Genomic DNA, 71107 nt, shown 5'->3' with positions numbered 1-71107 from the left:
ATGTCCTCTCTATTTCTCATTCATTGTTTTTGGTTATAAATTAAAGGGAATTCTCATATTATTATTCCTATGCAAGCTTTCATCTGCCCTGGCTACTTAGGCACCATATGAAGCTGCAGACCTTTGTAGATGACCTCATAATCCTTTCTACAGCAGTTGTGACATCATAAAGACCCAACTAAGGGCAGAATTTTATTTTGTTTCCATGTTTAAATGGCAAGTAATCAGCTGTGGAAGTGCTGTTTTTGGCGCTTAGGCGTAGTATTAGAATCTGTTTTGCTCTCTGGTGAAACAGAGTTGCTGTGCACACCTGCTTTCTAGCAACAAAAAGGACTCTTCTGTGTTTTAGTCTGCTAGCCTAGTGGTTAAGGCACTTTCTCTGGAAGTGGGAGAAGACCCCTCCTACATACAGAAGGGATTTATGTGCATCTCCAGGTCACAGGTTAGGCATTATCCAGTCCATTCTCTGGTCCTTTGTTTGAGGCTGGCCCATTTCACTTTCTATTTACTAGTCACTGGATAAAATGGATGCAGAGCAATGAGGAAGTTTGTGTCTTATTGAAAGCGAGGGCCTAGCCCAGAACTGAGGAGTGCCTGTTTATGTGTGAGGAGGCTGCTCCAACGCACTGTAATTACAGAACAGCGGAGCAAACTTGATTAACCGAGTCTGCTGGAGCGTGGTAATTAGTGCGCTTCAGCCAGCCTCTACATCTTGTGCATCAGCATCCCTGCACTTCAAAATAGGGGTGCTTTAACTAACTCTTCAAGAGTGCTAGAGCACATGTAAAAATCCCCTAGGACGCCATCCATGCAGATGAGCATCCGTCTCACTAAGCAACATACCCTCTGTCTTGTTCTTTTCCTTCCAGCCCCACATACCTTCATCACTTGGCTGCCAGGCAGATCAGCTTCAAGAGAAGGGCTGGAAAGGTGGCTGGATGATACCTAAGCTGTTGCTTAAAGGTTAGAGCACTATGCTAGAGAATGGGAAATTCTGGGCCAAACTTCCTCTGAGTGAGGGGATCTGGAGCTTGAGCTTCTTATTTCCTGGGCTAACGTTCTAACCACTAGATTATTGTGCTAAAACAGGAAGGTTCCCTAACACCTGCTAGTCATGGGCTTTTGCCTAGCTACAATTTTGGGACTTGAAAGTATATGGCACTGTTTGCATGCATGTCTGGGCAGAGCACAGCCCAACTGAGCATGCTTACTAAGCCACATGGACACTTGCAACATCTGCAATCCACCCAGATGTGAATCACAACCTGTGCATAGGCACTGTTTTGTGCACTTCTGCAGGCTAACTAGCATTTGATGTGCAGCATAAAGTGAAATAGGATTCTTCCCTAAGATTCAGGAAGGAGAATATATACTAGCAGATACACTCTTAGCAAACTTGTTTTTTTTTCATTTGAAGGTACCTATTACTACACAACAGAGGCATTGAGAATTAAAGCAGAATTGTCTCTCTTTAGAATATTTTTCAAAGTTTACTTTGAGTTATTATCACCAGCCATATGAAATTGTGGTTTATTGCTTAGCAATGCAGTGGATAATGAAACACTTGTACTGAGCTAGTGATTGGCAGGTTGTAGTAGGCTTTCCTGCCAAGTACATAGCTCACTCTCATCATAGTTTAACCTGTACATTAACTACTCTCTTCTTAGACAAACTCCTTCATCTCCTCAGGGTCATATTCACAGGTCACATTTTTGGCTTTTTTCTTATTTTCAGCCTTTTCTCTTCCCTACTTCCCTCAGAACTATATTCTCCCACTTTTAACATCCAAGATGCTGGAGGAAATGCTGTCATTACTGTGGCACTTAGACACCGGGGAATTTATAGTGTGTCACATACTCAGCTGCAGGGTACCCCCAAGCCCCAAGCTTCTCCCTGCTGACCCTCTGCTTGACCCAAGAAATAGATCAAGGTTTGCCCTGGGATACCTCCTAATCCTCCCAAGCCTCAGCCCTGCTGCCCTTCTATTGATTCTCATGGCTGCAGCATGGGAACCTTGGTTTTTGAAAGACATTTTAGATTCCCCCTTTCCATAGAATGAGCTAACCTGGAACATCACTCACACCAACATCCCTCTTTCCACAGGCAATTGATAAGGAGACAGTTTCTTATCCTCTCAACCAGCTCAGCTACAACTTAGGTTCCTGAGAGTCCTGCCAGTATCTTGAGAAATGAGCCTTCTTAATGATCTGCCAGCCCTGGTTGCTGGGGCCTTGGACCCTTCTCCAGCCTGGGACAAGCCAAAGACTACAATTCTGTTATAGATAGACCCTAAAATACCTCCGAGCCACCCCGGGCCCCTCAATCAGCCCTGATTGCTCATGCGTTTCAGAATTCTTTAGAAATTTCTCTCCCTGGGACATCTGCCATTCTTCTGCATGATGGGCTCTTTCTCTCAGATGCCTTTGCTATTGTCCAGGTTTTTTTTCCCCATTACAAGCTGACAATAACTTGGGTGCCCATCTCACCAGTGGCCCCTTCTATCTGCAGATGGGAGTGGCAGTTGCCCTTGCCCTAGCACACAACGGCAAAAAGTATTTAGCAGTTACGCCTATTCTCTTTCCCTTAACTATGCATCTCTCATTTCCCTTGACTACAACCTACCCAAAATCATAAAGATAGATACAGAGAGCATAACATAACCTATACAGTGATAACAGCAACATAAATGGATCCAGCAAGTTCCCACACATGCCACATCAGGGAAATAAACACCAAAAGATCTGCATGATGTCCCATGAACCCTTCAGTCCAAAATGGGATTTGTGACATAATATTATGACTTTCCTCAGTGTTTTAGAGCTGCCCATCAATGTTGCTTTCTGCAGGATCCCTGGTCTTACAATAGACTCAATTTCCAGCTTACAACGTGCTGTTATAATGCTATTTTCAAAACTCAAATGCACAGCTATTATACTGCTATCATATGTAGACTTTCCAGGCCCCAGATTTTCTTCAGTTTCTGCTATACTGGATAGTATTAGTCAATCTCTTCTTCCATTTTAAGTTTAACATCTCATCAGGTGGAAAAGAAAAATCCGTGATAAAGCATTCTTCCTCCTTTTTATAGCCATGATATCTGGTTACTTAGCATATATATGTTAGGAACAGCAATGAATAAAAAAAAAAAACCCCTAGTATTTTTACCCTATGATCATGTATGACTTTGTCAGTCCTACTGTGATAATAATTCTCTTCTATTTGTGGCGATTATTATGGTGGTGGTGGTGGTGGTTGTCATTCTGGTGGTAGCAGTGGTAGTGGCAGTTGTTGCAATTGTATTTCGAGCTGTAGTCATGAGCCAGGACGACTTTGTGCTGTACAAGCAAAGAGGTAAAGACAGTCCCTGCCCCAACGAGTTTACAAACTTGGCAACTAAGTGTGCATGCTTCTATGAAGTTGCTCCCTTTTTCAAATAATACAGTATTTCCAATTTGTTGACTCTCTGCTAAAATAAGATATCCGAGTCATGGCACACATAGCAGGCCAAGAGCATTATCTTGTTCTCCTCATTGATTTAGCTCCTAGCACAGAGTGCTCTTTGTCAGCACTCTTGAAGAGTTATTTGAAGATAGTTATTTAAAGTGTGGATGTTCCGTTGTTGAGGGGCCACAGGGTGTAGAATCAAGCTTACAGTGTTTTTCATAACATCTAAAAAACTAGGCTGTAGCCTAAAACTCATGCCTCTGAATGAATTAGTCTGTAGGGTGCCCCACTGCCTTGTCTTCTGCCTTAGTGCTTTTGAGAGGCTACACTTGCCATCCAAGCTGGACAGCGTGAGGAAGTCAGGTGACCTAATGATCTCATTGCAAAATAACACAGATCCCTTTTGCAAAGGATAGTCCCAAACCGGCTGGTTTCACTTAAGCAAGAAGTCAATTACCTAGTGGTGGGATCCAGTGGCTAAGGATGGGAGCTGTTGCCAAGAGATGGGATCTAGCCACAACCCAGCAGACAGAGTGTTAAGCCAAACTGTTTTAATGTTTCCAGCCAGATGGACATGTGGGTGTATTATGCCTTTATAATATCCTTGATCTGGGTTCAAAGAAACCTTAGGTCACAAGTGAAGTGAGTCTGGAAATGACTAACTGGAATGTTTCTATAATACAAACTCTCTAGCTAATTGGTCATAACTGGACACAGTTTATCATTCTCGCCCCTGAGATCAGAAGGATAGAGCAGAAGGATCTATAAGAGAAGGCTGAACTTTTCAAGCCTGTCTAACAAATTTGGATGTACCATGTAAATGAATGGGCCCTAACTGTCCACATCCCCTCTGAAAATCATAGCCGTGACTCACTCTTAGCACAAGCACAGGGTTATTCTTTCTCCAGTCTTGTACATCAGCACAGGAAGGGATGGTGGTTCCTCTTCCCCAGTTGCTGCCTTCTCAGAGGGGAGTATCAGCAATGGTGTCAAAATGTAGTGAGAGATGAAACACAAGGATTTGAAAACAGCACAAGGATGTGAAGAGTTAAATTGTTCACGCCTGAACCCTTAATTACCTTGAGGAGCAGCTTCCTGTTTGTTTTATGACCTTTCCAGTTCCACATGAGTACTGCTGGGAGGGGCCAGAAGACAGGGAAATATTAAATCAACCACTCCTAAAAAAAATGCTATTTTCAATTCAAACTTTCACACTTAGAAATGAGAACACTGTCTCCCTGGAAACACTGAGCCATTTATATGAAGTCAGAAATACCAGTAAAACAACATGATTCACATTTAATTATGTGATATAGAAGCATATATCACATTTGAAAAGTTTGCACTGTCTCGGATGGGTTTGCTTCTAGATGACTTCAGCAGGATAAAACGTGTGCAATATGCAGTGGGCTATCAACTCTAAATGCTGTGTTCAGTATGCACTGGTATAAAAGGCCAGCCAAGCTGCAGGGTGATGGGGAATGAAGTCTTCAGTGTCCTTGCAAACCAGGTCCTGTGCAATAGCTGTCCTGATTCCAGTGCCAGAGCAGCACTGATGTATTTCAGTATCTCATGTGGCTGCTTTTACCATCTTATTCTATGAATCAATGAAGGATCTGGGTTTAAACGAGCCTTTGGTCACAAGTGAAATGAGTTTGAAAGTGACTAACTGGAATGTTTCTTCAATTCAAACTCTCTAGATAATTGGTCATAACTGGATACAGTTTGTAATTGCCATTTACAAGAAACTCCAGACTGGGATGGCAGGAAAGATGTTGCAGGCCAGGACTCAGGGGCATCTGAAGAGCTGTCCTGAGGGAGCAGACATAGCATCTGCTTGTATCATTCAGTCTATATAGGTTCCATTGACCGTTGCTGAGGTAACCATACCAGCTGTAACTCTTAGAGGGCTTCTGCTCTACAGTTTTGGCCAAACTGATATTCTAAGACTTGCCTGACTTGCAATAGCTATGATGGGAAAAGAGGGACACTCTAGTCCTCTTCTAGGCCTATGCAACTAAAGATGTCACCTCACGTGCATTTCTGACTCTAAGGTGGATTTTAGAAATGCCAGCAAGCCTAGTCATGCCCCTGATATGCATGTGTCGTGTGTCACTGAACTATCAGCATGGCAGCAGGGAAGTATGAACCCTTCCAACTGGGTCAGTGGAGGTCAGAGCAAAGAAATGGCACAGCCCTGAGTTGAGTTGTGTAATAAGGGAATACTAGACATGGTTTATACTGCCTTCCTGCTGGGATCTTGCAAGGGAGGTCCCTGGAAAAGTCGCTGACCCACACTGTCAGGGGTTGAGGGCAGGAAGGCTCATGGCCCCCTCACTGATGGTTCATGGCCCCCTCACTGATGACACTCCAAGAGATTTCCTCCCATATCATGCACCGGGGTGGTTGCCCAAAGGAGGTGGCTGGGCTTGGCGCTGTTGGCCATCACAGTTCTGGATGTTTCCAAAAAAGTAAGGGAAGAGTTTCTACTGACAGAGATGAATAGAGGCCCGTTGGCTTCAATGGAACTACAATTTACACCAGCTGGGAATGTGGACTTGTGATTTAAAAAGAATTAACTTGGCCTAATTTAGTGGTAAAAATATTTAGAGCAATAAATGTCCTGTGGGGCTGAGGACCCCCAAGCAGAACCTGGGAAGCCATATGTGCTTTTGGTCTCTGAGTCCCAGCCATAGTTTCCCGTGACAGTGATCCATCTGCCTGAGACATGTATAACACCAATGTATCATCTGTGAGAAGCGGAAGGTATCCCACCAAGCCTTCATTCCACTGTGGTCACATTTTTTCAAAAGAAAAAATGCTGGCAGACAGAGTAAGTGTTCACCCAGGAACAATTTAGATTTTGTCTGTCTTGGCCAATGCCTCATCTTGCAGCTATGCAAGTGGTTTGGGTTCGTAGCTCCACTGTTTTCCAAGACCTGAGAACTCCTCTGAGGGTGAGAAGAGGAATTTGCCATTAACATAGATGTGAAAGATTTAAAGTGTTAAATGCGCTGTTAAATGCGCGTACCTTGGTGAAATGACAACTGGAGAGTGGGTGGAGAAGGGGCATCATCAGACATCATAAACAATGGCTTAGTGACAACATCAAAGAGGAAGAGGAAACATTCAGGATGGTAAAAGTCTCAGAGCACTTGACAGTCATTAAGGATGGGATTTCCAAAAAAGCATAAGGCAGATAGACACCCAGGTAGGATCCTTTGAAAATCCCAAAGAAAGCAAATGCCAGTTCCATGGAGCTATGCTACATAACACAAACTAGGGACCTGGTCAAGAAGTTATAGAATGAGTAGTATGGAAATCATACTGGGTGCATCTACACAAAACACTAACTGCGCAGTAGCCTAATATCACTGTTCAGTAGTGTCCTGGGCAAAAAATGCGCTAATATGCTACTGAGCAGTAGTATTAGGGTACTGTGCAGTAAGTGTCACTAAAAACCCATGCACCAGCGCTACTGTGCAGTAGTACAAGTTACTGCACATTGATTTAGTACTTGGTTATCCAAGTACTACAGGAAACCCTTGCTATTTACAGGTTTGGCATTCGCAGTTTCAAAAATTCGCGAATGCCAAACTCACATTTTAAATGCACTTTGTACACTTACAGGAGCTCTTCGGGAGCTCCGCGCTTGCTGCCACTGAGCTCCTGCTGTCGCCGCCAGAGCTGTGCCCTGCCCCCACCCCCCAGCCACTGGGAGCACTGCGTTCATGAACGCAGACTGCATTCATGAACACAGTGCCTTATTCACAGATTTCGTCATTCGCGGGGGATGCAAGAACTTATCCCCCACAAATAGCAAGGGTCACCTGTAAACTTAATGTGCAGGAAGTACAGCGCATGAATGAACATGGAGATGCACCCACTGAGAATCAGAAGTCATATAGACAATCAGGTTGTGGATTGTGTCTCTAGGAAAGCAACACAGGTCTCATCAGCAGGATGCTTGAAAGCATAAAAAACATCAAAAAATACACTGCAGGGAACCATTTTTAATTAGCCCCCTAAGGGCCCACTAGACAGCCTGAGTGATCATTTCTTTCCTTCTGGTCTACAATTCTAGCATTCAGGCACAGACACCTTTTTTTTCTTCTTTCATTCTCATCTCATCAATACATGCTGCAAGGAATGTACCTGGTATTGTCTACTGTCTGCTCCTGGCAGACACAAAATGGATTAGTCATTGGTTTCACTGCCCTATTTGATGTGGTCTCTGTTCAAAGGGATTAGGGGACAGATGCTAACACAAACCCATTGTTCCTTACCCTGTAGAACCATGCACCTGTGAGGAAACCACATCTTTTGCATGCACCACTGAGGGACCTGTGCCATGATTCTAGAGGAATGGCAGCTGTCAACTGGGAATCAACTCAATATCCAGGTCCTGAGGGACTATGCGGCTCCCAAAATAGATGCCAAAATCAGATGGAGGCAGACAGAGACTGACTCCCACTGTAGTCAGTCTCACCAGCCAGGTATCCACTCCTGGATTTTTCTATACTGATTCATAGCGGGGATCCCAGCACTAGCCTGGAGGTATTGTAGAGTAAGATGGAGATTCAATCTGCATAATTCCTGAAGACTTAATTGATTTACCTCTTAAATACTTTTCTAATTTTAATTACATTTATGACATATTTGGCTAAAGTTTGAGGAAAAATTAAATAACAGCACGAACTTTCTAGGAAAATCCATTTGAAGACTCCTGTGGGGCAGGTCATCATCCTGGGGTATTTTCCTGCCTAACAAGTCTTTAGTAACTTATTTCATTAGCAGGACTGATGCTACTCAGTTGGTGTGTCTACACATGCACTTTCATGTGCAGTAGCCTATTTTATTGTGAATTAAACAATCACATAAAAAAAACTGTGCAATTAGGCTAATGTGCAGTAAAATAGGCTACTGCTTATTAAGTGTCACTTAAAAACCATCCACATGCATTACTGTGCATTAAGGCAGCCTAATGTGCATTTCTTTAGTACCTCACATTGGAAGTACAAAATGTAATGTGCATTAGAGAAAGCACTTTAATGCACATGTAGATACGGCCAGTCAGTATGTTTTTTATGGAGTGACACCAGTCTTCCCATTGGCAACTCTGACATCAGCCTAAAGCTGATTTTAATCCAGTCCTCTTGCTTCAACTCAAAAAAAAAAAAAAAGAAGAAGAAAAAGAAAAGAAAAAGCTATTCTATCTGCCTGAAACATCCCAGCTATGTTTTATGCTAGGGTAAACTGGAAATGTTGGGTAAAAAAAATAAGGCATTTGGGAGATGCAAGCATTCCAAAACTTGAGGTGACCTCATTTTTTGAATATTTTCTTTGCTTATTCGTCTAACCCCAATGCCTAGTAGATAAAGCCATGCTGATGAGGTCAGTCAGGGAGGTTTGTTTGGATTGTGAAGCAGTGTGTCATTCAAGGGTGCTTGTGGCACCTGTGCTCTGTGCTGGCTTCTGGTTGCTTCTCATTTTGACCCAGAAAGCTTCGAAGTCATCAGAGATTTTGTTCTCTAGGGTACATGTCCATCACCTCCCTGGCATGTCCCCAGAGGGATACCCCTGAGCAAGCTATGTTCCACCCCCCAGGTGTTGCTCTGTGTACTGAGCCTGAAAATATAGCTGTGATGTTCCTTCGGGGGTATCCCCAAGGAGCTCTTTCAGCCATGCCAGGGACGAAGGTCTCAAAAACAGCTTCAGGGGAATGCATTGGAGCAGGTTCACTGAGGCATTCCTGGATTTGGCATGTGCACATGCAAGGAGAGTGGGTATCTGGGCCACACTTAGGAGCTTATCCCTTGGGGCACACAGAATGTGGTGTAGACATACCCTTAGGGACTGTCCTGCTCTTCTCGTAGGATACTGTGACTGTTACCCAGGCATCACAGATACCCTCCAATACATGTGCAACCATGTATAAATTAATATACTCCCCACTGGATAGAGCAGTAATTGGTCCTTAGATGGCTATTACCACATAAGTGGAAGGTTTGATAGGTAGTTGTAAGACCTGATTGCAAGTAACCTATTGGATTCAATAACCATGAATAATAGTAATGAATTATTTATGAAAACTTCTAGTAAATATCTATTAACCTTTCATAAATGGAGTCTCAATACAGAGTATACCTGGGATGACTGGGATGCCTTTTTTAGCATCCCAGTGGCTGCATCTACGCAAGTGATGGACTGTGCAGTTGTTACTGCACAGTCATTTAGTACTTGCATAAGCATAAGCAAGTACTAAATGACTGCCCAGTAATGAGCATTACTGTCCAGTACCGTCCCCGCATAGCTTTTTCAGATGCTACTGCGCAGTAGCAATGAGCTACTATGCAGTAACTCATTACTACTGCACAGTAGCATTGTGTCACACTTAGTGCCCACCAATGCTACTGTGCAGTAACAACAAGCTACTACGCAGTAGCTCATTGTTACTGCACAGTAGCGTCTCATGTAGATATGCCCAGTGAGAGTCTAAAGGTACTTAAATTGTGGACCTGTGTCCTAGAAGTGGGTTTTGAATCTCCAAACCTACACTGATCTGGAATTCCTCTTCAGACTCTGCTGTGAGAGGGAGCCATCTATATAGAGTTAACAGCATATTTCCATTGTCCAGTGACAGAAAATGCTCCCTAGGTGCAAAGAGAAAAAATCAAAAGCCCTTCAGAGACACAAGAACCCAATTTTAAAAGTTCTGAGGTGCATGTATGGCGGAAAAAATTGCAAATAATATACATACAATACCGCAGCACAGACTACTCTGTTGAGTCCCAGACAGCAGGCCCAGGGTGTTTTAGCCTCTAAAGTTTGAACAGAGTTTCATAGTTGTTAGGGGCTGAAAGGGACCTTACAGATCATCAGGTTCAGCCCCACAGTGCTTGGGCAGGAAAGACAGCTGGGATCAGATGACCCCAGCAAGATAGGCATCAAGATGCTTTTTGAAGATTGCCAGGATGGGTGGGCAACTGTACCACCTCTGGGTGGGGAGCCTGTTGAAGTTTTATCCCAGAGTAGGGACTCTAAACACATTTTTGGGAAGTAAATTCACTCTCTAAGACATAGGCTTGAGTGAGCACTGGAATCTATGGGCCAACCACTTGACCCCAGGGATCAATATTGACCCCTAAGATTCCCACATGGCTTTAGCATATCGTCTGCCAGGACTCACCACTAAAGGGGTGAGCTTCCTGGTTTACTGTTTAATTCTTCAGGAGCACATGGTAGACATAGGCAGGCAGGGAGACACAGGCAAACTTTGCACAGAGTTTCTGAACGTGCCACTGTTCTTCACGAATGGCACAAGTATAGCGCAGAACTAAACAAAAGTAACAAACCCAACACTTGTGTCCCTGCTTCAGGTTCCTCACCATTCTGGCATATTCCAGTGGGGAATGCTCTGTGCAGCTGCTGAAGAGTTTCTAACCCATCTTGCCTTCTACCAATTTAGCCTCTGTATTGGGGAATTCAATAAAATAATCCTTCAAGCTCAACCATGAAATCGGAGATGATAAGAAAATGATAACAATGTTCATAAAAACTTCCACCAAAACTGTTTGTTCCTTCTTTTAAAGAGCCATGTTTTGAAAGAAAATGACTGCTAATTGGAAAGCAGGATAAATTTGTCATGCAAATATTTGCAAGAAGTTATGGTTTTAGTTGGACAGTTTGGAAATTTCAAACACCTAAAGCCACTTCTGCGGGATGCCATGCACACTTATCATTTTCTTTAAGATAATAACAGACCCCTCTTGATAATTTACTAGAGTAGATCTATCTACTGTCTATTAATTTATTCTTTCTTACCCATTTAGCTAAATGTACTTTTATACTTGAAGCATTCCTCAGTAACATCTCTCTCATGCTGTACTAGTCCTGGCTGTACTAGTCTATTTAAGAAAAATAAATAAGCAAAACTCAATAATGAGATTAAAAAACCTAAAACATACTGTCATGCAGTTTTCATGCAACAAGGTATGTATGTCTGACCCTAGATTTAAGCAGTATTGCCTAATAGATAAAGCTCTAGTTTTTGGGCGTCTGGTCCTTCCACCCTTTAACTGGTCTGTTGTGTAACCACAGGCAAGTCACTTCCCCTCCCTGAGTCTCACATATAAAAAGAGATTGAGATCCAACAGTGAAGAACTAGCTGTTTTTTATTACTATATATGTTTTAAGGTAAGCATGGGCTTAAGTGCCAGGCTGAATTAGGGCTTATGCAAGTATAATAAACCTATATTAGCCATATGGTAATCAAGTGAATGCAATCACCATACTCTGCAAGGTCAGGATCATAAGAAGCTGCTTGAAGACTGCAGCTGGATACAGCTCAGAAGAGCTGAGTTTTATTCCCATCTCTGCAACTGATGTGCTGTGTGACCTTGGGGAAGTTGTTTCCTTCTTTAAGTTCCTGTTTTCCCTTCCGCCACTTGTCTGTCGGGTCAGTAAGCTCGGTGGGAACAGGGTCTTACGATGTGTGGGTTCCGACTAACACATCTGTTGGGATCTCTCAGTATTATCCTTCTAGGATTAGTAATAATAAACAAGGCTAGAAAAGGTTTTGGATGATCATGTTCTCCTCAGAGGCAAATGGAGATTTTGCTAGGAAGGGTGGGAGGGAAGGAGGGCAGCACTTTCCAAGGGGGTTTCTCATTTGAAAAGGGGGTTTCTGTTGCTGAAAACAGAACAATGTTAAGGCTTCAGGAGAAGAAAAACAGAATGACATAAGCATAGCTAAGATGGATGGATGGGCCGGAAGAGGCATTGGGGGGAAGAGACTGAGACCTGGGTTTGCTGCGAGAGGGCTGTGGGTTCTGGTAGTGCATTCCAGGCCTTGTGTGTTTGTAGTATAGGCAGTAAACACGAATTTTGGAACCGGGCTGTGTCTGTGTGGTTTCCTCCGAGGTAAGTGTAAAGAGACAGCAGCTCCAGGAGAGAAGGAGGAGTCCAGTGCTTAGGGCACTAACATGGGATTGGAGGAAGCCCATGTTTTATGTTCCTGTGACTTGGGGAAATCACATAGGGCCAGATCCAGCTTAGCCTTACTTTAGTATTTCTAAAAACTAAAGCACCTTGCCCCAGGTGGGTGAGCCAAGTCGAGGGGGTGAGATACTGAGAATCCTTACACCGTGAATGGGGAGTGGTGGTCACCTCTGAAGAGCAACCCAGAGCACCTAGGCTCTGAACAGAGCTAGCAAAGTAGGAGATGCTGAGCACAGAGGTGTTGACTCATGCCTCTGAGCCAGGGCTTAACACTAGACACCTTGTCCACTTAGGGCCCAAGTCACTTCAGGGCTTAAGACCAGTGGTGCTACTGCTTACCTCATGTCCAGTAACTTAGTACAGCAACTGGCAAGCTCTTCAAGCTGTGAACTGGAACAACCCAGCTCTGGTTCAATGCAGGCCAGGTGTCTTCTGTGGTGCGTCAGTGGTGGGGGGCTCTGCCTGAACCCACAATGAGGCCAGGCAGCTGGGAGCTGTGCCTGTGCTGCTGCCATTTCTCCCAGCCCCCAGTCTTCAGCAGGGGCATAATTGCAGTTTCCCGCCAGTGGGGAGCTGTGCCAGGGCTGGGCAGCTGAAACCTGCATCCATGCTGCTGCTGTTTCTACACCGCAGGTGTGGGGGTGCAGGGTGGGGAAAGCCTACTACAACCTGCCAATCACTAGCTCAGTACAAGTGTTTCATTATCCACTTCATTGCTAAGCAATAAACCACAATTTCATATGGAAGCCATAGCAGGCTTAATCCATGAGGGCTAAAGCCTGACAGAAGGGGCAAAAGCTAAACTAGGGCCAGAGCCCAGGGAAAGGAGAGAGCTTTGCTCTGGCCCGGGGCACTGGAGTGGTTGACTGGCAGACCAGAGGCCTGGGGATCAACTTAAAGTAACGTGTGCGAGGCATGGGCATGGCTATGAGGGCAGAAAGAGGCCACAGACAGCCCCAGGCAACTGGTGCCCTGAGGCACTAGTGGGGTCAGGAAGGCCATAGTGTAATGCCCAAAGGGCAAGGCAGAGCTAGACCAGGCTCACTCTGGGACCCTGGGGGCAGCCTCCCAACACTTTATAAATAACATCAAGGGGTGGCAGGTGAGGTAGAAGGGGAGGGTACCCCAGGAGCCAGAGTGGAGGCAGGGGTCAAGTGTCCACTAGGCACACCTGGACCTGTCTCAAGGGGGCTTCCCAAAAGGGAGACACCTGGCCAGCAGCATAAGGGAGGGGCTGACCATTGGGCTGTTTTGTAGAGTATAGGTGTCAGTGCTTCTGAGTGGAAGTGAATGTGAGTGCCATACTTGGGGGCATTGCAGTCCAAAATGGATGTGTTGAATAAGCGTGGCTGCCAAAATGGATGTGTTGAATAAGCGTGGCTGCCATGAATTTAGGAGCAGCTGGAGCAGGACCCACCTGGATCGCTCTTTGAAACCCAGGCACCAACGTTCCCCTGGGTCCTGCTTAGGTGCCAAAAGGACCGGTCCATATTTGGCCCTTAGTCTGACTGCGTGCCCCAGATTCAGGGACCATAGTAAGCCCCTGCCTGCCAGGGGTGTTGTGAGGAGCTCGGATAATGAGGTAGCAGGCACCACAGAAGCATTTTGGATAGAGAGTGGTTAGTTCCTCCTGCGAACAAATCAAGAGCCATTTTCAACTGCTCTGCAAATCAAAGCCAACCACAGCAGGACTGCAGAGCAAGTGGGGATGTGCTTGGCAAGCTCTCTCCGGGCACAGGTGGTCTCTTTCAAAAGGAGAAAGGTTGTCTTTGTGAAGAGCAGAGGGAGAAGCTACCATGGCACTAAAGGTCTCCCATGACCTCAAGCTGCTGACTTTCTCACCGTTTGATTGCTTTGAGGCAAAGAAAAAGAAAGGTGTATTGTTTTTTTGTTGCCGCCGTCAGAATTTCACAAATTAATACAGAAGAGAATCAAAGGGACATTTGAACGGCTGGTGTGACAAGGGCCAAGGGCCAGAGTTCACAAGTCGATTAAACAAGGTCTCCTTTGTTGGATGGGAAGGCGGTGTGTGTATGTAGGTTTTGAAATACAATAATGCCTTGGGCGGGGGAGTGACAAAGGGAGACACTTTTGGCTGTGCAGTCTTCTGTTTTATGACACAAGGAAAAAATCTGAAAACAATAACTGCCTAATACTGAAAGGGCAGGCCCTCTCCTGAGAGAACCAGGCATCACTCTTTGACTTTAATGTGGCTATGCTAATTTACACCGCCAGAGGATCTGGCCTATAGGATTTTACTTCTTTTCAGTGAAAACATACCAAGAACTTGGTTTACTTAGCAACTTTATTAAGGGATTTTTGAAGCAGTCTCAGTCCCCATAATACAAGCTTGAGTGACACTGAGTGACACTCTGTGGCCTTTTTTATGCATGCTGATAGTATCGTATCATTATCTGATTTAGACCATAATATTTCCGTCTGTCTTTAAATGTTATGAATCTCTACTAAAATTCTTAGGGCCTGTTGGTACCACGTTGGAGAGTGTTTAGCACTGCTGCCATGATAACACACCTTGCCCACTGGATCCCACGCCGTATGTCCTACATCCTGAAGAATGACACGTAGCCACGGTTAAAGCAATGTCAGGCATGCTCAGCTCTGCTCTAATGAGCATGGGTGAGACCAGGAGCCAGAGAGCGGCAGTGGGCGCAACCTGATCAAGCACCGAAATGCAGCTCTGTGACATTTTTTGGCATTTGATATGTGTCATGTGAGAGCAAGTGAGTGGGGTGTGTTTTCACAGCCGCATGGCCCAGCACTATCTAACACGGTAGTTATGCAGGGGACTTTTGTTTGGCTTTTAGCAAATCTAGCGTTCAAGAACTTTTAGATATAACAATTAAAGATTTTCTCTAGCTCATGTGCTTTTAATGTTTGTTCAAGTAGTGTTGTCAAGTTGTCCCTCCCGAATCTTTCTTTTCTGGCAGGTGAGGGAAATAAGATCATTCTGGAATGAGCGGGTTTCTGAAATCTATTTAAACTTGACATTGTGATTCCACAGACTTAACTAGGGAGGCAGTTGCTTATACCACATGTGGCTTTCTAAACTGAATTTTTAAACTTGTTCATTTCCACACTGGAGGGCAAGAGAGGATATTAACATAATACAGAAGGTCCCTCTTATAGGAGGGAATGCTTATTGGCTCTCAGAGAAGGAGGCCATAGAAAAGAAAACCGTAATCCAACTCAGCTGTATCACAAGGAGTGTCCCCAGGGGTTTAGCTGGAGGCGTGCATTGCTTTACAGAAGTTTGAACTACGAATCCCATAGGTGGGAAGGGAAGACCAACATGCTAATGCACAGATTGGAGTGAAGTCACATCATCCCCCGCACATCCTTCCTGCTGCTGGAAAAGTGTGAAAGTGAGATTTTAACAACTGCAAGTTCAACTTGCTTGTGACAAAGAAAAGTCAAAACTGAGGGAAATCCCAGCTCCTTCAATTTTTTTTCTCAAAAGAAAATGAATTTTTGAATGGGAGAAAAATGACTTTCAAGTACAGCACATGCAAAGAATTAAAAAAAAAACTATTGAAAACTGCAAATAAAACCAAATGTTTTACAGTATTTTCTTTCTAATGTTTTTTCTCTCCTCCCTTCCACATTATCATGCCCAGCTTGGACCCCACTGCCAGGCTAGGAGACTATCAGATCCGTGCTTGGAGACCCAGTCTCTTCTCCCAGGATCCAGGGGAAAGCTATAGCAGTGTCACTCACTTCCCAGGGCCTGGGGCTGCAGGGAAGGACATGGGAGCAAGAGGAAGGAGGAGGAGGAAGAGACTGACTCATTGTTCTTTGAGGGAAGGGAAGGGAATGGACAAGCCAGGGTCCTTGGGGTCGTTCCCTCTGCTCCTTCCCTCTCAGTTCATGTGAAAATGGTGCTGTCTGCCCTCTCCCCCTTCCCTATCTAAAAACCCTTGGGGGCAGAGGGAGGAGCTCTGCCTGCCCTTTCCTGCAGCTTTGATTGGCTGCCCTTCCCCAGAAGGAGGCGGGGCCAAAGTTTGCAGGTGGGCTGCTCACTAGCACCAGGTGTGGCCAGAAGCAGGTGACTGGCAAGGGATCATTAAGGAAGCGTCCAAGCACTGCACTGCACTGCCCAGGGTGGTGGAGGCCTGGAAAGGCACAGAGAGGGATGGGACAGGAATAGAAGGAGAAAGTATTAAAGAACGGGCTTTGCAATGGCAGTTCAGAGAGAGCATGGAGCCAGCCTGGCACGCTGGCACCTTGTCCCCATCCTGACTGGCAAGGATGCCACTATGGACTGTTACTAGTAGCCAGTGATATTGCAGTACCGAAGCAGCCTTGCTTGCCTTTCCCCCTGGTTTCTTTCCCTCCAGGCAGTGATGGGTGACTAATTAGACAATCCCCTCATGCTGTTGCAATAGCAAAGGCATTGTCTGAATGGGCGCGATGGGGAGGACTAGCTGGCTAATTTTTTTAATCAGAAATTCCTTATGCAGATGCCATTTGCTGTCTGGGATTTTGAGTGTCCCGGTTGTTTTCATGGGGCGCCATTTGCTTTATTGGCATGCAGCCTTTGCATATTCATTTGTTCCTCCTGCAAGATCCTCTCTCCACTGAATAACTCGTCTCTCTTGGAGGCGCTGGTCCAAAGCCCCTTGGAATTGGTGGAAGAGCTTTGGATCGGGTCCAGAGTGCACAGCAAGTGAAGAAGTTTCTCTTGAGCAGTAAAATCCCTTTCTCCCCTGAGACAAAGCTTTTGTTGGGGAGCTGCAGCCTCCAGCAGAGAATGCAGCTTATTGAGAAATCACCAGTTAAACTCCGAGGCCTGGGCGAGGGTTGTTGGGTTTTTTTTTAAAGGTGCTGAATTCCAGCTTTCTAGAATGGAAGCTTAATGTTCCGTATCTAATTAGCAATTTTCCCTGCACCTGCCCCTCTCTCTCTTTCTCCCTCCCGCTCTCTGTAGTCCTTCTGACCATCTGCTGTCTCAGAGCCAATGCAGACAGCAGCAGCTCCGTGTCTGGACGGCTGGGCACATGTGTGTCTTGGAGAGAGCCGTTAAAAGACAAGAAGGGGCTTATTTCAGATTCATTTATCAGTGCCCCTGGAGAACAGCAGAAGGGCTGATGGCCAAGTACGCTCCTCCCCACCCGGAGCTTTTATGGTTTGAAATGCCCTGGGATATAGCCTGAGCAGTTGCTTGGCATCTCTTTGTCAGGGCAGCCTGCTGTCTGCATGGTAAAGGAGGCCACGGCAAGGCAGTGGGTGTTCACTATTCAAAAGCAGAGGCTAAAAATGCTCTGATGACAATTCTGGTTGTTGAGTTGTCAGCCCTTGGTCTGAAAGGCCAGAATGGACACCCATAGTCAGGACTGGATTACCAACACAGCTTAGCGCATTGGGGGATGAGCATTCTTAAAAACGTGGCCCTTATCTATGTCAGTGACTCTCAACCCGTGTGCTGCAGCACCCTAGGATGCCATGAGATCCTTTCAGGGGTGCCATGGGGTGCCATGCAATGTCAGTACCACTGGGTGTGCAAACATCATTCACAAGATAAACTCAGAGATTTCAAATAGGAATCCATAATGTTCAAAATATTCTGACCTGTGGTGGTCTTTCTGAGTTTTGTGCAACAGAAAAATTGCTCTATTATTTGCTGTAGTCAAAAAAGAAATGAAAATGATAAGCTGGCATTTTTCAAAGGGTGCCTCAAGTTTAAAAACCTTGAGACCCACTAATCTAGGTGCTTAAATGGTAACTGAACTCTTTGGACAATCCATCCCATATGCTGTGTGCCCCGGCGGGGAGGGAGGAGCAACGGAGATGAAAATGTCGTTTTTTTATGGGCATGCCTGCACCACCTCTGCGCCACAGTTCATCTACTCACCCCCACTCCACCCCTGCCAACTCCCCACGATGAGGCAATGTTGCCACCATAGTGCACATGTCCAACAGCACTGCCAGGGTCCCTGTTGAAAGCATATTTATTGGCACACACTCAATGCTCTAAGGCAGCTGCATTGCCACATTTCCAGGAGCTGGTGTGCACAGAGTAGGGGTGGCGCATTTTTCAGGATGGCACAGCTGCGCATGACATGGAGACAGTGAAGACATGCCCAACAAGTCTTCATGTCCTCTCACTTGGGGGATGAAGGAGGCCGGATTGTTCCAAGGCTGAACTCCGTATCCTCAGCGCAGTTGACATCAGGCTCTGCCAGACTGGAGTGCAGAGCATATAGTTACTCAGGGCAGTCAACTCTGACAAATTAGTTGTGAGTCTCATGCTATGTGAGGCCAAATCCTGTTCCATGTTTTGAACACCTGAATGACTTTCTGTTCTTCCCATGCTTAAAAAATGGTGGGTGAGTTCTCCTCCTCCTCACTGCTTTTTTGTGACTTTGTTTTAAGACTAAGAGGAGGGCGTGTTACAGAGGTGGCTGCAGTAGGGAATGTTCATGGGCTTGACCAGGGGGAATAGGATTACACTTCCACATCTAATAAATGAAATAGGATCTAGTCCTTGGAGGTTTTTTTCAAGGCTCCTGCTTCTGGACTCCTGTGATTATGTGGGAATCTCAGCCTTTGCTTAAAAAAAAGTTTGTAGCTTTTGTGTTTGCAGGGAAAAGCTTGAAAACATGAAACCCCAGGGCATATAACTCTAAAGTGCCACATGTGCGTGCACATGCACGCACACACACACATTACTGTTAATGATCTCATGATTTACACCATTCTCATGATTTTCAGGGACCTGGCTCCTGGTTTTTACATCCTGGGTTTGACAATACCAATGATCTTAAATCACACAGCAAAGCAAATGCTATAGCAAGCAAATCCTTTGCACTGCATCTCTCTTGGGGTCAGTTCTGACTACTAGTATCACTTCTGTTCAGGGTTTCCATCAAAACCTAAACTGTTTTTCAGCTTCTCAAAGGAATTTTGTACTAATTGAATGCTCCTCTTAAAAAATCTGCTATTTTTCCCTGCAAACATACTTCCTTAATAAATTAATCCAGTTCCAGGGGAACCCACTGTAGCCCGGCAAGATAGAGCAGAACAAGTCATCCTGATTCTCCCCCTTGCTGGAGAAGTTGGTCAGTAATGGTCATTATTTCACACTGGAAAGGAGGAAGGATCACAGAAATAAAGCAACAGCTTTCTAAGGAAGCAGAAGCTGATTGTGTGGTGGAACAATGTTGGCATCTGTTATCCACCAATTTATGGGCTGAATTTTCAAAGTGACTCATGCTCCAAAATTTGGGAGTGAAACGTGAGTGCCAGAGTTTAGACTCCCTCTTAAGGATAGGGGCTGACAGCACATGTTCAGTAGGACACAAAGCTTTGCACACATACATCTGTGCTTCACAAAGATCTGCTGAGCATGAGTAAAGCTGCCATCTCTCCCAGGGGGTACAAATGGGATTATGATGCGTGCCAGAGCCAATCTGACTGAATGACCCAAAAGAGCTGAAACCATCCACGAAGAAAGCCACAATTTGGCTAAAAGCCACACTTTCCCTTGCTGCACAATTCAGCAGCCTCTTTTAGGAGCACAATCTCACATTCTTAGAAATGCCTCGATACTTAGCTTGCAATGAAACCAGAGGGAATTAGATGCCTAAACACCTTTGAAAATCTAGGCCTGAATGATGAGAACCATAGTGAGCTGACCACTGCTAAAATGAGTTCACTATTCCTGTTTTGACGGTGACCAGAACTGGATGTTTCATGGGAAGGTGTCAGCAACCCCTAATGAACAACTCTGTAGTAACTGGAATGACCTGGCATGAAGCAGGAGGGTTTTATATACGCTTGTGTGATAAAAGGTATCTATGGATGTTGGCATTATCTACGTTGCATAATCCACACACCCACAGATAGACATATCCCGTGTGAATTTGTCCAATTTTCCTTTGAACCTGCTTAAATCATCAGCCTCTGCTACATCTTGAGGCAGTGAGTGCTACAAGTTAATTTCTTGATTTATTGTGGCAGCAAGTCCCACCTGCTAATTACAGGTTTAAGGAATGAATCTCTATTTGTAATGTGTTGCCTTTCATTCTCATCAAATGTCCCCTCGTTCTTGTGTCATGAAAAAGGGAGGAAGGGGCACCCTGTTTGCCGCCTTTGCTGCAATCACAGTACTAACAAGCACTTGGTACTTTGTATAACATTATCAAGCCCCCATTTATTTGTTTTTCATCTAAGATAGGCTTGGTCTCTACTGAAACATTTCTCCAAGAGCTCTGTAGGGGCTCTTTTGTTATATCCCTAACTGACACAGCTGTGCTGGAGGGAAAAAAATGGAAATGTAGTTACACTGGAATGTTTTTCTTCCCAGAAAAGCTTGTTCTGCTCCAGGATCTGGTTTAAGCAAAAGAGCTCTTTTCTTAGTATATGTTCCAGGGGGTTGTTTGCCAGCATACCTGCAAACCCTAGAGTAGACTACCTCTATACTAACAAATCCAGAGACTGAGAAATAGGCGAGAATCCTTGGGATGGATTTAAGCACAAGGTGCAGAGAGAAAGGCGAGTGACTTAATTTGGAAAGAGGGTCTGATTTTAATCCAAGTTGGAGATTCAGGCTATGGTTCTGGCTGGTTCTTTCTCTGGACTTGCTTCCAACTGACCTGAGAAATACTGAAATTAGAATTACATTTCTCTTCCATTAGGCAATGTTTTGTTCAATGTGTTTTTGGATCATCGCATATTTGCCTGGATACCGCTATGCCTGCGGTTAAATTTCCCCGGACATCATCCATGACTGGGCAACTTAGGTGTTACGCTAATTGATATCATCACCACTATCATCATCCTCCTGTCTTGGCTAATCCCCATCATTTACCCTTTCCTCTCAGCTCATTTCTTCCAAAAATGATTACATAGCTCATGAATTTCAATAGCAGCTAATGTCAGGCCCTGCCTACCCCTGCGCTGTTTTTAACACGGCTCCTAACAGCCCTTCCTGTACTGGCTAAATGCTAGCCTGCTAGATTGCAAGCTCTAACTAGCCAAGTACTAGATTGCAAGCTCTAACTAACAGCGCAGCCCATCTTTCTGTTTTGTCCTGTGTTTGTGCAGTACCTGGCTCAGAACTGGAACACTCCTCTATACTGCAGTGCACGCAAATAATTATAGTGATCACAGGTCGGTGCCGTTCTAGCCAGGAAAGTGCTCCGTCCTCAGCAGTGATGTGAGGATGCACTTCCTCCAGCCAAGCAGAATCTGGCTTCACCTTCAGTCCCACTATTATCAATGGAGAGGTGTCAGATACCACTTGCCATGAGCAAGGCGGTCAAAATCCAGAGGGCTGAGGTGCCCAGTGGAGGTAGGGCAGTGGAGTCGGGTGGAGAGGGGTGTTAGAGCCCCTTTCCACTCCAAAGGGAACTAGGGCTCCTGAGGAGAAGGAATGGCTTTTTCCACCCCCCTGCTGGGATAACAGGGGCCAAAGGGGTGGAATATGCAGTGGGGGCTGCTTCAGGGAGGGAAGGAGGGAGTTAATCTTTGACCTGAGGTGAGCAAATTGCTGCCTCTTGTCCCCCTTTGTATTGTGTGGGGAAGGGCAGAGGAAATAGCTGCATTCCAGACATTGCCATGTCAATGTAAACACCACGAAGGGGGGGCATGGGGGACTCAGGCAGACAAAGAGCTTTGCCTTCCCTCTCCAGCCTTGTGCATGCAGCATTATTCCTCTCAAATTATTATTCTCTATATGACAGTAAGGCCCAGAGGTCAAGACCAGGGCCTGTTGCCCCCGTCCTGTGCAAACACATGGTAAGAACCAGCTCTTGCTGCCAGCTCTGTGGAGCAGACAGGGAGGGGGACAGAAAAGAGAGGGGCAGTGGCATGCCCAAGGTCGCACAGCACCTCTGTGGCAGAGCTGGGAACAGAGCACAGGTATCCCAAACCCCAGGCCAGCACCTGAGGAAGCCATGGACCATGCCACCTCATGTTGCCACAGCACTGCAACTCTGATGTGCACAGATGAGAGTAGGCAACTTCAGGCATTTTAAGCACTGGGTCTGGCTCTGCGTCAGCTTAGGTGACCCCAGGACTAAAACCCCAGGATCTGTCACAAGACCTGTCTACACTAGTGCTCCTACCATTGAAATCAATGGTGGAAATTTTAAGGGAATGAAGTCAAGCAGAGACCCCTCTGAACTGCAGACCCGGCAAAGCCATAACCTCTTCCCTATTCCCTACCAGTTTTTACGTGAAAGGAGGAGCAGCCTCTCCTCAGGCACGATAGACACCATGTTTCCTCTCTTTGGAGTCAACACTGTATGTGCCTCGCATCGGGGTCCAGTGCCCACTGTGCCACTGGGTCCATCAGGGGTCTGCCTTGGAAACCCATTGACCCAGGAGAGCTCTGCGGAGTGGCAGAGAGGATGGTCCATTCACACTTCACAGAGATATCCCAAAGCAGGAATGGGTTATGGCCTCCCTGCTTACACCACCTCTCTGGGTTTGTTTGGATGCCTCCTTCACGATCTCCCAGAGCACACAGTGATAACAGAGAATGTGCAGACCACACAGAAGCAGAAACTTATGGGAGGGAGCAATATCTGACATGCTTTGGCCTTGCATGGTGGAAGCCAGTAAGCTGCATGGCAACATGTGCAGCTGGCCCTGGCATCTCTGCCTACTCTTGGATGCTAGGAGGGCCGTCTTAAGGCTGTTGGAGAACCAGTCATAGTGCTGACTGGGTCATCTACACATATAAGCATATGACAGCTATTGCAGGGATTGTGCTTGAATGTATGTGCAGGTGCATTTGCCATTCTGGTGCATTTAGATTTCAGTGCATTTCTGTGCTCATGGCTTGGTTTTCTCTTCATTTTGTGCCCTTGAGTGTTTGCATCCTGTGTAGGGGCACAGAATACATATGTCGCCCTTCAGCACCGGCAGGTAGGTCTTGGGGTCCTTCCAAACTGGGGGCCCAGGGTTAAGGTCTCTCAGGACCTTGCCTTGAGATGGCACTGCATCCTAATGAAACCTGCAGTGTATTATGGAGGCCACCATCACTTTGTCATAGAGGTAACCTGAACCTTTAGTGATGTATTCCTGCACTCATCTGTCCATCTGACTGGGTCAGATGGCAAGTTCTGCATCTATTAGTCTTGGGCTCCTCAAACCTAGATTGGCCTAATTTGCCAGGAGGTCTCCAGTTAGCCACCTCCTCTTCTAAATGTCCAGCTCCACTTTCCTCATTCCTAATTAAATACTAGGTTTACTGCATGAATATGTCGGGCACAAGACAACAGAGCCAAATGAAACAAAACTCAATTTAATGTTACAAGATTTGGGTATTTGGCTGTTCCTCCTTTGAATGCATTCTTGAGAGCTTCCAGGCTGCCCAATGAACAAGACATTGAAATAGGAGTCATACCTCCTGCTTTCTATTGTTGGCTATGCTGTGTCATGTTCAGACAGTCATTTCATCACCCAGTGCCTCACTTTGTCCATCCATTGATACTCGCCCATCTGTGTAAAGTGTGTTGAGATCTCTGGATGAATTCATCTGTAGAAATGTTAATGACTAACTTGTGTCTGAGCTGCTAATTTCAACAAGAAGAAACATACCTTTATTCTTAGTGCCAAATATTCACTGCGTTCAGTTCCTCTTGCTTAAGAACTCCAGGTCACTTTGCATTCTGGTTCCATCTTCCTAAGTGTTCACTTCCCCACAGGTGCCACTCAGAACTGATTGTGCTGAAGCATCTGACAGACAAAGGTATGAAGATGCCATTCATGTTGCAGCAAGGAACTTGATATCATTGCCTTTTTAAGGTTAGGTTGGTGAAAAAAAAATGCACATAGCCTCTGGAAGTCTGAAAAGGTTGGGGACTGAACTGCAGATAACTCCAACCATCACTGCTCATACACTGACTGACAGATGCTGCAACAAGGGGATAAGGACTGTCGCGTAGACCTAGAAGTTGGCAGCAGACTGTCAGCAGTCTGGGAATTACAGTCTGAGCACCACCGCAGCAACAAATAATAGTTACTTATTGCTTATAAGTCATTTAGGGCCAGATTGGCAAAAGGGCTCAGCCCCCAGCATGCATTGAGCATCTGGAGCTCTGCTGAAAATCTGGCCACTTATTTGGGTGCCTAATTGGAAGCTGAGCACTTCTGAAAATCTGAACAAACTGCTTCCTATTGCATTAGGTCCCTTATTCATTGCTATTTCAGCTGAGAATGTGAAGTCCCTTTAAATCCACTGCAGCCCCCAAGCATGCATTGACATGCACCCAGTGCTGCTCATTTGAAGAGACCCTTTCCCCCACATATTGCATTTTTAAAGAGCTGCCTGCATTTGATTCACTGCAGCCCTTGCTCTTGCATAATCCTCTCCACTAGTGCCAAGTGCTTTAGCGTGCTACCAGCTCACAATGGCAGCATTTTACACCCTCTGTGCATGAGTGCAGATGATTTCATGAGATGACAGGGACAGCTACCTTCCGCCTAGTGGATTTCTCTCTCTCTCAGCTTCCCCTCATAAAAGTGAATTTCTACCAGCCCCATATTGAGAAAAGCAGGCAGTGAAACCTCTGATAAGATCATGCCAGATAGGATCGCTCCCCTGGCTAATGGCGTCAGTGTATTCCAAACCCCTTCCATTATTGCCTGGCAGTTGATTCCCTGTCACGATTACATCTGTTGAGCTGTCTCGTTTCCATAGGGAACAATGGGAAGCTAAAAGGAGAAAGGGTCCAATTACCAGGCTGAGACGTTATTGTGCAGAGGCTGGGCTGCATGAAGAGAGCATGCAGCTTTCTATACAGCCAGTACTGCACATTGTGCTCAGCGCACCTGCAGCTGCTGCAGTGTTGCCCGTGATGACTTGTAGCTGGAGGCCAAACAGATGGAGGGAAATGGAAACCTACTCTGCTGAGTACAGGTCAAACACGGGCTCCTTCCCCCTACCATCCCAGCCTTTGTCCGTGGGTCACATTGTGATCCAGCTCTACCTTGCTTCCCAGCTGTTATTGTTCCAAGGAAGGCCCCGGGGGAGGAAATTGTTCCTAAAGTGGCTTGGATCAGCACCTGGCCCCAGCCAGTGCAACCTCGGCTGGGAAGAGGAATCAGCAAGTCTGAGCATAGCTCATCTAGGATGGTTAGGGTCTGATGAGGCCAGATCCTGAGCCAGGGGAAATTTACCTGAGCTATCCTGATTTACATCTGTCCTGTAAATCAAGCTCTATTTCCCCACCCTCATCACCTCTACTGATTTCCCCCTCTAGCTGGAGGAAAGCAGGGTTGTCTGCACAGGGGCAGGTCCAGAAGAAAATGGTCTGGTAGGCCCCAGCTGGGTCAGCATGTCAGCCATGGGGATAGCACCACGCCAAGGGCCATGAGCACAGCTTGGCTGGCATGCTGTGCCCTTTGGAAGCTGTTCCACAGCCAGGAGTTTTAAATGCCAGTCCATAGCGCAAAAAAACATGAGCAGTGCCTGAGTCAGCCATGCTGAACACCTGTCTCCCGACATGGTTTCAATGCCACAGGGCCTTTCATTCACATTCAAGGGCCTGCATGGCAGGGTGATGGATTTCTGTATGTGCATAACCCCCCTCTCTTGCTTATAGTCCTCTCTCCATTCATGAAGGACTCAACCTGCTGCTCCCTTTAACGTGACATGGAATTACAGATGCAAAGTGAAGGGAAAGATAAAAATCTGTCTCCTTCAGTGTGTCTTCCTGTCTGGCCTGCCACATCTGCCGCACTCCCTCTATCCTTCCTGTCTCTCCCCACGAGCTCAGTATGATAGCCTGTCATAAAAGGTATTCCTCTGTCCAGGGGAGCGGACAATAGCAGTAATGAAAGAGAAAGGGGAAACATTCCCAAACGGCCAAGGAATGGTCAGGAAAGCAAGGAGAGTTTCTGCTTCTGTGCCTTATAACTGGCCATCACCTTTCAGATGGGGGCAGGGAGTGAAGGGGAAGCGAAGAGGAGCATTGGGAGTGAGCGTGAAGGAAGAGCAGATGGTGAAGGCAGGTTTTTATCAGGCTTGTTTGGTATTAAAGACAATGGTGTGTCTCTCAAAGCTCTGATTAAACAAGGAGATTTATTCTCCTGGACAGCTGGCAGGCAGAGTCTTAACACCCCCTCGGCAAACACCCCCCAGGCAGCCGCAAGCTCCCTGCCACCTCCTCACACACAGCAGGCACCCCACCGGCAGCTGCAAGCTCCCTGCTATCTCTTCCTTCACAACCCACACAATACCTCCGGCCCCAGGTTCAGCGCAGCTGCCTCCCGCCGCTCCTCAGACCTCCAATACAAAGCTCCATGTGAACAATGCGAGTGCACCTACTCCTGCCTTGGTCTTAATCTCCATTCACAAATACGGACTCAGCACCCCATCCACCAGCGTGCAGTTTTCATGGACAGACACCAGTCCAGCAGTCAGTCCATTGACTCATATGCACACATCTGACAGCAGTGCATGTTCTGGACATACACACACACAACAAGCTCCTAGCAGAGAAAAACCAAGAGCACAAGTGACTTGAGTGTGTAGCTTTCCCTTGTTGCCAGCTGTCATAAATTTAGTAGTTCAAGTCTCACCAGAGTTCAATTTTCTCAAAGCCCCAGCTCCTGGAGTCATGTTATTAAGTGAAAATCTCAGTTTTTCCATTAAAAAATAGGGAGTTTCCTGCCTTGCTGGTGAAGATTGAAGTTTGGGCAACATACAACTTAGAAGCTTGGAAACCAAGAGACAAATAAAAAAGATCCCCAGACATATTAATATTGCATTTTTAAACTTACTGTTTTTAAGCAAGTCTCATGAGTCACGTGGGCTGAGATGGTTCTTGTTTGTCAAGGGCAACCCCTGCTTTTCAACACTCATCCCAGTGAATTACCTTCTGGCGGTATCCCAGTGTTGCCAATCCTCATGATTTCATTGTGAGTTTTTGAATGAGGCAAGAGCTCACTTTATTATCTGAGGCCTTACTTAGGAAGAAAATGGTGCCTGTCACAGAATCATAGCAGCACCGGGGTGTCAGCAGGGACTGCTGATTACCACTTTCCAAACCAAACCCCGCTCTTCATACAATCCTTGTGTCCCCAAACATTCCCCCACCCAGGTTGACATTTCTGGGACACAGCTGATTGGGTTGAATGGTTGTGTTGTAACTCATGCTGCATTAATGTGACTCCTTGTTGTCTCCTCGTGGCTACTCCAAGAAGTTTATGAATTAAGTGGGGAGGGGAACGTGCATTTCCAGATAAGCGGTATTGATCTGCAGGCCTGAAACTCTTCTGTCCCAATCTTCTGCTCACCTGCCATAAAACTTTTGGCAAGTTGCAGCCTGTCTTCATGCCTCTGTTTCCCCTCTTAAGCACCTGTCTAGCCTGCCTCTTTAAATGATCAGCTCTGCAGAGCAAGGACCATCTCTTTCTAAGTGGACGGCACCTGATGGGATTTGTCCCTGGCTGCTCGTGCCACAGCAAGAACAATGCTGCCTGCACCCCGCACAGGGGGTGGAGATGGCCACTGCAGGGAAATAACAGCTGCAAGCCAAGCCGATTAGGCTTGAGATGCTTCTTACACTAAACCTGCTGCCTCCCTTCTCAGTGACTACACATATGGAGGGTGCGAGGCCGCGATGTCGACTGGGACATCTCCCATTTTGCTTGCTGCCTGCAATGCTAAAACCCTGAAGGCAGTGGATCCCTTCCCCTGATACCTCCCAGAGAGAGTATGGATGAGGAGATCCAGCACAGGATTCACTCTGGCATGTCTTTCTTCATCTCCAATTCTGGTTAAGACACCAAGATCCAGGTCTGTGGTGCAGTCATCATCCCCTCTCCCGTATGGATACGAAACATGGGTGACTACCACTGTCACCTCAAGAGCCTGGAGAGGGATCGCCGACACTCCCCCACATCACCCAGGAAGATGGCCATGCCAGTGCCAGCGCCAGCATCCCATTCTTGCTGGGCCTGCATCACCAGCAAGGAGTACTGTGGCGGGCTGGGCTGGACCTTGTGCGCAGATGCCTGACTCTGGACTCCCAAAACAAGTGATCTGCTTGTGGCTTAGTCCTGGCCTAGTGGGCTAGGGTGGCCATCAGAGAGGACAGTCCGGTTATTCTCTGTCCTGTATTGATACGAAACCGGACGCCTGTATGTCTTCTATTTTCTCTTGAAGAGAAAAACAGGACATAAAGGCGTTGGGTGCTGTATCAGTTGACGGAATAGCAGAAAACCAGACTGTCCTCTGTGATGGCCACCCTATGGTGGGCAGAGGTGGCACAACCCGGCCAGGCAGAAGGCAGACCTCCAGACAAGGTGTGCTGGCGGAAAGACCAGGGACAGCTGGCTGGCACCCGGCCGAGCCTCAGCCCAGCGCCAGGCCCTGGAGGCAGAGAGGGAAGGGGAAGAAGAAGGGGAAGAGGAAGAAAGGAACGAAGGAAGGGAAGGGAGCGAGAGAAGGGGAAGGAAGAGGAAGAAGAAGGGAAGGGAAGAGACAGACCCGCACCCGTTGCCCACACCTCGTCCTACACCCGCAGCCAGGCCGAGCCGAGGCCGGTGGGGGCTCCGCGCGCTCCCCCTGGCGGGCCCGGCGGGCGGGGCAGAGCTGGGGGCGGGGCAGAGCTGGGGGCGGGGCCAGGGCCGGGGCCGGGGCGGGGCGGCCGCATTCCGGGCATAGCTGTCGGCTCGGCCGCTCCGCGACGCTCGTCTTGGTCCTGGCTGCGATGCGCGGGTGAGTGCGGCGGGCCGGGGCCGGGGCCGGGGCCGGGGCCGGGGCCGGGCGGCTCGCCCCTCGCCGTGCTTGGAGCCGGAGCGGGGTGGGTGGGTGGGCGGGCAGGCGGGCCAGGCCAGGCCAGGTCAGGTGGGGTCCTCGCCCACCTCCAGGGAAGAGCAGCTTGCAGGGGGAGCTCGGGCGGAGCCGGCTTCGCATGGGACGAGAGGCGGGGTGAGGCCGGGGCCCGGGGCCCTCCGTGTCCGGAGCGCGGGCGCACGTGCAGCGGCCCGTCTCGGCGGGGCTGGTCCGGCTGCCCTTCCTTCTTGCCGGCGAAGGGTCGGGCCGCGGGGGGCGACACGCCGTAGCGCAGCCGAGAGATGCCACATCAGAGACCCGCGTTTGGGAAGGTGTTGTTATTCGCATCCCTCCAGCCGGGCAGTATAAATAGACACATGCTGTTCCCACTCTGCATCCTGGCGCTTTTGAGTCCACTTCTCCTGTTTGCGCACCCGGTGTTGCAATGTTTGCAAACATAGCTGGCGAGGTTTATTCGTTTTGGCGATTAGAGTCTCTGGAGATGGTTCACAAAGTGTCTCGTGGGTGCGTAATGATCTTGAGGTTTGTCAAAGCTTGCATTTAAAAAGGCTAATTTATGGTCCGCATTTGACAAATGCCTCTTATACGAAAGTCCTTGTGTTAGGTGGACTGTAACGTTTGTCCTGTTCTGCTGGTAACGCAGGGACAAGGCGTAGCATGCACTGGCATGCCTCTGGGTCTGCCCAGCACAGCCCGGTTCGGTGCAGGCAAGAGCACGTCTTTCACTGCAGTTAATAAAACCTCTTCCCTGCCTCCGTTATCAATACTTCAGTTTCCCCGAACTGCAGGGTCTGTTATTTAAGGGGATGAATTTGACTCGACCCAGCAGATGGACTGGATTTCTTAGGCAGCAATCCCTGCTTTTCCCTGCCGTGGTTCTCTTTGTTACCTAGCCTTTGTGTGCATGCGTGTGTGCACCTGCAGATAGATGCACCAAATTCAGGTGTTTTGACTAGATTCCCATGAGCACTTCTTTCCAAGGTGGTAAATACAGCTGTACAGACTATTTGCAGTGGACCGCCAGTGCACTGTTTGTGCTTCAAGTCCCAGGGAAAGCCAGTGCGCCAAGGCTCTGTGTAACAATAGGAAGCCAGCGAAGTTCCCCATAGAAGTTCCCTGTTTAGCGACATTCCTCACTCCCCACCCAAGGTCACCTCTTGAGCAAGCTGAGGTCAGGACATTTTGGACAAGATGGGATGTAATGGAGCAACGAGCAGCTGAGTAGAGTGCCGTTCTGTAAGAGAAATGGGTTCCCTTGGAGTTGAACCTGCATGGTTTGGTCTGCGTCCAGCATCCACAAGGCAGGCTGCAGTGCTTAGGACAGGAGCTGAAGCTGAAGTTCCCTAGGGCCTGGTTGTAAATGACCCCCCGCAGAATTAGCTGTGATTCTCTACTGGTCCCAGGGTATGAGCATATAAGCATTGCTCAGAATCCCTCTCCTCCCCATCGTACCTCCCATCGGATGTGACTAAAGGAGAGGCAGTTTCTTTCAGGGCCAGAATGCTGCAGTGGTTTTCTGGAAAAATGCAACTGTCTGAAGATACTCTATGAAAAAAATGTTGCTTCTTGCCTGACTGCAAGAGCTGTCTTCTAATTTTAATTTTCTTCTCTTGCAGGCTCCTTGCAGTGGCCGTTTGCTGCTAGATCCGTGGGACTGTATCATTTCTTCCCACTGGGAGCACTGGTTGCCGATTGACCAGCCAAAGATGAGGACAGCAGAGGATTCCTCTGGGACAGTCCTGCACCGGCTCATCCAGGAGCAGCTGAGATATGGGAACCTTACAGAGAACCGCACGCTGCTGGCGATTCAGCAGCAGGCCCTACGTGGAGGAGGAAGCAGCAGCAGCCCTCGCTCTTCCCTGGAGAGCCTTACACAAGAAGAGAGCCATATGGTGCAGCAGTCTACCCGGCAGGAGCCCCAGGGCCAGGAGCACCACTCCGACCACATCTACCTGGAGAACAACCTGTACCGGCTCTACCAGCCCCAGCACAAAGGCGAGGAGCTGCCCACCTATGAGGAGGCCAAGGCCCACTCCCAGTACTACGCCTCACAGCGAGGGGCACAGCAGGCTGGGGTGGCCAGCTCAGGGGCTTACACCGAGACAGGCCAGCGCAGAGCTTATGCTGCCGACAGCAGCAGCAAGCGCCAGGACGAGTCCCTGAAGGATCTGAAGCATGGTCACGTGAGGTCGCTGAGCGAACGCCTCATGCAGATGTCACTGGAGAGGAATGGAGCCAAGGCCCAGAACCACATGAGTTCCTCCCACAGCTATCCCCAGCTTTCGAGGCACTACCAGCTGTCTGCTCTGAGAGGCCAGCATGCTGAGGGGATGGAGCCACGGGGGCCCCCTCCAGAATACCCCTACATTATGCCCTCCCAGGAGCCCTCGGTCAGCTACCTGGCAGATTCCAGGCCTTGCTCCAGGGATGGCCCAGGGTATCAGCACCCTGAAGTCAGGTAACCAACAGCATGTATATTGCACCTCACCATCTGCAACAGAACAGCATGCACTACCAATTCCTGCGGTCCTGGGGGCAGTTAGTTGCCGTAGCCCTGGAAAAGACGAATAGAAAAAGTGCTGGGTAACTTTCTGCTGAACCACATGGCTCCCAGGAAGTACCTTGGCCGTTGCCTTCCAATGCATTCTCATGCCCAAGGCTTTGTGCATAAGCAGAGAAAGCCAAGCCTTGCAGAATAAGGAGAGGAGGCAGGGACTCTACTGTCTTCTGCTAATTGTGCCAGTCCTCACTTTCCCCCAGTTCTATGGATACTTTCCCAGATCTGGAAGTGCTGGCAAATGTGGAAGGGCAGAGAATTTGGGCATTTACTTTTTATCATGCTTTTAAAGCTACGTGCATCTCAGGTGAGGCTAGAGTAGGGTTACATTTGGCCCACTGTCTCTGAAAATTAAACTGTTCTTAAAAGCCCTTTCCCCTGGTGTTATGAGTGGAATTTCTGGTTGATTTAGGAGCTGGAACTGAATCACGAAATGGCTTAATTTGGAACAGGCTTGTGCAATGATGAAGAGAAAATGAAGTTACCCCCCCTACATGGACAAGTACCAATCCTGCACTGGGAGGGCAGGAGGAGAGTGCAGTTACTGTCTCATAAGTAGCCTGTGGACTGTGGGAGCTGATGACAGTGCTGAGTACAGAATAGCATCAGCTTTCTTGGGGTCAGCCTTGGTTATTACAAGCTTCTAAGCAGCTGTGTGCAGTGCCATTGATACCATGCTGTTGTCCACTTTGCAAACACCAGAGACCAAATCCAGCTTTACTTGCCTCCATTGCAACCTTAGGTCAAATCCTGCTCTCTATTACACCAGGGTAATTCCAGTAAAACCAGTTAAGGTTCCTCTTCTTTTGGCTGCTTCAGTGAAGGGTTGTTAAGAGGTGGTAGGGAAGATGACAAGTGCATCAAGTACCTTAGCAAGCCCCAGCTTGGCATGTCTCACACTTTGCACTGCTAATGATGCAGGACTGCTGTTGTAGTTCTTAGCCTGCGCAAAGCATTGCTCATTTCAGTTTGCTTGGGAGTTTGATCACGTTATAAACGATGTCTGTGGTTACTTAAAATGGGGGAAAGAACAGAGTTACAGGGGAGAAACAAAACCTTAGTTACCCCTTTGAGCTGTTCTGTCCTGTCCCTACTGCCCCCCATTTCGTAGCTGCTTGGTCTCCCAGTGACTTCTTAGCAAGCTGCATAGTTGGGAAAGGTGGAGGAGAGTGCATATGGGTTCCTGCTGCTGGATAAGTCAGAATGAATGCTGGCAGGAAGAGATAGCATCTCCGGCAGGAAATGCTCTCTCTTTGAGGGAACAAAGAGGGGAGGGGGTCACAAGCAGAAAGGAAAATGTATTTATTCTTTTTTGCTACCAAATCATCTCACAAGAATGCAGACCCACGTTTAAATAAGCCTCCCCAGACCAGACCTTGGTTAAATCCGGTACAGCTCCCATCCCATGCAGCAGCCATATTAAATTCTGGGAATTCTAAGCTGACACCAAGGACAGTGTCTGGGAGCTCAGGGCAGTTGCTTTGTGTGTTGATGGGGGAGGTGTGGGAGACCTATGCCTGCATTTAATATGTTTAGCATGCTCTTCTGACACAAACTAGGTAAGGTAAAAAGTATATTAGTTGCATACAGGGTGGGCCTGCTGATCAGGAATCGCCTTAGGGGGAAGCAAACATCCTTAACTTCTTGGAGTTCACCAGAAGAGTGGGGCAGTGCTGTGGAGATTTAAAGATTTGTCACTGCTTACCTTTGGCAGATAAGTTCCTCTCTCTGAGTGCTGGGATGGGGCTGGGTGGTACAAGGTCTCTCTTTAAACGTGGGTTAGAAATAAGGGGTAACACTTTTTTTTTTTTTTTAAACTACTGAAGTGACTTGAGCACTCAAGTCCCATTTTCAAAAACAACTTAGACATTTAGAGGACCAGTTGGTGGTGAAAATCAATAGGATTTGGGCTCTTAAGACCATATTGAAAAGTATTTCGGTGCCTGGTTTGCCTGCTAGGGGTCATCTGCATCTGGGTGCTTAAATACTATTAATTATCTGGACCTTTGGCAAATGGGACTTATTCACCCTAATTTGTTCAAGTGCTTTCGAAAACTTTCCCCAGGTTCTTTTACAGGAGAGTGAATTGTAAGGGTGTCATTTACAGAAAGGTTCAGGTGGGGTTTTTAAGAGATCTCAGCAGATCTCTACCTGACATCAGCTCCCGTTGAAGCAGTTTTACCAGAGGGCAGAGTTGGTCTGGCCTGTTTTGAAAATCCTGCGCACTCTCTCTCTCTGTCAGATATGCTAAGGGCTGCTGTGCCTGACCCCTGCTTGAAAGACGCATCAGGAGCTCTTTAAAGATTCCGCTGGGGCATTCTGCAGTGACTCTCCTGCAGAGTATTTTCAGTGTTCCAGTGCCAGCTTTTGTCCTCACATGCCTGTGTGCAGAGGTATCCTCTGCAGCTCTGACTGCCTTCCATCCAAGGGCAGCACCAGGGCCTTAAAACATTTCTGGGGGTCAGTGGAGCTATAGCTGTGCAGCTCTTCACCCTCCATCCCTTCATTGAAAGTGCACACAGTGTGTGACGAGCAGTGTCAACAGGCCTGTGTATTCACCATTTTTAAAAAAAAAATATTTTCCAGGGTGATGCAGGCCCACCTGCCCCAGGCTTTCCTGCCACAGCAGGCTTCGCTGTGCCATAGTCCACTGGGGTCTCTCACTCCAGTTGGGATGGAGGCCTTGATGACAGCCCAAGCTGCTTCTGCTAGTAGCCACTTGGCCCAGATGGAGACTGTGCTGAGAGAGAATGAGAAGCTGCTGAGAGAGAATGAGAAGCTACGGAGGGAGCTTGAGAGCTACAGCGAGAAAGCAAGCCGCATCCAGAAGGTAAATGAACAGAGCTAGCATTGCCAGGGTCTTGCCAGTGGTATGCTCTGCCAAAGCCCTTGTTGCAAAGCAGTGGGCAGGCTAAGACCCCTGGGCAGTTGGATTGCCAGTAGGGCTCAGCATGCATTTCACCACTAAATGGTGATTGAAACATGTCTTAGAAAGGGGGCATCAGTGCTTTTATCAGAGAACAGCAGGGTCCAATGGGCAGGCAGGCTTTGTTCAGGACAAGGCAGGCCTGTGGTCCTTTAGCAGAAGGATGGTTTTCTGCTAACACTGAACAAAGAGCTCTGTTATCTCCTGAAGCTGCCTTTTGTGTGTCAAGCCAGAGCTTTTGCCTAGAACCATGGCCAGGCCCCTCCTGCCTGCCTGGCTGTTACAGACTGAAAGAGATATGATGTACCTGGCATCATACTTTATACCAGGACTGAGGACGCTGACAGTTATGCAGGAAGGGGATCCATGAAAGTGGATAGAAAGGAGTCCCCTGGGGACAGGATAGAAAGGCTTTAACAGTGCTCTGGAGGAAGTTGGTTCAGCTCCTGCCTACATTGTACCTGGTTCTACCAGGCCTTCTGGTTTCCTTGGCTCTACACTCAACCAGTCATCAGTGAAATGGGAAGGAGCTGCACTCTCCATCCTCCTCCTGAGAAACCAGATATGGTGGGGACAGGGAAGAAATGATGCTGCTTACATTTGGAATCACTCTGAGTTTTTCTTGGACCCTTCAACCTTGTCCATTGCTCACCCAGCTGGACAACCCCAGAGGAGCCAGGAGGAGTGGAGTTTTCAATAGAGCTCAACTCTGCCCTAGCCCTGTTCCCACTGAAGGCAGTGGTAAAGCTCCCATTGCCTTCACTGAGACCTGAGCCAGGGGCCACCTCTCAGTGCAACAGCCTGGGGGTCTCAGAGTAGTTGTCAGCACCCACATACTGTCCCCACATGCACATGGATCCCAGCAGCACCAGGTACAGGTGGCTACATGGGATTTCCCAATCCCTGCTCCATCCCAAGGGGACAATCCGGCATTGTGCAATATCTCTGGTGGGGATAGCAGTTGAGCTCCTGGCTGTTGCCACCTAATGAAGGTTCGTTAGGGACAGGGCACCTCAGATTTCTCTCCAGGATGACAGACCAGGCACCGCCTCCTGTGTTTGGGACATGTGTTTCTGGGTTATAAGGGAGATGTTTTCACTGGATGCTGTTGAAAGCAGGTGCAGTTCCACTGGGAAAAGTGTCTGTGTAAGATGAGGCCCAGGGAAAAGAAAAATCCCTTCAGAGTCCCAGCTTCCTTGCTTCTCTTTAAAGGCACTTTTTGGCTGGTTTTTGGTTTTGATTTTTGTCTGGAGAAGGACCAAACAGCTGTTGAGAAAATTCCTCCCCTCTAATTTTTTAATCTCTCCCCCTGTCACTTGCTTTCTCCCTCCTTCTCCCACCCCTCTAAACAGCTGTGGTTCAGAAGCACACAACACAACAGGTCCTCAGCTGAGGCAGTTGTTGAATGGATAAAAAAAGAGTCCATTCACCATCTCTATTAACAGTTGGGCCCTCTCTCTGCCTGTCCCTCCCTCTTGGGGTCTCTGCTGGGCTGCCACAGAAAGGCCTTTGTGCAGAGGCACACAAGGGGAGGCCTGTTCCAGCCCAGCCTCAGCCAAGGGGAAGTCGCTCCTTGCAGAACAAATGGGCAGTTGGGAGGGCTTCTGACAACAGGAGAGGCACGTGCCAGGGCTGCAGAGGTGGGGAGGCAGGGAGCATATGCCAGGACTGGGGTGGGGGGGAGAGTTGAAAGTGAGTCCTGGGTCAGGAGAGCAAGAGACCACCTGTGCGGGACAGAATTGAGGCCATTGGTGGTGGGGACAAACTGGGACACCCTTCATAAAGCACACGCTTACCCACATGGATCCCTCGACCCGGCTCCATCCCTGGATCCATTCAAATTACAGGGATAAGAGCCAGGGGTGTAGGTTGTAGCCACGTTGGTCTAAGGACGTAGGCAGACAAGGTTCTTTGGGTAAATCTGATATCTTTTATTAGACCAACCCAAATAGTTGGAAAAAATTCTTCTTTGCAAGCTTTTGGGCACAGACACCCTTCGTCAGGCTGAGGAAGCATCTGCAGTTGGCCTGTGCTCTTCCTGGATGGGGAAGAAGAGCCTGAATTTTCCATGAGACAAGTGCAGGCATAGACCAGGGCTATGCTGCAACTTTCTGCCAGCATCGCTCTCAGGCGGGGTGTGAAGAGGAGTGGCCTCTGACCAACACCTATGCCGGCAGAAGCCCCTGGTACAGATGCAATTAAGCCAACAAAAATGCACTCTTACTGGTCTAGCTTGTTTCACCTGTAAAGGGCAGTTTTACTAGATCACTGCAAAGCACGTCTTGCCCAGCATAGGTGCAGATATGCCAGGAATGCTTTGCTGCTACAATATTCCAGTATTTCTCTGTGGGTAAAGTGCTCCAAAAGCATCCCCACTCCCATTCTGGGGCCAAGCCCATGGCTAGAAAGAGGTGAGACTGTACCAGGAGCCTTTATTACTGTGATTCAACCCAGCCTAGGGCACCTTCACTTATCCATCTCTGTGTGAAACATCTCACCCAGGAAAATATGAGGATTTTTCAGCACTTTTCAGTTATCCCTGTGGGACAGAGCAGAGCAATTCCTTGACCTGAGATGGTCTTGGAGGGGCTTCCTCACAGGAGAGAAAGGGGAAAATGCTTCTCTGGGGCAAGCCAGCAAGTTGAGGAATGGAGGAAAAACCAATCTGAATCTTTGGGAGTTTTATTGTGCCTGGTGCTTTTTAAGAGGTACCATCTAAATTAACCCCCCCCCCCAAAAAAAAACAAAAACAAAAACAAGGTCTGAAGTCCCAAAATAGTGTCATGATTTTGGTGAGCATTCTGGTGGCAAGTAGAAGAATAAGTGCATGATGGGTAAGCAGGTTATTGTAGACACTAAGGACAGCTAGCCAAGTGTTTTGTGGGTGGCATCTCTCAGCTTGGGTTGCGCTTGGGGTTTTCTGTGAGGTGGAGAGAAAGTCTTTGTTATTACTTTATTTAAGTGTAAGTAGCAATTACAAACAAGGAACACTGGCTCAGGGCAGGCAGCAAGTACAGGCAGGCAGCACACAGCCTTCACTATTTGCTGTCTGTCTGCCAGCATGCACTTCACTCCTGACCCACATCTATGAGGAGAAGGGTGACACCATTTCACCAAACTCGTCTCCCACCACCAAGCTCCAACCCAGGTCTTGATGACTTAAAAGACCAATTTACTAATCCTCAGCAGCCCCAGTGTGTTGCAGTGCACATCACACTGCAGACATGGTGGTGACCTGCTGTCCTCTTCCCCTTTTATGCCTCATACCATGAATATCTAATGTCACTCAATTGTTTCCCTCTTCCTTAGCTGGAGACAGAGATTCAGCGGATCTCGGAGGACTATGAGAACCTGATGAAGGCTTCTTCCAAGCGAGAAGCATTGGAGAAAACCATGAGGAACAAGAAGGATGGGGAGATGCGTCGGCTTCAAGATTTCAACCGGGATCTGAAAGGTAGGATGCTGGGGCAGCCTCAAACAGGGAAGAGGGAGCAGGGAATTTCTGGGGCCTGCTTCTTTTTAGACTGTCTTTCATACCAAGAGAAGATAATCATTATAATCAGGCCTTGGTCTGGGCTGAGGTTACCCGCATCGCTGCTCCCTCTGCATCCCAGATAACACCCAAACAACCATTTGTCCCTAGTATGTTCAGTGCATGGCCCCATATGTGGTCCTACAAGGTCACACATGTCAAGGTCACATGTGCTTCTGCCCAAGAAGCATCAGCCAATACCTACTTCTCTCTGACTGGAGAGAGTCACCTGTCATGACCAAGTCCCCCAGCAAAGTCTGTCTCCTGACATAGGATCATAGGAAAGTAGGGCTGGAAGAGGGACCTCATAAGCTTATCTAGTCCAGCCTCCTGCTCAAGGCAGGAGCATCTCTGCCTAAACCATCCCAGCCACGTGTCTGTCCAGCCTGCTCTTGAAAGTTTCCAAGGATGGAGATTCTACAGTTTCTCTGGACAGCCTGTTTCAATGTTTGACCAGCCTTGCAGTCAGAAAGCTCCTCCTAATCTCCAACCTAAATTTCTCCTGCTACAGCTGGAGGCCATTGCCCTGTCCCCTACAGCTACAAAGAAAAGCTCATCCCCATCATCTCTGTAATCAGCCTTCAGGTATTTGAAGACTGTTATCAAATCCCCTGTCTTCTCTTCTCTAGGCTAAATTGTTTCCTGGTAGATCAGTTTGTGGAACGCGTTGTGAGATGAATTCGTAATAATACTGGTTTCTTCCAGGAACCAGGCTGCTCCCCATTAAGCAAACTCTGAAAATATGTCTGAGTCTTTTTTTTTTTTATTGAAAACAGAACGATTGGAATCTGCAAACAAACAGCTGGCCAGCAAGAACCAGGAGAACCAAGAAGGCAACCAAGGGACTGTCGCAAAACTCCTGGCGCAAAGTGAGTGCCCACTCCATGCCCAAACCTCATGGATGTGGCTTGCAGAACTGTCTGGTTGTGCCTTTCTTGCTCTCTCTATCACGAGCCCTTTGCTGTAAATCTTTCCAGTAGATAAGGGCATGTTGGCACATTTTTCACAGAGGGTTTGTTGGGAGGGAGGGTAAGGTCCCTTTAAGATAGAAGAGGAGGCGGATCCTCTCTTGGAAGCTTTTTGCCATTCCCCAGGGAGAGCTAAAGCTGTTCTTGGCACTTAAACGAGAGCCATTAATCACAACAGCCATCGGTGTGACCTGGATTCCTAGCATTCCAGAGGCTGTTCCGGCTGTTCCAGCTCAGCTCACACTCCCTCCACTCACAGTCCCAGGCCGAGGTTTTCTCCCTTTCTGTACTTTTGCTTTTTTTTTTTTTTTTAAAAGGAGAAAACTTTTTTTGCTGGAGGCTGGGAATGAGCCAGGTGCTCTCTTCTTGGCTCATGTGGGCTCCCATGAGCAGCAGCAGGATGTCCACCATGCCCAAAAGAAGAAAAAAGGGGGCACAGCCATGCGATTCCCCTTACCACCTGCCTTAGCCCCTCAGTCTCAGGCCTGGCTGCATGTAGAACATAACTGTTTAATGCAATTGTAGAATTTGCAATTCAGTTTGGAAAGAAAGGCAGAGGGAACACTACATAGTTTTAACCAGTGGTCTTGTTCTTTCATTTCGGAGCATGTACTGCTTCATGACCATGGAGGCACCCTCTGAGAGTTCCCTGTCACCCTATTTGACTGGGCAGGGGGAAGGGAGTTGTCACTTAAAACCTACTGGCTGTAGGCTGAATCCACAATTGGTGTAAAGCAAGGAAACTCCTTTGAAGTCAGTGGCACAGCAGTTTCCACTGATAACCAGATAAGAGGGGTGTGGAATGGACCAGGGCTTTGGGCAGATAATGCTGGCTTCTTGCACAGAGCTTCAGTCTTGCCTACCATGAACTTAGGATTCATAGGATTCCTAGATGTTAGGGTCGGAAGGGACCTCAATAGATCATCGAGTCCGACCCCCTGCATAAGCAGGAAAGAGTGCTGGGTCTAGATGACCCCAGCTAGATACTCGTCTAACCTCCTCTTGAAGACCCCCAGGGTAGGGGAGAGCACCACCTCCCTTGGGAGCCCGTTCCAGACCTTGGCCACTCAAACTGTGAAGAAGTTCTTCCTGATGTCCAGTCTAAATCTGCTCTCTGCTAGCTTGTGGCCATTGTTTCTTGTAACCCCCGGGGGCACCTTGGTGAATAAATCCTCACCAATTCCCTTCTGTGCCCCCGTGATGAACTTATAGGCAGCCACAAGGTCGCCTCTCAACCTTCTCTTGCGGAGGCTGAAAAGGTCCAGTTTCTCTAGTCTCTCCTCGTAGGGAGAGACTTGTTCCTCTACCTGCCCACCCAGCTCTCCCAAGACTTTTATAGGGAAGCAGTATCATTGGCTTAATTTTACAGGCAGGGAGCTTGAGGCACAGAGCAGGAGAATGACTTGGTCAGTGGCAGAACAGGAAATAGCATCCAGTCTCCAAAATCCCAGGGGTGCAGCCCCTGCTGTGTGAGCTGAGGGGTGAGCCCTGAGAATATTTCCCAAGGCATTTGGTGACAGGGCCATTTCAATTCTTGGCCCCAGGGGGTAGCCAGGTGGCAGATGGAGTTGAGGAGAGGCCCTGGGACCAGAATAGTAGTGGTGTCAGAATGAAAGGAAGGCACAGTATGGCAGGGAACAACCCTTGTGGGTAAAGCCTGTTGGACCCCCTCATATCTGGTGTCTGTCTGAGAGAGCCTGAGGAGCCTCTTGGTCTTCGTGGGTGGGGCAGAAGACACTTCCCTCAGTCTGTATCTGGACTAGTGCACTAGCAGGACAGCTCTGAGGCAGCATCTGCCAGTCACACGCTGGGAGGAAATTGGGGCAACTGGGAGTATGTGCCTTTCTCTCAGCCTTACCACTGCACTCAGCCTTAACACAGTTGCTTCTGGTGCCTTTTCCAGACTACGAGCACCAGCAGGAGAAGGAGAAGCTGGAGCGGGAGATTTTGCTGCTGCGCAGCGCCAATGAGGACCAGCGCCGGCGGGCAGAGCTGCTGGAGCAAGCGCTGAGCAATGCTCAGGCACGAGCTGCCAAGACCGAGGATGAGCTGAGGAAGAAGAGGGCATATGTGGAGAAGGTGGAGAGGCTGCAGCAGGCCTTGGGCCAGCTCCAGGCTGCCTGTGAGAAGCGGGAGCAGCTGGAACTGCGTCTCCGCACCCGCCTGGAGCAGGAGCTGAAGATGCTGCGGGCTCAGCAGGTGAGGAAGGGAACTTATGGAGGGTAGGGCATGGGAGCAGGGGCAGTTCCAGATGCTTGAGGAAGAAGGTAATAAAGAATGTACAGTGTCTCGTTGTTCAAGAGCCTGCTAGTCAGGCCCATGGGCCCCTTCTTCATGAGGCAGTCTCACACCATGCATGGGTTTTTCTTTGCCAATGCAGAGGCAAGTGGGAGCCACAAGTGGAGGATCCCCTGAGCTGAGTGCCCAGGTGCTCTCGGAGCAGGTGAGGGAGAAGGAGGAGAAGATCCTAGCCCTGGAGGCAGACATGACCAAGTGGGAGCAGAAGTACCTGGAGGAGTGCACCATGAGGCAGTTTGCCATGGACGCTGCTGCCACTGCTGCTGCGCAGCGGGACACCACAATCATCAACCACTCCCCGCGCCACTCCCCCAACAACAGCTTTGACGAGGATCTCTTGTTGGCCAACCACAAGCACCAAGAGATGGAGAACAGGTATGCCTAGCCTTGCGTTTCACAGGGCCCATTTTCCATTCACTTTCCATTATGGTCAGCCTTTGATTGGACAATTAACACAATTTCTCATGGAGCATTTCGAACTTGGCCTCTCGCTGGGTCGCTAGCCATCATGGAAACCAGGCATCTTTGCCAGGGGCATTGACTAAGGTCTAATGTTGAGGATGAAGGATGCTTCAGGTACAAAATGACTGAAACCTTGTCCATGCCTTCTGCAGACTCCTTCAGCCAGATCTCTGGCTGCTGATTGCTCCATCTCACCTGGCACATTGCTTTTGTGTCCTCCAGGTTAAAAGCCCTTCATGCCCAAATCCTGGAGAAGGATGCAGTCATCAAAGTCCTGCAGCAGCGCTCAAGAAAGGACCCCAGCAAGGCTCTGCAGGGCGCCCTGAGGCCAGCCAAATCTGTGCCATCCATCTTTGCGGCCTCTGGAGCCCAGTGCTGGCAAGGCAATACTCACAGTGAGCGGCTGAATGAAACTACTTCCAGAGGGAGTCCAGGTGAGTGGAGCGTCTTGCCTGTGCTGAGGGGATTCTGCAGCTGAGGCATTCCTGGCAAGCTCACCCCTCTGATCAGTATTAAAGCCCTGCCTGAGAGCTCCTTTGGTCTGCGGCACTTCCTAAAATGCTTCCATTCTGTGGCATTCGTTTCCCCCACACCAGGATGTTTCCTAGTCAGAGGGGGCTCTGGGTAGCAAGCAGCTTGAGTGCAACATCCCTCAGGCAGAGTGAGGGCAGCAGCTTGGAACACCAGACATAACGGCAACTGTCAGATTGGCCGGCGGCACAGACTCATGAGGGTTGGAAGGGACCTCAGGAGTTCACATGTAGTCCAACCCCCTTCTCAAAGCAGGACCAGCCCCAACTAGATCATCCCAGCCAAGGCTTTGTCTAGCCGGTTCTTAAAAACCTCCATGGATGGAGATTCCACAACCTACCTGTTTCAGTACGTCACCACCCTCCTAGTGAGAGAGATTTTCATAATATCCAACCTCAACTTCCCATGCTACAACTTCAGACCATTGCCCCTCGTTCTGTCATCTGCCACCACTGAGAACAGGGGTGCCCTGCTAGTGCCACTTGACCTAGGAAAAGCCCAGATCCAGCAAAGCTCGTTTAAACCTTTTCCAACTGAAGGTGTCAGCTTTGTTTCTCCTTCAGCAGGCAAGGCTCCCATGGAAGAGACGCCTGCCCCGCCTCCCTGCGGCCCTCTCCCCTTCCACCCCAAGCATGGCAGCAAAGATGGGAGCACACAGACAGATGGTGTGTCGGAGAGCAGCCTGGGCACTCAGGGCGATGGGCCCGAACCCCAGCGCGACGGCAGCAACTGTGCAGCCAACTCATTGGGTAAGTCCCGCCTTCTGTGTTTGCCCTCTCCCTCAGTCCCCACCGGACAGAGCTGGGGCCATTGTTCACTCTGTGTACAGATCTGAGTACAGGCTTCCTGTGAGGTGGGAAATCCAGAAACTTCCCTTCCCTCTGCCCTGAGTGCTGTCCAAGCTCAGCATAGCTGTGAGGAGAGCATGGGAGTGGGGTACTCCAGCCTGTTGGCCAGGGTGCAGCCCCTGCTGTGGTAGGGGCTAACTGTGGGCACGAGACACATTGGGCATAGTAGACTGGGAGCATCTTGACTGGAAAAAAGGGTGGGAAGAGATGAGAGAGAAAGGAAAGGAGGGGTAAAGAAGGAAGGGAATATCTCTGAGACATTCTCTTTATTCCTTATGGCAATGGTCCCCAACCTTTTTATAGTGAAGATCACTTTTTGGAACGAAAGGCCACCCCAGGATCTACCGTGCCTCCCACCCACTGCCCCGCCTCATGCCCCATGCGCCCCTGGACTGTGGAGTGTCCCAGACCTGGCTGGGACAGGGCCTGATCCCACTTCAGTGCTGTGGCTGCATTGAGCTGCACTCACTTGGCAGCCAGAGGAACGTGGCATTGGGCCCTGGTTCAGCTGGCTCTTCTTCACAGTCCAGAGGCACGTGTGGGGCGTGCTCCTGCCGCTGGGCACAGCCCAGCAAAGGCCTTGGGGGGCCCATGCCCCCCCACCTGTGGTCAGGACGAGGCAGGTGCTGCTGCAGACTGTCCACTGCACCCTGAGCACAAGTGGGGGTGGGAGCGTGGGCCCCCAGGGCCTCCACCGGGCTGTGCCCAGCAGTGGGAGTCCCCCCACACACCCCTGGACGACCAGATCTTCCCAGACCCGGCTGGGCCAGGGCCGCCCCCACGCGAGTCCCTGCTGCTGAGCTGAGCCATGCCCACATGTAACCAGCTGCAGCAGGACTCGAGGCGCATCGGCAGCAGCCTCTGCCACCTCCGCCCCCACAGAGGTGGGGAGGGAGTCTCCCATGTCCGTGGAGGAGCCTCCTCAGGCTACAATCCTCCCACCACCTGGCCAGGTCCACTTACTTTTCCCTGCTCCTGGCTGGGCCGCACGGTCAGCCACTCACCGTGGGGGCCTCTATCTGGCCCCCACCTCCTCTCTCCCCCACAGATTGACCTGCTGGGGCTGGGGGCAGTGGGTGTGCACGTGTATGCACGCCCAGCTTTCCCCCCAACCCAGGATCTACCATCAGGCTCTGGGATCTACCTGTAGATTAGGATTCCCAGGCTGGTGACCACTGCCTTATGGCTTCATTCTGGGGCCAGAGACCTGAAGGAAACCCAGCTTGTCAGATGCATGGCAGGCTAATACCTGCCTCCCTTTGGCAGGAGAATCAGGCTTTTACCCTAAAGGTGTTTGGAGGATGGAGTCTGCAAGGCTGCGTCCCCCAACTATTTGCTCATAGTTCTTCTTGTGCTGAAGAATCCCCCAGCACCTCTCCCTCACCGCCTCTCCCCAGGCCCTTCAACCAGTTGAAAGAGACGAGGAGAGGAGGAGACCAGTTGAGAGAGACCAGGAAAGGTCTCTCTGCCTTTGGCAGCTTGAGAGGCCAGGGCCTGGTGAGATGAATAGAGGGAGCTGGGTTTCATCTGATGTCCCATTTGGTTAGAATTAAGGCCCAGTGCAGATGATGATGTTTCTGCATGGGCTGTAGAAGTGCTGGCTGCCAGGAGAGAGCTCTGTAGTGTAGATGAGCTTTACAGAAGCAGCTAGTGATTTCCAAATGGGCCTGATTTTCCAACAGTAATTCCTCTGAACTCTGAAATACAGGTCCCATGATGGTTTCTCAAATGGGTCCTGCATATCGCTCATCACTTATGTAGGACCTGGGTCTCTCACCTCATTTTGATTCCTTTTCAAGTTGGGCTCAGCTGCAAAGTTTGTCTTTGCGTTTCTGTAGTGTGCACAAGGGCCCCATTGTGCTGGCATCAGGTCAAGGTGCCACAGGGTATTTACAGTCCCAACTTTGTTTTCTTGCAGAGACCTTCGCTGCTGCCAGAACCCTTGACCTGTCGGACATGGTAGAAATTTTGATTTAAGGGAGGGCAGGTTCTGGCCACCGTCCTCTCTGCCCCTGCAGGCCACGTTGGCCATGTCGGAGGAAAGCATCTGTTGGTGCAAGTGCCCTTCAGTTACTGGGAGTCTTGGCTGGGACTTGTTCTCCCTTGATGGTTTTGTGGTGAGTTCATGGATAGAGGAGGCTGGGGGAGGGTATGCAAGAGAGATCACAGCAAGTCCGTGAGCCAAGGGCTGGGAGCAAAGCCGCAGCTGGTGTCCATGTTCATCTGTGCATGCTGCTTACTTCCCATCGTGGCAGAGCCGGATCTCACCTGCCCCTTGGAAGGAAGAGCCTGCTAGAGTGCTGGGCAGTGCTGCTGAAGCTTTTGGCTTGGGAAAGACTATTCCAAGCTTCCCTTGCCCTTGGAAATCCCCAGGAAACGAGAAAAGAGAAGCTGAAAGTGAAGAGGTACGGAGCTCTCCTCTGCCTCTGAGCTGTGGATGGCAGAGGAGGATGGCATGCTGTGGATGGCTAGAAACTGGTACTAGAAGGACTGGTTTTGTTGGACATGCTGGTGGCACCTGCTCCACACTTTGAAGCTACCAGGAATAAGGAGCATTTGAATTCTGCTGGTGTAGATGGAATTCCTGCTCGTCATCTTATCCCCCGCTTTCCCCTTCACTTCTCTTGAAGAGGACTGGAAATTGCTGTGGGTGAGGGGGATGTGAGAGTTAGCATCCTAGAGGCATTTGGCATTTTCCTAAGGAGATTGTTCAGTAGCTGGGGGGAGATGGGGAGGCAGCGCAGGGTGTGTGTCATTGGGAAGTGTGTGAGGAAGGGGATGTTCTCTGTAAATAACTCCTTGTCTTGTACAATAGAAGCAAGCCCTGTATCTATCATTTCAGTTCCCTTGTTCCATCTCTCCCCTTCTCTTTTGCTTCTCCCTCATCTGTCTTCCATCCAGGCCTCCAGTGCTATGCTGTTCCTTTTCCTCCATTTCATGTCCTGTTTGTCTCTGAAGCTGTGTATCTGTCCATTGGACTCCTTTGGCTGTCCTTATTTCCTTTGGGGCGCTTTCCCATGGTTCCTTCAGCTGGAATTTCCCCTCTGTTTGTTTGAATACTCACCCTGAGCCAAGTGTCTCTGAGCATGCATGGATGTTTTTAAGCTCAGGAGCCACTCTTGTGGGCAGAGGGAAGCAGAAAGCAGCTCCTCGAGTCCCAGTAGCTCCATCAAAGTCAGTGGGGCTGTGTCAGGTGTTCCCAGGGCAAGCTGCTGCAGACCCTTTCCTGGGTGTTCAGTGCTTGTACACGGCTTGAGGAATGTTCACATGACTGCAAGTGGGCACTGCTCCAGAGGGTCAGGGATGGTAAGAGGGAGTCTTTGGCAATACCAGAAGCAATGTGTTGTGTTTCAGCTCTTCTGTTTGTATCTGCAAAGGGAGGGAGAAGAACAGTGTTTATCTAAAAACACAGACAAGGGGAATGAAGGCAGATCTGATTGCAATCGGAGAGGAAAAACGGCTCAGAGTCCGGTGTGGGAGTCCAGTCCCCCTTTCTTGGATCCCTCCCAAGATATACTTGCCTATCACCATTCACAATCCTCATGCCCGCCCTTGTCTACTGACAGCTGGCTTCTGACAGTAGCCAATTTGGATTTTAATGAGTGTTCTCAATCCATTAGACTCGGAAGCTTTCCACCCTTGGCCTTCATATAATTTTTTTTTTTCTTTCTTCTTTAAACATCTGCATTTGCTGGACAACTGCACTTTTTTTATATATATTTCTCTCCTAGACATGTAACAAATGCATTTGGTTCGCATGCATTGTTTACAACAAGGAAAACAAAACAAAAAATATGAAAGAGAAAAAAAACAACTTAATATATTTTATATTGATATTGGTATTTCTTTTTAAGTATTTTTTTCGTGCTGTGAACTTTTTTTTTTCTGCCAAAGACAATGAGGTTTTGTTTGTGCGTTTTAAGTTATCTTAAGTATTTAAATGTAAACCTGGCTGTTTTGTTATGCCACCCTATACCGAGATTGCTGTAGCATTCCACTTGGTATAACAGTATTTTAATAAAAAAAATAAATATTGACAAAGGCGTAGTGTTCTCTCACACCATACCGCACGCAAGAGAAGCTGGGGTTGTAAGCAAGTAGGCTGTCTGCATTTCTGCACCTGAGAGAGAATTCCCAAATGTCCAAAGTGATTTAGGAGCCTGCATGCTAAATCTCACTGCTAGAGTCACATTCCTAAAGGAATGAGTCTAGGAAGTGCAGAATAATCTCTGTAGCTCTGGGTATTTTGCTCCCCCATGCACAAAAAGCCAGCAAGGACCCTGAAAGACCCAGGATTAATATGCAAAAATACAGCAAAAAAAACAATGGAGAGCATGACATGGGCCCCCCGGCAACCCACTCCACCAATTCTGCCTGGGTCTGCCTCGCTTAACAAGCAGACTTTGGGAATTGTAAAGGTGCAGGCATGGGGAAATAAGGCGCAGGTAAAAGAGGTGCATGTACCAGCCACTTGTGAAACGAGCACGTTTTGTTTTCCAAGTCCCACGTACAAACCACTGGCTTGGGAGCTGGCTGCTACCTACCTGCCCATCAGTATTTCCGTTATGTGGCATAAGTACATTCTTGGGTGCACAAAAACTCAGAAGACAGGCCCTGATTCAGGATAGCATGGACACATACATAGCCCGGTTAAAGTCAATAGGACGACTCACAGGCCTAAAGCTATGCTGAAGTGCACATCTGAAGTGCGGCCAAAGTGCTGCAGCAAGTAGGATTCTTTTGTGATGAATTTAAATGATCTTCTGTGCCCCAGGAATGCAGGGGATGGGGTAAGGGGTGTAGGTTGTACCTGTGTTGGCCTAAGGACATAGGCAGACAAGGTTCTTTGGGTAAATCCAATATCTTTTGTTAGACCAGCTGAATAGTTGGGATGTCGGAGATAAGATAAATGTGTGCCCAGACACCAAATTGCTCCAGATGAGCTGCAGGTGGTTTCCCCACAGAGTAAATTGGATTATATCTGTGCTGAAGCTCCAGTTTGGGGGCAGGGAAAGGCCTGTCTGATTGATTGATTCTATTTTATTCGCAGACTCAGAGGGGTGGTGTTAAAAAAAAAACAAACAAAAATGGTGTTTTTAACATTTTTGCGTTTGTTTTTTTTCAAGAATGGTAAAACCATGGCCAGCCAATGACCAAAGAGTGATGGTGACAAAGGAGAACAGTCTTGTCTGTGAAAAGCTTCCCTTTCTTTCTGCACTTGTCTTTTCTCAATTTACTGTGCAGGACTTGAGAGAAACTCCCTGCATATGAAACAGGGTAAGAGAAATTTTAGCTGGGGCACTCAAAAGACTTAGCAGCTACAATTTTCAAAAACATTCACTGGTCAAGCCCATCTTGAACTCTTAAGTTTTTCAAAGAGAGCACAGCAGCCAACCCTCAATGAATTTAAAAGTCAATTTAGGCACCTGGTGCCCTTCATCGGCCTTGAAGATCCTTGCCCCTGTGTGATGTTAAGACACCTAGGCTGGGATTTTCAGAAATTCCCCACTGACTTGGGAGCAGATGCTCTAGCAGAGAGTTAATGGAAGCCATTCTCAAGTCCCTTGGGAACAATGCGAGCCGGGTGCCTTCAAGCTGAGGATCCAAAACTTGAGGCAACCAAGAATGAGTGGAGAGTCCAGAAAAGTTCCTCCATGCCCTCTTTGCTCTTCTGTCATTAAGGAGGGGTGGGGGATGAGTTTATAGCTGGAAACAAGCGTGAAAATCCTGCCGGTCATTTGAAATGCTTTGTCTCTTTTTAGGGTTGTTGGTTGTAGCCATGTTGGACTAAGGACATAGGCAGATAAGGTTCTTTGGGTAGATGTGATCTTTTTGATTAGCTATCACATACCTAATAAAATTAGATCTCACATATCTAATAAAATCACATATCTAATACAATTGTATTAGATATCATGTAGCTAATCAAAGAGATTACATCTACCCAAAGACCCTTGTCTCATTTTAAATGTTAGAGGGTCCCATCACCCTGGCCTTTGAGTATCTCATAATTGGGCATTTGTCCCCTGCAAAGAAAGGAAGAGTTGTTATCTTCCCCTTCCACAGAGGGGGAATTGTGGCCTTCAGGGTGAAATCTGCAAGGGATATTATGTCCAGGCCGACCCTGGGGTCTCCCTCAGCCAGTCCAAGCCACAGGAGGCACCTCTCCCTGTGCACAATACCTGGGGGCTGCTCCCAAAACGCGGAAGGGCGAGACGAGCAGTGGCACACCCATTCTCAGTGACCTTCATAGGAGCCCATCTATCTGCTGCATGTTTGTCTGGTGCCCAGCCCTAACGACAGGCAGCGAGGACAGGACATGGGGTACAGAAGTGCCTGAAGGTGGTCAGTGGAAATGGGGTAGCAGGTAATGCTGAGGCTGCGTCAGGAGCAAGGCTTGCCTTCTGGGGCCTTGTGCGCAGGTCCAGCACAGCCATCCTGGTGCCCGAGGGGGCGGAAATAAAGCCAAGTGAAAGGTTCAGATTTGAGGGAGTGGAATCTGGAGTCGAACCCCTATTAGAGCAGCACAGGCAGCGGCCTGAGTCGATGCGCGAGAGGGGGGTGCCATCTTGACCATGGACTCCTTGTTTGCCCTTGGGCAAGTCACTTAACTCCTCTGGTTTGGAGTCCCCCCAGCCTCATGTGCCTTTCACAGTTTCGGGGCATGCCCGCTCATTCTGCAGAGGTGCCTGTCAGCCTGAGGTGCAAAGCAGCTGTGGGGCAGAAGGAGATTGATTCCTGCCTCAGTTTCCCCCTTGGTAAATGACAACGAAGTGCTCAGCATTGTCACGGGGGGCAGAACTGTCCAGGTGTGGCGAGAAAACAGTGCCACGTCTGGCAGCGATCTGAGTGGGTCTTGCACATTACATTTTTGAATGGTCATTTTCTTTTCTGTCATAATTCTTTCTTCTGCCATTCGTAGTTCACGCAGCTGCAGCAGCCCTGCCTGCCCGCCCACAGCACCCCGTGTGTCGAGCATTATGCACACACCAGGTGGGAGACAGTCCCTGCTCCAAGGCCCTGGCAGTCTTGTCAAGACAGCGATGGGGAGTGGGAATGGAAACTGAGGCACAGACAAGTGACATGGCCATGGTCATGCAGCGGGGCAGTAGCAAAGTTAAGACCAGAACTGAGCTTTCCAGAGCCTCAGACCACTGCTAGATTTCTAGGTTTCCTCCCCACTACCCCTTTCCCCATGCAGGTGACAGGGTTGATCACTAAATTTTTTCTATGCCCAAGGCCAACCATAAAAGCGAATAGCATTTGCTTAAACATTCCTCTCTTGCCTCCATCCCTTTTCTCTCTGGAGCTCACTGGCAGGTGTTTCTCTGCCTTCTGGGATCAAGTTCTTTGCATATTGGTTCAGGAGAGGTGCAAGTAGGTGTGAACAGTTCCAGGGAGCACCTAGAAATGACCAGCCACAGCCGAGCAAGTTTGCCCTTCTCCATCCTTACCAGGCATCACCCTCCAGAGCACTACGTGTTTCCAATATGCCTGTACTGTCTCTCAGGCCTGCCCCTTCTCAGTCCTAATAACACATGTCCATTCAAAAGGTGTTCTCAGAAGTGTTGGCCTCAGAAATGTGGTTCTTGGTGCTGCCCCAGACCATCACGAGAGGACTTTATAATACCCAGAAATCTCTGGCAAAGGGAGGCTTATCTAGGCTGGAGAATCAGCCCCTCTCCATGCTACACAAGTGAAACCAAGCCTTGTCCCCTTCCATGCCACGCTGACTTGGTGGAATTTCTTATGGGGTGAAAGTAATGCAAAACTCTAAAACTCTTGGTTCAGAGATGATACCTTTTATTAGACCAAGAAATCACAAAAAAATATATATCTTTCTTTGCAAGCTTTAGGGCACACATACAACCTTCTTCAGGCTGAGGGAAAATTAAAGATGATAAAAGTCCTCAGGTAGAAAATAAACTTCATTTTGCACAAAGGAAGCTGAAGGTGGATACATGTTCCTCTGGATCCATGATAGATAGGTATGAAAGTAAAGTATTTGTAGGAGCACTGACGGTGGGGAGGACAGAGTCAGGGGTGTGGAAAGCAAACCCCATTGAAATCAGCAGGATCAAGGCACATGCTTGCAATGAAGCAGAGGAAGGATTATAAAGCTCCATGGAGACATGGATCTGCAGGAGATATGGATCTGCATCCTTTCAGGGAGAGGAGGGAACTGGACCAAGCCCTCACATCCCTGGTGGGTGCTGTCTCTCAAGACCATCGGTGGGGGCCATGCTCCAATCACCCTCATCACTATGTTTTCAGGCTTGAAATGTGGGTAGGGTTTAGTGGGGGAGTGGAGGTAGCCTGGAGAGTGGTGTGCAGCTCGGGTAGGCCCACCCTTGGGCACCTAATCCAGATGGGGTCCCAAGTGGAGGGAGTAGTAGGATAACAACATGTGCTAACCTCAGAGGGGAGCTGGGAGACCCTATTGCTATGGTAAGGGGGTCCCTATATGTCCATGCGATGGATGTGCTTAGCTGAATAGGTGCTGCTGTTGGCAGACAGGTGATGTAGTGTCCACAGGTCCTAGAGCAAGAACAAGCAGCACTGTTCCCTGCCCGGCAGCACAGTGTGCTTCCCTGGTCTGTACTGTGTTGCCAGGCGCATGCTTCCTGCTGCTACCTGTTGTACCTGAGCCCGTCTTCTCTGAACCGTGCAAATGTCCCTGGTGCCCCTTCCTGGAAGGGAACGTGCCCGTGATGGTGAAAGTGCCTGTCAGCAGGGAAGTCCTCTCTCTCCCTTCTACCTCATTTCCCCATCCCCATTTGTCCCCGCTGTTTTTCCTCTCAGCCTTCTCCTTTCTCTGCAAACTGGGGATAAAGACAATAGCAAGTGGCTGTTTTCACCTGTGTCATCACCCATCCTGGCACCCAGCAAGCTCTGCCCTGCTGGGCTCAGAGAGGCATTAATATCTTATCACCCGCATTCCTGGGCAGGGAATGTGTTTTTCCCCAAAAGCCATGGTAAGGTCCATTAAGCTTTTCTGCTTCACCGGCACAGTTCTGTCCTGCGAAGGCTGACCTGGTTAGTTAATTTGTAACCACTAACAATGCATTGAGTTCTGGTATGTGCTGTGATTAACCCGAAGAATTCTGCTCCAGAGCCAACAGTGTAATTGTGAGGAGGACAGGAACACTTATGGCATGCTTACTTTCCTTTCCTGCTCAAAAATAATCAGGAAAAGTCAGGCCTATGCTATTTACTGCCATAAAAATTGGGTCCAAGGCTATTTTCGGATATGAATGAAATGGGGCTGCTTATTTCAGCCTGGTCCCTCAAGGTTTTTATCTGTACAAATCAGAAATCATCACGTAGCCTAGCGCACGTAGGAATTCCTGGTCAGAAGGCGCCAGGAACTAGACATCAGGGCTATTTCAGACTGGGATGAGGGCTGTCTGGGAGCACACAGTAGGGAAAATGAGTGTTTGGGGCCAGCAGAGCAGTGGGGGAAGGCAGGTCTGGAACAGCGGGATGGTTGCAGAGAATGCAGGAGGTATAGGCACAGGGTGTAAGACAACACATCCCCAGGAATGATGGGCTCTGGAAACACCTGTGGGAGCTTCCATCAGCTCCCTTAATACAGTTTTTTTCTAAGGGATCTTTTTTGCAACTAATTAGTTGGTCTAATAAAAGATATGGCCTCTACCCAAAGACTTTGCTTGCAGTTTTTTCTAATGCAGCCAGGAGGAAGCCTCTCAGGTGCCCTCAAGTGAAGAAGGTCATGCTTGGTAGTTTCAGCTGCTGCTCATCCCCTGTTTCTAATCATCCAGCCTTCCTGTAGCCCTCTACCCCAGGAGACCACTCACAGCTAGGCCACAAAGACACTCTCCTGGTGTTATTTGCCTTCCAGCTCTTATGTGACTGTTCTACTGCTTCTCCAGTCCTCCAAAGCAGCTGCAGGCAAGCATAAAAGCAGAGGGCTGAGTATTAGGAGAAGGGCATTGGGGGTAGGGCCCTGGGATGGGTGTAATAGCCTAGATGCTGTTCTTGACGGCTACTGCCTTGTGATGGGGCTTCCTGGTTCCTCTCTTGCCTGTGCCCCCAGTGTATGTTGAATAGGCCTGGTTCCTCTCTTATTCATTGTTTGTTCAGAGCTAAAATAGTCTCTTGCGTAGTCCTGTGGGGCTCACAACAGCCAGGTTGTATTTGGAGTTTTTGTGATTCCTACAGAAGAGTGAAAAATGAGTGCATTCATGATTGGCTGTATAACTTATTTGTATGAGTGTCTGTAAAATATCTAGCCTTGAAGAGCCAGAATAACAGGGAGGAGAGAGATTTTTTTTCTTTGTTTTGGAATATAATAATAGTATTTTCAGTGGCTCCTAACCCCTCATCCCTGAGTGGCAGGGACCTACGGGCTGAGAAGCTCTTGTTTCAGCTGAGAAGCCTCCTCTCTGCCATCCCACAAAGTCCAGTTTGGCTTCTTGCTCTCTGTCTTTACCCTCTTGTAGTACTGTTGGAGCACTTTGTAGATGTGATGGTGTAGCAAATCTGCAAGAAGCAAGCTGGGGGGGGTTATTTTGTTTTGTTTTTTGGTGGGGTTCTTGTGATATTTCTTATTGAACGAACTGCAGCTGTGGTGCCTTTCACTTGTGCCCAAAAGCTTGTCTAATGTCTCACAACTAGACAGTTAGTTCACTAAACAATATCATCCAAAAAAAAAAAAAACCCCTGTGCTTCACCCTCTTGGTCATCCTATTGCTACTTCTAACCTTTCCAGCCCTCTGTAAGAGGCTGGCATTCAGCTGTCCAAGTGCTTGGCAGAAGTTTGTGAAATATCCATTGTACTATGGTACCTCACCATCTACATGGGACCAATCCAGGAAGAGTAACGTGGTGTAACTGGTGGCTGATCTGCATATCCCCTTGCATGTAGCTAGGGAATTGTTCATGAACTTCTGTGGGTGATGCAAGATGTATTTCACACATTCTCTGTCCCCATCTAATTAGAGGGGCCTCTGTCCTAAAAACTACCTGTTCGCACAGGTGATGCTTGTGAAGACATCTGATATTGAGGTTCAATCGGACCACAACTAGGACAGTTGGTGTTCTACCCTTGATTTTAAAAAATGCCGCCCGTTGCTCTTGCTAGACCAACTCCTGGAAAAACAAAAAAGCATAATTCTAGAAAGCGGCTTCATGCAAATCCTAATGACGGTACAGCCAAGCAAATCGTTTTAATTACTTTTTTTCTGTTGTATTTAAGCTTCTGTTGCCATTGCTGGTTTGCTATGATTTAGAACTTGGCATGCAGCGAGTCTCTTCCACTCCAGGTCTTTTCAGTAAATGGAAGGTATCTGTAGCACTGGTGGCCTCCACTTTGGGAAGGTTGTACCTGGGGAGAAGGGAGAGCCCTGTCTTCACAGTGGCTAAGGTACCACTGATAATTGCACAGGGTTTGGCCTATGACCTGGTACCTGCTCCTCAGCCCTGTTCAGTGCAAATATCTTCCAGCAAGAGAGTGGAGGGAGGGGAGCCCAGCACCAGCAGTTTATACTTCTGCTTGCTCTTGTTTTCTGGGAGTATGAAGGGAGACCCTAAATGTGAGGCATATTGTAGGTGTTTGGCGGTTTTGGGTTTTTTTTCATGTGTCTTGCAGTTTTGTTGCATGCGGGTTTGGGAGACTTTTAAGGATGTGGGGGTTAAATGGTTCCTATGAAAGCAGGGGTCTGAACTCCAGGGCTCATGGGGCTCCTCATGGCCCTATGTGCCTATGATTCAGTTAGTCTAATCATCAATAAGCCACATGCAGACAAGTTTCTGACTAAACGTTGTGTCATTCAGCGGTCTGTGGGAAGATCCTGAGCAAACCTGTAACCAGGTTATCTCCATCTTCCCAACTCCCTTTTTTTTTTATCAGTTATGTGCAAGAAAGTCACAGCGGATGTGGTTGGGGTTGGAGATATTGCAAGGAGCTGGCAGCTACTGCTTTTCTCAAGTTCTTCAGGCTGCTCTTCACACCCCAGTTGGGCTGAGTGTTGGGCAGGCAGTGAGGAAAGGACCAGGATGGTTTGGCAGCAGGGAAGCGCCTATCTTTCCAGCCCAGCTACAGTAACTCTTCTGGGCCAGACTGAAACTTCTTGCTCGCTCTGTGCATGCCAGTATTTACCCTCCTGCCTGCCTAAGTTTCTTATCTCCCTGAATGCCAGCCTTATCAGCACCATCGGAGTGAATGACCGCCTCCAGGCTTAGGCTGGAATGTAATTGCAGCTCTTGCAAACAAATCAGAGCACAGCCAGCACAATTTGCTGGCATGGAGGGAACAGCAGGGCCACAAGCTTCAAGGAAGGGAGGGAGGCTCTTTGCTCTGAATTTTGCCTGCAGGATCCTACTCGTTCCTGTCCAACTACATGGAAAATGATGGGTGCTTCTAGGGTTTGCCACTTTCCCAGAGCTTTTAAAACCTTAACTAATTCATCCAGAGGCAGTACAGGACTGGGGTTGGACGAATGGAGAAAACAAAGGACCTGCATCCAGTGGTCTCTTTGAAGCAGCCTGGCACACTGGTGGCTGAGCAAGGGCAAGAGCTTGGGAGTCACTGACCTCTGCTGTCTGCCATTGCTGTGGTATCTGGCATACTGAAGGTGCACAGCTGTACACACATGCAGGAAGAAGGCACAGCATGGGCACACACAGGGAGATTCTCCAAAGAATGAACTCGCCTTTTGGCTTAGCTCCACTTCCATTAGACAGGATGCTAAAGCTACTGGAAAGTGGTCTGGCTGCTCCCATGAAAATTCTGGGCATGTCTGAAAATCCCCTCTGGAATACATATGCACCCTGGAAAGGAGCCAATTGTGTAACTGGTATGTTGGCGAGCACTTGTTCATTCTGGGAGCACTTTTGAAATCGGCACAACAGCTTACATGAGTAAGTGCATACCAGCAGGATTAACATATGGATGGGAAGGCTGGGAATCCACCAAGGTATAGATGCATGCCTCCAGAACATACTCAGGCATTAAAATGAATGACATTCTATCCAGTGCCACAATCTCTCAGCAATCTCCTTTATGGTTCAAGTGATCCAGGAAAGAAGATAGAAATATCAGGAACGTGAGCTAAGAATGAAGCCACTGCATCTGCCATGATAGGTGTGCTATGGGCTTGGGGAAGGGGCCAACCACCAGCATCCTTGTATAGAATAATACCTGGAAGGGGAAATGTGTAGAATGGAAAATGGCGACATGAGAAGAGCAGCCTGGGATAGATGGGGAGAGCAGAGCCTTGTTGAAGCCTCAAGTAATGTTGGGTCATTGTTGGAAGGGTCAGATGTAGTGCACTTAATAGCAATATAAATCTGACCTAACAGGAGAGTACAGCAGGTCTTGACAGGGCCTGCTATCACGAGTCTTCTGTGAGCTGCCTCCACCTTCACATGGACAGGGCAAATCCTGATGAGCACCTAAATCTCTCTGCAGCTGCTGACAGGCATCCAGGACAGAAAGGGAAAATGCTAGTGTCTCACTGTTGTGAGCCTGTTCCTTTGATTGAAAAAAAGTTCCTTATTTTAAGTATTTAGCTCATTGCAAGACACCCGATGCTGTACTTGTTGCCCCAGATGAGCTCTGTGAACATTAATCCGTTTGTGTTTCCAAGTGGAAGGGCTCTACAGAGCAGCCCCTGAAATAAAAGCGAGGGGCGTGTGCCTTGTGAATCCAGACGCAGCAACTGCACATGCATTTACAGGAAAAGCAGTGATCCTTTGCACCACCCAGAAATATGCCCCTATTTACAGAAGAGATGCAGACTGGCTCAGACAGGGGTTATTTCTAAAGCAGAGCAGAGGAATTCTGTACACAAGCTCCTTTTAAAAATACTCTTGCAGAAACCAAGTCACATATCCTGCCTAGAGGCCAATCTGTCAGGAAAAGAGCTCGCTCCTAGCACGCTTAGCTAGGAAGCAGGCCAGGAGATGGCCACATTCATGGTGGTATCCCACCCTTGATGAGAGGCCCTCTGTGCTGTTGCAAGGGAAGGGCTTGAGAGGGAGCATGGCCAAGCACTTCAGGAGCTGGCTGTAGCCCTCAGAGAGGTGTGTTACTAGTGGCCTGCTGGTCACTTTGGGAAAGTCATTTGGCTGCTCAGGTCCCCATCTCGTCTTGTCTTGTCTGCTTAGCCTGTGGGCCCTTCATGGCACGAGTGCCCCAGACTGCATCTCTGCAGTGCCCATCATAAAGGCCCTGATCTCAATGCTTGCAACTAAATTAGATAAATCAGGGGTGTCAAACATACAGTCCATGGGCTGGATCTGGCCAATGGAGCCATGTCATATGGCCTGTGGGGCTCATGCAGGGGCCAAGATTTGAGAGTGGGGTGAGCAGGGGCAGGGCCCAGCATTTAACTTGGGTATGAAGACCCATTTGGAACATGGGTCGGCAGCAAGGGGAGAGCAATGGTTGCATTAATCCCACAGCTCCCTGGTCCCACTTACCCTGCTGCTTTTCCTGCCACCAGAGTCCAGGGATCCAAATGAGTTTGATACTCTTGATTATAACTGATGATGAGTATCCCCCACATGCCAGGCATTGGGCTTGGGGCTTTGGAAACCTGTTTTCCATTTCCTAGCTCAGTCATTGATTTGCTGGGTGACCTTCATCACATCACTTCCCCTCTTTGTGCCCCATTTTTCCTATCTGTACATCTCTGCTTTGATGAAAAGGCACCATCGAAGAGCTAGATACCATCATCATCACTAGGATAAGAAAACCCGCCAAGCCGGCACTTCAGGGGAGACCGCATCATCAGGCATCACCTGCCCGGTTTTCTCCCACTTCTCTGGTAATAGCCACTGTACTCTGGATTTCTTCTCGGCTCGTCTCCTTCAGTTGCCAAGTAATCTTCAAGTTAGCTCTTTAAGAATGGTTGAGGCTGCCTAAAATTGACCCCCCCACTTGAAGCCTGAAGCATAGAGTTGGTCAACATGTTGTATACCTTGGAATTGGGGATGAATTTAAGAAACAAGGCCATTGATTGAATAGGTGGAGAAGCAGCTGCAGGGAACCACAAAGAAGCAGATTGTCCTGGTTAGCCCTTCAAGCTCCTCCTTCAGGATAAGGGCAAGCAAAGAGGTGTGTGGGGCAATTCTGTGGCAAGAACCCTGAAGCCCACTGACGGACCCGCTTTCAGGAGGGCAATAAATCCTGCTAGTTCTCAAGAAGGGGTATTAGCACAGCCCCATGCTGGAGGCAGCACCAGTGTGCCAAGGGCAAGTGGCATGTGTGTGCAGCCTTGGTCATACCTGGCAATGGGCATAGCATCAGGCCTATCTTTCCCCGCCTCCCTCATAAATGCCAGGCAATCGCTGGTGAAGGGCTTTATTGCATTCCTGGCATACCAGGAGCCTCGCATGCTGACAGCTCATTTATTTCAGTCCCAGCAGCAGCTTCTCCTTCAAATATGCTTGGTTGCTGCCAGCCATTTGCTGTCAGACCTGGGGATGTGCCGTAAGGAGAAGGGAACCGTTCTCTCTAGCCCTTAACCCCCATTTCCACATCGGTTCCAATCTCCTCTTGCAGCAAGTCTCTGGTCCCTTTCTTTTCTCATTGATTCTGTTCATGAGTGCTCCTCTCTCTTTTTCCCAGTAAATCCAGCCCACTGTGAACCCTTCGGGTGTCCTCAGCCCATTGCTTTAAGGACCCAGCTTGCACAGGAGAAGAGCCACAGAAGTGATTCTAGGACTGGGGACAGGGATGAGAGATGTCTCTAAGCAAGAGACTGCAAGAGCTCAGCTTGTAGCTTTATCATAAAGCAGATGAAGAGGTGAACAGATTTGCCATGTATCCAGTACCTCCTTTGGGGAAAATACCAGGTATTCAAGGGCTTTTCAGTCCAACAGTCTGAAAGAGCTAATGGCTGAGGGCAGATGGCTTCAAATTAGAAACTAGCTGTGCACTTTAACAGTGAGAGTGATTAACTGTTGAACAAATACGATTCTCTGTCTCTGCAGCAGTGATTTAGCCGATTCTCTGTCTCTGCAGCAGTGATTTAGCCTGACACAACCCCCAAGTAACTGAGTGAAATTCCTTGGCCTCTATGGGTCAGAGTAGGTGGTCTCATGGTCTCTCCTAGCCTTAAAAATCTGCTTAATCTGCTGTGGGGAGGAAAGGTACAGGCACCAAGGTCCAGATCCTCCGAGGCATTTAGTTGCCTTTCTTTCTCTCATTGAAATTGGAGGATATGCAACTAGATGCCTGCAGCTGTCCCAAAAGATGAGGATGAATTTCAAGGAGGAGGCACCCAGGCACAGCAGCAGTACCACTTTCTGCTAGGGTACATTAGCCACTGCACCTTCAAAGGGATCAGAGGATGAGGGAAGCCCCCTTTCCATGTTTGCCACCAACCCAGACTCCACTGTGAACGTATTTCAATAGGGGCAGTCTCAAAGAAAGCCCTGAAGGAGCAGCGTTCTCGGACTTGCAGTGGTTTGCAAATGTGGGCCCTACCTTAGTGCACTATGAAGAACCATTGGACCAGTGGCTTTCCCCAAGTGACACAAGCATGTGGTGCAAGAAGATAGTTCTCTGGTGTGTCAATGCACTTGATCCACCCCTGAGAGGCAGCATGAACCCTGCAGGAACTGCAGCCCCCTGCGGCTGCGCTGGGTAACAGGCAGGGCTGCATTCCTGACACGGCTGCGGCTCCCTTTAGCCCTGGGGGATGGGCTGATTAAACTCCACAGCAGGAAGAGTCTTCAGGTGAGAAATGCTTTTCATACTTTCTTGATAAGACTTGTGTTGGCAGCACGGCCAAAGGGCAGGGGGGGAGGGAGGGAGAGAGAGAGGGAAATCTAAAGGGCTGGGATCATTTTCCTTGTAGGGCATCTTTGTCAGGCATCCTGCCACTTGTTGCAAGGCTCTCGGGGCTTTCCTCTGCCACCTTGGCTGTATCTCCAGGCCACCTGGCCTCCTTTATGAGCTGGCTGTCTTATTTGAGCCCCTTGCTCTTGGATTTCCCCTGCCAGTGTCTGCTTCTCTCTTTCAGTGTTTGGGGTTGAAGTCCATCTGGCTGTGATGACTCAGGAATGCTGTACACAGTGACGGAAAACCTCCAGGAATGAAGCCTCAGGGAGATGAAAAGGATGAGAGAGACTGAAGTACTCTTCCTAGTTCTCCCTCAGTCCTCTGGTGTGTGTTTGAGTGATTCTTTGTCCTTGGGCTCTGTTTCTCCGTGACTTAAATGGCGATTGTTCTTCACTTATTTAGGGTATAAACTGTTCAGGGTAGGAACTGCCATTTTATATGTTTGTAGCATGCCCAGGCCAAGGGGGGCATGAACTCAGTTGGAGCCACAATGATACTGAGGAACCTACTGTTTTAGAAGGGGATATCTCATTGGGATTTTGATCATCATCCTCGCAGTTGGATTTCACCTTTTTTCTTTTGAGCTTTATGTCTAATAAACTGGGTGCAAATTCTCCTTTCAGCTTGTGCATAATCTTCTCTGTGTGCACACAGGGAACGGGGAACTGTTGTTCACCCAGTCCCCAAATACTAGAACTAGGAGGCACCCACTGAAATGAGTAGGAGACAGACTTAAAGCTAACAAGAGAAAGTACTTTTAGGCAGCATGTAGTTAACTTGGGGAACTTACTGCCATGGGAGGCTGTAGAGGCAGATGGTGTGGCCAGGTTCTGAAGGTCCATGAATTTATCTAGTCCAATAGATCTATTAAAAGCTATGAAGCAGAACAGTCGGAGGTTTTCTCTGGCCAGTGATGGTGGGAGCCATGGAGGGTCGTCCTCTTGTGTATGACATTTTAGGATTACAACATACATAGATTAATATCTAAATTTAATAACCATTTGACTGTTTTATGTGCAGCTGCATGGATTAATTTTTAGATTGCCATTAAATGATCTAATTGGGCAATTGATCACCAACTGAAAAATCACACCACAATCTCAACCCAAACTCTCTCTAACTCTCCATTTATGGAGTAGGTATCTACGTTTTCCATAAAGTGTCTGGATGCAGTTTGGGGAGGACAAAATCTTTCTTGGTAGGTCAAATCCTTGCTGAGACGATGTATTTCTAGGGCAGGTTGGTATTTGCCCAGGCTTCCCTCCATTGTTCTTCGATGCTCTTGTCATCATCATTGAGCTTCTTGGCGTATTTCCAGAAAGGCTCAAATCTAGAAAATCCATCTGGTGGTGGCATGGTGATGTCCTTATTGATTGGGAGGTTTGGGTTACTGATAGACTTCTGGTATTCCCTCACAGGGAGGGTAACAAACTCTAAGTATATCTAGTTCAGCGTTCTCCCTCTAAAGCACACAGCTCTGCCACTACTGGAGATGGGCTTCTGGGCCAGAGGGACCTCTGGTCTGACCCAGTATGGCACTTAATTTTTTTTATTTATTTTTTTTGCCTGGCCTGTGTTCCACAACTTGGAGCCAGCAGACTGAGGGCTTCAGTAACACTGCTGACCGCAGCTTTGGTAGAAGATGCGAGTCACTGCTTCCTGAAGCATCTCAGAAAGCATAGGAGTGATGGCCTCACAGCTGGATGGGGAGTCGGGCCACGAACCAGATCCCCAGATGTTTTATAACAAGGTGGCCCCATCCAAGTCAATAGGCCAGATCTCCAGCTGGTGTAACTCAACCCAGAACTGCTTGGGACAATAGGATAGAGGCACAGCTAGTGTAAATGGGCATTGCTCCATAGCGATCAGTGGTACTGACTTAAACCAGCTGAAAATCAGGATGCCAAAGCATTCAGTCAAGCATTCCCTCTACACTCTTTCCTCTTCCCTTTCTCTCTCACCTTGGGTCCCTATCTGCTTTTCTTTCCACTTGACTTTCCTCATTTTACATTTATTCTTGCTCTCTCTTCCTTCTTCCCCGTTACTTTTTATTATATCATTCCAGCAGCCCTTTTCTTTATACCTCATCCACTTCTCACTAAACAACCTCTGATTTATCTAGTCCCACTTCCTCCCTCCTACCTTGCTCTGTTCCTGTCCTACCCTTCTGCAGCCTCATCTTTCTTTTTCCAACCTGTTTCCTAGACCTGCTAAATACCAAAGCTAGATGATTTTGATTTTAAAAAATTGTCTTTCATTTTTTTAAATAGTTTTGATTTAAAATATAGATGAATATATCTTTTGATTTATATATGATATGAGGGATTCATTATTCATATATAATATGAATGAGGGATTCATTGAGAATCTGGAAACCATTTCCTTTTCTCTCTGGTTGGGAGCCAAAAATGTAAATGCAAATGTTCTGTGTTTAATGAAAACCAAAAAAAGCTGCATACATATAGATTAAAAATGAAAAAGCTTGGTTTTCTTCCCCCTTTTTATCTGCAGAGCATAAGATTTTTGTTGCTGTTGTTTTGTTTTGGGGGGGGGTTGTTTTTGTTTTTTTGTACCAACTCAATGAAATACCTTTAATGTTTCTTGAATTCCCTACATTGGGTGATTATAACTTCCTAGCACATTTTCTCATCATCTGGAGTAATGCTATTCATAGAGTCATAGAAAAATGAGTGTCAGAAGGGACCTCAGGAAGTCGCATTTAGTCCAACCCCCTGCTCAAAGCAGGACCAGCTCCAACTACATCATCTCAGGCAAGGCTTTGTTGACCTGGGCCTTTAAAAACCTCCAAGGATGGAGAGTCCACAGCCTCTCAGGGTAGCCTGTTCCAGTGCTTCACCATCCTCCTTTTTGAAAGAGTTTTTTCTTAATATCCAACCTAAAACTCTCTTGCTGCAACTTCAAACCATTGCTCCTTGTTCTGTCATCTATTGACACATTTTACCTTGTTGCCTCTCCTACTGTTTAAATCCCATCTCAGACCCATCTTTTATGATGAATCATGGCCTGTTGAATATAACAGACATATTTTACTCATGGCTAGTGTCCTGCTTTCTCTCATGGTTCATCCTGAAAAATGGAGTCCAATCTGACCTACATATGATCCAGACTTTTAATTCTTAGTTCCCATTTTTCTGGGGTGGAGGAATCCAGGAATGAAAAGTCTGGATCATATGTAGGTTTTATCTTTCAGAATGAATGGGGTAGACTTCCCCTGATTGTCATACCCCAGTGGAAAGGGATGCCTTCCAGGGGGATGAACTTTGAGTAGGGGTTATAAGACTTGGACTGTCCCTGCTAATTTGTCATGTCTTGTCCCAAGAGGACACACTCAATGGAACCTAAACCAGAAGCCTACAGAGTGATTGTTTGTAAGATACCTTTTAGAAGTCATTTTCTGGTCATATTAATGGAGTCAAATATGGGTCAGCTTGGCCTGGGAATGTCCCATGCTACTTGCCACTGTAGGACAGATCCTATACCACCTATTAGATACTTAAGGATGATCCTATTCCACCCTGCTTTAATCCCTGAAAAAACTATTCATGTAAAAGGTGGGCAGGTCCTTTTTCCTCCTTCCTGCGCTTTTGATTTAGTTTGAAGGCTCAGGTGACAATATGTTCCAGTAGAGATGCATTCATGGATTTTCCAGGACTCGAGCAGGGTGGAATAGGATCAAGGGTAGGCACCTAAAACCATGTAGGTGCCTAATAGGTGGATTAGGATCTGGCCCTGTCTGCTATACCCTGTAGTTAGTGATCTGCTTGAGAATGCAGCACTATTTTGAAGCAGAATATGTATGCCCTGGAGAGCAGTGTACCACCTAAACACTCAGTCCCTGAACATTAAGCACATTACCCCTGTGATGCTCCCAATCTAATAGAATCATAGAAATTGAGGTTTGCAGGGGACCTCAGGAGGTCACATCTAGTCCAACCCTCTGCTCAAAGCAAGACCAGCCCCAACTAGATCATCCCAGCCAAAGCTATGTCAAGCCAGGCCTTAACCTGCAAGGATAGAGATGCCATCACCTCTCTGGGTAACCTGTTCCAGTGTTTTACTACCCTCCTAGTGAGAGAGTTTATCCTAATATCCAACTTAAACTTCCCTTGCCACAACTTGAGCCCATTGTTCCTCGTTCTGTCATCTGCCACCACTGAGAATAGTCCAGCTCCATCCTCTCTGGAACCCCCCTGCAGGCAGTTGAAGGCTGCTATTAAATCCCACGTCAGTCTTCTCTTCTCCAGACTAAATGAGCCCAGTTCCTTCAGCCTCCCCTTACAAGTCATGTCCCTCAGCTCCCAAAACGATTTTGTTGCCCTCTGCTGCACTCTCTCCAATTTGTCTGCATCCTTTCTATAGTGGGGAGGGGGACCCAAAAACTGGACACAGTGCTCCAGATGTGGCCTGCCCAATGCAAAATAGAGGAGAATCATCATGTCCTTTGACCTGTTGACAACACACCTACCAATGCAGCCCAGCATACCGTTAACCTTCTTGGCAACAAGGGCACACTGGCTCATATTCAGTTTATTGTCCACTGTAACCCCCAGGTCCTTTTCTGCAGAGTTGCTGCCCACCCAGTCAGCCCCCAGGCTGTATCAGTGCATGGGATTGATCTGTCCTAAGTACAGGACTTTACACTTGTCCTTATTGAACCTCATGGGATTTCTTTTGATCCAGTCCTCCAATTTGTCAAGGTCTCTGAATCCTAGTCCTACCCTCCAGTGTATCTACTACTTCCCTCAGCTTGGTGTCATCTGTGAACTTACTGAGGGTGCACTCCATGCCATCTTCCAGATCGTTAAGGAAAATATTGAACAAAACCAGCCCAAGGACTGACCCCTGGAGCACTTGACTTGATACCAGCTGCCAAGTAGACATCGAGCCTTTGATCACTACCCATTGAGCCTGATTATTTAGCCTGTTTTCTATCCATCTTGTAGTCCATTCATCCAACCCGTGCTTCCTTAGCTTGCTTACAAGAATGCTGTGGGAGACCATATCTAAAGCCTTGTTAAAGTGAAGGTATATCATATCCATGACTCTCCCTGCATCCGCAGAGCCAGTTATTTCATCAGAGAAGGCTGTCAGGTTGGTCAGGCATGACTTGCCCTTGGTGAATCCATGCAGACTGTTCCTAATCACCTTCTTCAAGTGCTTAGAAATGGATTCCTTGAGGACCTGCTCCATGATTTTTCTGGGGACTGAGGTTAGGCTGACTGATCTATGGCTCCCTAAATCCTCCTTCTTCCCTTTCTTAAAGATAGGCTATATTTGCCTTCTTCCAATTACCATGAGTTTTCAAAGATAATGGCTAGCAGCTCTACACATCTGCCAACTGCCTCAGCACCCTCAGGATGCATTGTATCTAGCCCCATGGACTTGTGTATGTCCAACTTTTCTAAGTGGTCCCTAACCTGTTCTTTTGCCACTGAGGGCTGCTCGCCTCCTCCAAAAACTGTGCTGCCCAATACAGTAGTCTGGGAGCTGACTGTGCCTTGAAGGCTGAGGTAAAAAAGGCATTGAGTACTGAAGTGTTCACTAGTTTTAAGGCCAGTCCAGGACTCTGTACTCTAAGATCTCAGGGACACGTACATTCGCACTTTAATATAATCAGAGATGCAGGTGGCAGAGCTATGAGCTCTGCAGGAGACCATCCTGCCTGGATTGTGTGGGTATCTGATACCAGTTGTGTCCTTACCTATAAATTATCCATGATATACAATGGCTACTTAATTTCACAGGAGTACATGCAGTACCCGGAATCCATTCAATCCGATCTGCTTCACCTCTCACCTTGGGGTAGAGAATATAGGTGGCAGGCCCATTTCTTTATTAGCAGATTAACATTTATGTAAATTAAATCCCTGCCATTCTAAACATTATTCACGGAGGTCTTCCAGAGGTCTGTGGTGTTTCCATGAGCAGTGGGGCTGAGGGTGAAGGCTGACAGTGTCCAGCTGATTCATTCTGGTGCTTAGGCTGCCCTTGCAATGAGCTTGCTAGCAAACCAGCCAGGGAAACCACTCTCCTTTTTTTCCACCTTCTGTTGATGCTTTTCCTCTCTGTTTAGAATCTCAAGTGCCAACTTGCTCTCAGGGCTGGCAGCAATGACTATCTCCACAGGCTTGCTATGAACTCTATATTTACTCACTTACTCATTCAGCCTATCTATTTTCACTTATAAATGGGAAAACACAGTCTAAAGCACTTCCTCTCTGGGCATTTTCATAGGCTGTGCAGTGCATGAGTAGAGGGAGCAAGTGATTCAGTGACTTCTTCTCATCTCGCAGACAGATGACACACCTGCGGACACCCCCACCTCTGCCATAGCACTCAGTTTCCCGGGCTCTTATGAAATCGCCTCACTTGAGCAAGAGGCAGCTAGAATGATACCCTTTCCCTGTGGTATGTTTGATATAGGGCATTAGGTAATACCCTAAACTGTGGTGGTTGCTTGGGTTTTCTCAACAACATTCAGTTCATATTCTTGCCTCTGACTTCATGGGAAACTATCAGTTACTCAGCCAATTGAGTTGCTGTGCACACCTTGTCCAAGGCACTGCAGCAGCACTGTCCCGTGCCTCCCCGCCCCAGCTGGGCGAGCAGCAGGAGGGCATAGCCCCTGCTCCCAATGCCTTCCACTGCCTGGCCAGAGCGCAGCCTGGCCCAGCCTGCCCCACACAGATCGGAGTGCATATGCCCGCTCCCGTGCCCTCCCAGACCAGCAGCAAGAGCCACCAGAAGAGCAGCTCCGGACCAGTGGCGGGAGCCCCCATCACCAACTCCCGCACCTCCCGCCCTGGCTGGGCAGCTTGTCCCAGCCCCAATCCTTCCCTTGCAGCAGGGGCATTTATCTGCCCCCACCTCCCCATACCCCTTCCCTCCCCGCTCTGCCCACCACAACAGACTGACCAGCTGGAGGCAGCTGTGTCCAGCATGGTTGGGGACTGCTGCCTGCATAGTCTATGGCTGAATCTCCAGATCCAAATCGGGTTGGGACAGTGATTCAAATAACCAAATCAAATCACTGTCCTTCCAAATCAGCCGAATCCCAAGCAAATACTTGCTGCTTTGCACAGGCCTAGTACACATGGAGTTTGTGAGAAAGTGGGGCATGGCTAGCCTTTTGTGAAACAGCAGGATCTATCCAAGGTACTGCCAAGGGCACCTATGGCCTTGGTATCTAAAGTTGCTGACATGTTATATTTAAGGTGAGATTAACGTGTTAATTATGTCTTAAATAGTAACCCAGTCACACACTCAAGTTGATTTTTATGGCATGATAATATGGCAAATGAGCCACAAAATTATTCCAAATATAATGTGTAACAACTTTGTGGCTTGTTTGTGTCCTGCCATAAATTGAATGTATGGCAGGTTGGGGCTGGCTCATGTCAGCCAAGTGCCAGGATATGGCATGGGGCAGCCCCAGGATCTGGGACACAGCTGTTCCTGACCCAGTCCAGCTGGGGTCCAAACCAGTTCCTGGACCCCAGTCTGTTGCCTGACTCAGGAGGTAGGTGGGGGATGGATGAGCACAACTTCAGGGAGTATGTCACCAATCTTGGGCTCACTTTCCCCTGAACCTTTAAAAAACACAGGCACAGCTGGGCTGCACGCATGGTTTTCTGACATCTCTGGTGCCCAGGGGCCCCCAGGGTCTCCTAAGATCCCTGTGCATTGGGGATGTCAGAAAACTGTGTGCAGCCTGGCTGTATGCACACTTTTTGTGACAGGACCCAAGGATCAGGGAGAGGTTCCCTAAGGATCAGGGAGAGGTTCCCTGATCCACAAGCCCCCATGTGCCAGGATATAGAAAAACCAGGTATTGGGCTACACGTGCGATATTTATTCATCCTGGTGTCTGGAGACCCTGGGATCAGGCTGCAGCAGCCCACCCCAGGGCCTCTTATGTTCCAGGACCTATAAAACCATGTGTGCAGCCCATGTGGGCTGTATGCATGGCTTTTATGTATTGTGGTACAGGGGGACCCTGGGATCAAGCTGTGGCAGTCCAAGTTCCCCATCTGTTGGGGACCTGTAGAAACCATGTGTGTGGCCTAGCTGAAACACTGAAAATCAACTGATTGCTGGTTGGTGCTGGGGGCTGCACTGGGCTTGGCTCCAGACCCCACTTCAGTCCCCACAATCAGCTCATTGCCAATGTCTGGCTGGGTGTCATTCTTCTAACTTGCTGATACAGGGGGAACTTGGGATCTTGACCCCAGGCTTCCCCTGCATTGGCAAGTAAGATGCGACTGGGATCTAATCCCAAAATTGTGCATCCTGCCATGCATGTGTGGCACAGTAGGAGCTGTGATAGGTGGGATGGTGGATCAGATCCCATCATCCCATCAGTAGCTCAAGTGTCTTCTTGAGTTAGTTTATAAAGGTGCATCTCCACCCTGTCTTTTGCCTGACTTCAAACTAACACAGCTAACAAACTCTCTCAGCAGATGGAAGATGCCTGTCATCATCCTTAGTGAAAGTTGAGGCATGGTATTTTGGCCAAATTTTTTTTTGGGAGGGGGGCCAAACCTAGGTTATCCTTAATCTCTTCCCTAGCCTAACTACCTTATAGCTTCACTTCATTTTTCCTTTTTTTGTTTGTGCAGTAGAAGAACCTGATATTCTTTTTTTAATATACTACATAATATCTAGCTCAGCTTGGTTTTTGGTGATTCTCACTTCACTCCTACACTTCTTGACCTCTAAAACATAACTTTCTTTGTTGATCAGTCCTTTTTTCCCCCCCATTTACCTGTTATTCCTATTATTCTTCTTGAGGTGGCTATTCCTCAAGCTAGTTCTGGAGACCCTTTCTACAAGTCTTTTCCACTTGGCTGGGATACGGATTCTTGATTGTTTTACCACGTTTGACTTGAAGGAATTCCAAGCCTCCTCGCACACAAATTGGCACCAAGAGCCAATAAAGACCATTTCCACGATGATTGGCTACCACTCTAAAAGGTTTTCATCAATCCTATTGTTAACCACCTGACTTCCCAATTCTGGTATTCATCTGGTAGAAAAGCAAAATTATCTCCTTCACTTTCTTTACTGTAAGACAAACAGTTTCCCGCAGGTGGAAGCAAAGCCTTCTTTTGAGTTGATGTAATACAAGTTGAAGAAGAAAGGGCCCAATCCAGACATCTTTCCTTTTTCCCTCGTACTCTGGCAAGGGTCTTTCTGAAGTTGAGAACTCATGGTTAGAGGTGATATCTTTTATTAGACCAACTAGATTTTTGCAAATAAAGAATTTTTTTTGAAAAAAAAATCTAGTTGGTCTAATAAAAGATATCACTTCTACCACGAGTTCTGATTCCTTTTGCCTCTAGACCAATATGGCTACAACCTGGATACCTTTCTGAAGTTCAGTACTTGCCTCAATCCGTATATGTTATATGTGAGAATGAGGAAATTAGAACCTGAAATGGACACCATGGCTTGGCATGTACTTTATTTTCCAAAGCATCTGCTTGAAAGTGTAAAAAGGTCTTAAAACCAAATTCCTGAAGTCCTCAAGGTTTAACTTTCTGAAGCGTTCAGCACACAATGTGCGCTCAAAATTGTATGCTCTTTGGAAAAATAGTTCTTTAAGATACTAGAGCAAAATTCATCCTAGGTGTAACTGTATTTGAATTATACCAGGGATAAATTTGTTCTATTGCTACATCTGAGGTCAAAGTTGCACAGCAGAGGCTATAATAGGATGTCTCAAGAGGCCCGTGATGGAATGACAGTCTTGCTCTGTACATCTGGGTGTGTTATTTCTTATATAAGTTTCAGAATGTTCAATCTATTAAGCAATTTGATTAGCCAAATGCCCAAGAGTGCTTTTCGAATGAGCGTGGAGACGACGGTATGACAGGAATGTGGAACAGATTTAAGCAGCCCATCAAGTTACTATATGTACGGTCTGAGAGTATGCAACTTAATGCGATACATATTAAGGAGGTACAGAAGGCATTCCTCCTCCTAGCTTGTCCTCTCTTCCCCTTTCTGGGCTAGCTTCCCCAAAGGGATTAAGGACTGTTGTTTACCAGTTTATACTTTTCTAGCTTAAGTGTCCTTCTTGCTATTCATTCTTTAGCTATTTTAAAAATGTACTGAGCCATTTCAGTCAAATTCCTGATAACTTCTCTATTTGTGAAGAGCTGGCAGGGAGCAGATGATGCTTCAGCCTGACATTTATGAAATGGCAGCTTCCCTGTAAATAAAATGTTCTGTAATTAATCACTCCAATTATTTGCAGAATGCTGAACAGAGATAAGTAAACAGGAAAATATAGCCTTGCTTTTCTTTCTTGACCGACCTAGCCTGTCCTCTTTCTCTGTGTCCTTTCTTTCTCTCCCATGTTTCTTCCCCCAGCAGTTGCCCTTCATGATGTCTTCTATCGTTTTCATCCAGTAGTTCTCTTCAGTTTCAATTTCTAGTTATTTCTTTGTGCGTAGTTTTTTGTTCATGAGGCTTTTATAATTCACTGATCAATTAATTCGATCAGATTATTTTTTTTAAGGCCAGAGGGATCATGCTCTTCATTTTAGTGCAATCCCTTCCATAACACAATTCAAAGACTCTCTCTGAGTGATTTGTGCGTAAAAGCCATTTTCCCGAGGGAAGTGGAGTGTATCTTTTAGAGAGCCATTCAATCTTCATTTAAAACCTTGAAGGGCTGGAGAGTCTACCACTTTTCATTGTAATACATTCCTGTGGTTGATGACATTGTTAAAAAAAAATGGCATCTTCTTTCCATTGGCACGTCACTGGAGTAGTGCTAAGGCATAGGGCTCAATGTTATCTCGTCCCAGTGTCCACTGGGCATCTCTTTAATAGGGGCATGAGCGACTGGTGCCTCCTGAATCTGGGGGGGCACCCGCAGAAGCCGCCAATGGCAGCAGCCCTGTTGGGGGTCACCAGCCCTGCTGACAGC

At 48.0% G+C, this 71107-nt stretch overlaps 1 protein-coding gene across 2 annotated transcripts; it reads left to right on the top strand.

The window, feature by feature from the left end:
* The first annotated feature begins 29052 nt into the window (after positions 1-29052).
* On the top strand, positions 29053-47378 carry AMOTL2 (angiomotin like 2). Of its 2 annotated transcripts, none has more exons than XM_059730765.1 (10): positions 29053-29137; positions 30832-31673; positions 34359-34602; positions 38008-38152; positions 39007-39099; positions 41102-41397; positions 41579-41871; positions 42181-42392; positions 43056-43238; positions 45256-47378. In XM_059730765.1, the coding sequence occupies exons 2-10, from the start codon at positions 30922-30924 to the stop codon at positions 45312-45314; spliced, it is 2277 nt and encodes a 758-aa protein (XP_059586748.1). In that variant the 5' UTR covers positions 29053-29137; positions 30832-30921; the 3' UTR covers positions 45315-47378. The 2 variants fall into 2 exon arrangements, with proteins under 2 accessions (XP_059586748.1, XP_059586746.1); XM_059730763.1 differs by having other exon boundaries at positions 43053-43238.
* The last annotated feature ends 23729 nt before the right edge of the window (positions 47379-71107 follow it).

This window comes from Alligator mississippiensis, chromosome 7 (genome assembly GCF_030867095.1).
Source record: "Alligator mississippiensis isolate rAllMis1 chromosome 7, rAllMis1, whole genome shotgun sequence".
Classification (NCBI taxonomy): Eukaryota; Metazoa; Chordata; order Crocodylia; family Alligatoridae; genus Alligator; species Alligator mississippiensis.
This window is presented reverse-complemented; position numbering and strand designations above follow the sequence as displayed.

What these genes read in the sequence shown, in the direction of transcription:
- AMOTL2 (XM_059730763.1), top strand. Translation starts at nt 30,922, where the DNA reads ATGAGGACAGCAGAGGATTCCTCTGGGACAGTCCTGCACCGGCTCATC. An exon ending in AAGCAAGCCGCATCCAGAAG is followed by an intron (nt 34,603 to 38,007) that starts GTAAATGAACAG and finishes CCTCTTCCTTAG; the next exon opens with CTGGAGACAGAGATTCAGCG. An exon ending in CACCAAGAGATGGAGAACAG is followed by an intron (nt 41,872 to 42,180) that starts GTATGCCTAGCC and finishes TGTGTCCTCCAG; the next exon opens with GTTAAAAGCCCTTCATGCCC.